General features: G+C 39.8%; 1 protein-coding gene across 4 annotated transcripts; it reads right to left on the reverse strand.

Annotated features, from left to right (window-relative positions):
- Positions 1-15,138: 15,138 nt before the first annotated feature.
- On the reverse strand, positions 15,139-50,527 carry LOC124276353. 4 transcript variants are annotated; one of them, XM_046711997.1, is made up of 20 exons: positions 50,142-50,527; positions 43,236-43,309; positions 35,238-35,515; positions 34,311-34,450; positions 33,724-33,828; positions 32,440-32,562; positions 31,619-31,710; positions 31,118-31,190; positions 27,909-28,487; positions 27,383-27,583; positions 26,944-27,147; positions 25,424-25,602; positions 24,792-24,850; positions 23,326-23,612; positions 22,492-22,613; positions 21,874-21,929; positions 21,009-21,181; positions 19,947-20,083; positions 18,670-18,773; positions 16,305-16,382 (listed from the first exon to the last, which is right to left on the reverse strand). In XM_046711997.1, coding segments are annotated over exons 1-20 (3,129 nt in total). In that variant the 5' UTR covers positions 50,284-50,527; the 3' UTR covers positions 16,305-16,381. The 4 variants fall into 4 exon arrangements, with proteins under 4 accessions (XP_046567951.1, XP_046567953.1, XP_046567952.1 ...); XM_046711996.1 differs by lacking the exon at positions 18,670-18,773 and adding an exon at positions 17,478-17,581 and having other exon boundaries at positions 50,142-50,524; XM_046711998.1 differs by lacking the exon at positions 16,305-16,382 and adding an exon at positions 17,478-17,581.
- Positions 50,528-72,089: the final 21,562 nt, after the last annotated feature.

The raw sequence follows: 72,089 nt of genomic DNA on the forward strand, positions 1-72,089 counted from the left end.
TACTTTTACACAGCCTTTCACCCAGATCATTAAGTGATGGTGCACTTAATCCTTGCAGCGTCATTAAGTGTGGAGATTAAGAATAGGTTGGGTGCTGTTTGTTGACATCATGCTTGACAGCCAGATAGGTTCGCAGTATGTCAGTCAACCCTTTAATCAAGCGATCTATATTTGGTAAATAGATAGGGGGATTGGGGGTCCAGATGTCCAATGTTCTGCAAGCTGAGTTGCATCCCTTTGGCACACCAGGAAATGATGACTGTGGTTTTAAATCCTGGTTTACAGCAATTATGTTACTAGGTTATTCCTCACCAAGACATTGCTTGTGGGTTTCCCCAGATGGGTATATGTCTGATGCCTGCATCACTGTGACTTCCTCACACAGTTAGCAGAGTTCCCATGATATAACTTGAGAGAAAACCCATTGTCAAATGTGTTTCAAACAACTGACTTCTCTCATACATTAATTTTAAGATATTGTTATAAGAGATTAAGAGCTTTTCAGTGATTCTGAAGCTGATTGGCCAGCTGAAGCAAAAACAGAACATACTGAAGAGCAATCATAAACTACCTTCTTGATTGTTCATGTCGGCACATAATGTGACATGCTCTCAAAATGTTCACATCTGAACACTGTCACATCATCTGAGCACTGTTATATCAATTAAATAATGCCACACAATCTAGACAATGCAACACCATCTGAACACTGTTATATCAACTGAATAATGTCACACCATCTGAACACTGTTACATCAATTAAATAATGCCACACCATCTAGACAATGTCACACCATCTGAACACTGTTACATCAACTACATAATGCCACACCATCTAGACAATGCAACACCATCTGAACACTGTTATATCAACTGAATAATGCCACACCATCTGAACACTGTTACATCAACTACATAATGCCACACCATCTGAACACTGTTACATCAACTGAATAATGCCACACCATCTAGACAATGCAACACCATCTGAACACTGTAACATCAACTGAATAATGCCACACCATCTGAACACTGTTAACACTGTTGCATCTAACTCACATAATGCCACACCATCTGAACACTGTTACATCAACTGAATAATGCACACCATCACCATCAACTGACACTCTGTTACTGTTACATCAACTGAATAATGCCACACCATCTGAACACTGTTACATCAACTAATGCCAATGCCACACCATCTGAACACACTGTTACATCAACTACATAATGCCACACCATCTGAACACTGTTACATAATGCCACACCATCTGAACACTGTTACATCAACTGAATAATGCCACACCATCTGAACACTGTTACATCAACTGCCACACCATCTGATGTTAATCAACTGAATAATGCCACCCATCTGAACACTGTTACATCAACTGAATAATGCCACACCATCTGAACACTGTTACATCAACTGAATAATGCCACACCATCTGAACACTGTTACATCAACTGAATAATGCCACACCATCTGAACACTGTTACATCAACTGAATAATGCCACACCATCTGAACACTGTTACATCAACTGAATAATGCCACACCATCTGAACACTGTTACATCAACTACATAATGCCACACCATCTGAACACTGTTACATCAACTACATAATGCCACACCATCTGAACACTGTTACATCAACTGAATAATGCCACACCATCTGAACACTGTTACATCAACTGAATAATGTCACATCTGAACAATGTCACACTATCTAGAAAATGTCACATCATTTAAACTCTGTAACATCTGAACAGTGTCACACCATCTGAACAATGACACAACATCCCAAGAATTTTGCATATAATATTACATTATCTGAACAATGCCGCATCATCTGAACATCAAAACACCATCTGACATGGACACCATCATAATAACAGTAATTCTTCCATGTGCCAAACATATCCAGTCTGGGAAACACTCCACATGCAGGTATTGTCTAATATACATTGTTTTACATTATGTCTATACTCTAGTCATGCTGGTTGGCAAATAATCAACTTTAGTTTTAATATATGGTTGAATATGAGCAATAATCCATACTGCCACCAAGTTCCAACCAAGACAAACCAAGCCAGATTTAAGAGAGCTATAAAATGTCTCCTGACTGATTACCCGAAAATATGTCTTGAAGATGCTTGTAGAGTAACAACATATTCTTGACAGTCCAATACCGCAATTTACATATTGCTGAAATATCTGGAGTTACTAAGGGCCAATTCCATGCAGTTTCACTTACAAGATATATCATTGTTATAATTAGTTTCTTTAAAAGAACCTGCCATGTCCATGTTATTATGTTAAATTTTAACCTAAGACATCAGAAATGGTTTTGAATGAGTTGATTTACTCCTACTTGACAACTGAAAGAAGTCTCGGTACCAATTTACGAATGGTCAGTGATCAACAAACTGCTGGGCACATTTAATCTTGGGCACCCAGTACAATACCTGTTCTGTGCGAGACAATGACTCTGTTTATACAGGACAAACTTTGCTTCTCTTTTGGGAAATACTAATTGCCACACAACTTATATTATGAACGAGTAGACACACACGCTGTTTTCCTATTTAAAAAAAAGAAGTCTGAAATCTCTCCATTCACATTCAACTTGTTGCTGTTGTCTAAAGCGAAGACGTGTGTGTTAATTATTGACGCATGAATCAAGAATATCGAAAGTTAACGCTTACCGTTCTGGTTCCCGTCATGGTGTGTTGAGGGGGCCCATGAAGAGTGCTAGCCTACAGCTACTTCCACTTCCGGTGGAGCTTTGCACGGATCAGTTATGTTTTAACATTGCGCATGCGTAAATCTTATTGGTCACTGCCTCCCAGTGCCAGAGACACATGAGGTATTGCTTTGTTCAAGAAGGATGAACAGAATGTGTTTTAAACCAACGTATCAGTCGATGAAATCAGATACTATATGCAGATATGCAATCGATCGGCGTCTGGAATCAGTTAGTCCTCTCGGAGATCAACACATTTGCGACAGGAAGTACTTAATCACACATCTCGTACATTAAAACTAGGAAATCGGCGTTCTGTAGACAGTGGATTAAGCCATGCAGCCATCATGTTACTGATCGTCGAATCCTGCTGTTGGACAAAGATATATAACGGACATTTACGAGGAAACATTGCAAACACAAACTAGAGGTCATCTGATCAAGCCCTCTTCATGTTTTTGTCAAACCAGAACACTACAAATGGATATACAATGTTAAAAAGCCCCAAACGTTAAGAATTGTATATATTCATATAGTCAACTTAATGTAATATACTTTCATGCCACTGAAAGTCTGGGGCGAAGAGAAAACATTACAAGAAGTTTGGTAACTGCATATTTGAATGATACAAATTAATGTGAAACCCTACTGAGCCCAGTGAAAATTATGAAGTTGACAGTCAAAACACTTGAGGCGCTTTTCATGTTACATTACTTCGCAAAATGCCTTACTTCGCAGTAGATACCCATGAAGATCCGGGTTGAAACTGATCTTCAGCAACCCATGCTTGTCGTTAGGGGCGACTTACGGGATAGGGTGGTCAGACTCGCCGACTTGGTCGACACATGGTATCGTATGCCATTTGCGTAGATGGATGTTCATGCCGTTGATCACTGGATTGTCTGATCCAGACTCGTTTATTTTCAGACCGCCGCCATAAAGATGATTTCTGCTGAGTGCGGCGTTAAACAACAAACAAACCTAACATTGTTTGTGGAAGGTAACTTTCGTCCAAGCCACGAGGGATTGTACGTTTCTTCACTCGCTTCATGAAAACAGATGTCTCCAGCTCCACTTAGTGTATTTCGTCACGCGTTCCTCTTAAATTTTCATTTATTTAATCTCACCTCAGTTACGGATCGTCCCGTGAAAAAAGGTCTGTATCGAGAGTCCTCACTGAAAGTCCCCAAACACTTTACCTTTAAGCACGTAAAATATTTCATGCGACAATCTATATTAAAGGTCATAACCTGTAAACACGAAGGTATCTAGGTTTTTCCCGTGCCATAGTGTAATAAAATCCGGCAAAGGCCGTAAACTACAGCCTATTGATGTGTATAAATCTATCCATGTCATACCACACTGGCATTAATCTCTGCGATATATATTTAACCTACCGACATATATTACTGCAGAGTCCCTTCCGGGATTCGCACCTACATCCTCAGAGTCAGGCACCTAATCGCCATCACACAAAGTCAGCCATCTAGCCCACTCAGCCACTGAGACTTAGTATATTTTCTGCTTATTTTGTCGTCATTTGAATGATGTCCTGGTGCTATTTAACCTTTCTGTTGTAAAGATTCCTCTAAAATTGAAGAACATCACTCTAACATATGACCACACTTCAAGCAGTGTCCCTCGGCTTGCGAGGTGATGCATTATTAACTCGATCGGTGAGCAAACTTTCGTTTGTTAAATATGAACACCTACGTACATGTTATATGAAAAACCAAACTCTATACTAGTATATCCAAAGACGTTCTGAAATTCGACGTTTTCAAAATTGTATGCATATGCGTGAGCATGCCTATTACATGTGTTAGGTTTCTAGAAAATAGAAGCGACAAAACCCTTTCCACATCTATAAGAAATCTGTCAGAAGCAGAGTCGATTGTACAATAGCATGAGCAGATATTTTTTTCAGCAGTATTACAGCTGTATGATGTTGTTTGTAAACAAATCGGGTCTGAACCAGACAATTCAGTGATTGTCACCATGCGATACGATGACAGAGCATGTGTTTATGAAACACTATGAAATAGTGATGATACTTGGTGTTCGCAAAAAGGTGAGCGTATCCTGCCCCACCGGTGGCACCGGTCATAAACACATGCTAAGTCTAGTTAATTGTTCACCTGAAATAATTCGGGAACGTATGGTATGTCAGAATAGGGGAATTACATCGGACATCATTTTTGTCACTGACGCATCAAATGTTTTAAATTTCCTCCACATATCTAATATAAAACTTTTTGAAAGCTTTACTGAGGTCTTGAATGTTGTAACCTTGATCAAACAACTTCTGAGCAAGAGTGGCATGACGCTCTTTGAAATCCTGATAAAAAGAGCACGCTCTATTGTACCCCAAAAGAACTGGAAACACCAAAAGCTGGAGCTGTTGGAATATTGCTCGATATGCAAGTTGACTATTGCAAAGTTGAAATCATCCCTTTTGTCACTCTGACTCTTTATGCATAGATCTAAATATGAAACAGTTGAGGCAGTCTCACTTGTCTCCTTAATTTCAAGTTCAGATGGGTAAATCGGTGGAAGGCAATTGGCTATTTGGTGGTTTAATATTGAACGATATTCATACATCGATATACCGGAAGCTTAACTTTAACTTCTTGGCCAATTTACCTGTTTTGATTTTGCCAATCCAAGCAGAAATTCTGATTCATATGCATACAGAAACAGATGCGCAAGGAGGGAGCACAATTGGTGCCCATGGGGATGCCTGTTACGACGTAAATTGTAATAAAAACGCAAATTGTAATACTTGCAGCAAATTGTAATAAACTTGACGTAAATTGTAATAAAAATTGACGTAAATTGTAATACGCAAATTGTAATAAAAATTGACGTAAATTGGACCAATTTTCGTTGCGGTAAAATGTAATAAATGTTTACGTAAATTGTAATAACAGTTTTAATCACTCGTAAATACGCGGGCGTTTGTTTTTCGTTGCATTTCATACATCAAATAAGCTTGTTAGGGCGATAACTCAAGAAAGAAATGATGGATTTTGTTCAAATTTGGTACCAAGGTATATTGGCGAGATTCACTCACACAAGTGAAATGGAGTGACCTTGAGATAATTTTCAAGGTCACAGCAAAAATCTGAGGGTTTTGCCAATATAAAGATTGTTAGCGCGATACCCAAGAAAGAATTGACAAATCTTAGCTAAATGACGAAAATGATATTCGTCCTGATATATAATCGATATAAAATCTCTTATCATGTCTTTTCGCAAATATCTTTTGAGGTTTAGATATGTATAAATATAAAGTGGGGTGGGGGTGGGTTTCTAAAGGGTAAATCAAATCAAATCAAATCAAATCAAATTAGACATTTGTATAGCGCTACATATCCAGAGTCCTGCTCATGTGCACTTAGTCGAATGCTCCTTTGAAGAGGGTGGTTTTGAGACAAGATCGGAAACTGTTGATATTTTCCGATTTTCTGACATTTTCAAGTAATCAATTCCAGAGTACAGCACCCGGTCTGCTAAATGATCTGTCTTCGTATGTTGTGGTTCGGACAAATGGAATAGCCTAGCTGACTAGCAATGACATGCATCACAAATTAAACTTCAGGAAACAAAATATGCAAGAAACATTTTTGTATGTTTGAGATTGGTAGAGGTCGGCTAGAATCAAACGTAGATATTAAACTGCACAAAAAGGCAATTTGAAACTACGATCGCTTGTTCAAATGACTCCCCCTTCGGTTTATTGAAAGAATTCGAGAAAGAAATGATGGATTTTGTTCAAATTTGGTACCAAGGTTAATTGACGAGATTTACCGACACCACTTGAATTTAGTGACAATGAGGTCATTTTAAAGGTCACAGCGAAGGTGTAACAGTTTTGAACATGCCAAGCTTGGTAGCCGCGAACTCAGGAAAGAATTAATAGATTTTGATCCAATTTTATATCAAGGTGTATTGGCGGGAATCCCCCTACACCAATTGAAACAAAATATGCAAAATACATGTTGTATGTTGGTAAAAGTCAAACTTAGATATTAAACTGCACATAAAAGCAACTTTAAACTATAATCGCTTGTTCAAGTGACTCCCCCTTCATGTTACTGAAAGGGCTTGTTTTGGAGACACTACTCACCCCCTTTCAGTTGACGTCATCATAAGAATATAACTCATCCTAAAGTTTTCACTTATTCATACATGGTGTCAAGGGTTCAAACTAAATACTGAATGGTCACACAAGTGTCAGCTCTCAATATGTTGTATATCTGGACACAATGTTTTTGAAAATTTAAAATGAGGGTGTCATAAAAATACAGTCCCCGTCTAAATGTAAATCAAGCAATCCAAATCTTTGAATGTTGATGATGACGGGAATTCATCCAATACTATGCTGAACATATTTTATATGATACTATCTGAGGGTATACCATTATCCAAGAGATAGCGCAATAGTGCAGTTGTAAGGCGTCTGCCTATCACGCTGAAAGCCCTGTTTCGAGGAGGCGCCGAGGTTCGGTTCCCGAGATGGGCACATTTGCGTAGTATCCTTGGACAAGATACTTAGATCTACACTGTCTCAGTTCACCCAGCTGTAAAATGGGTACCCGTGAGTATGTGCTGGCAATGTGAGTGTTAAGTTCATTGCGCCTAACAGGCAGCATGGCTGTACAGTCCCCAGGGGAGTTTAAAAAGTATCGGAAACTACGATAGTGTCCTATGATCGGGGATAGTAATGTACGTAGCGCCGTGAGCAGGCAATGTGCCTGGATGTGAGCGCCATATAAGCGGACTATTACTATTACTAGATACCAAATGGGAGATCGTTTTCCATTTTCTGCAAATTTGCAAGAAACATAATACCCCAATGTTGTGATGACTAATATCTCGCTAACCACATTACCCACATGCAATCATGGATATGACTTTGCTAATGATTCCTTCAAAATAAAATGGATGCTTTTTTTTCAAACATTGGACATCGAGAATATAGTTAGTTTGACTACTTTTTCAACGCCCCTCGTAACATACTAAAAAGAAATGAGAACGTCTAAGGAAAAAAGCATTTCGATCTCTGAATACTTCTGAGCTATTTAAATACAAAAAGCAAAGGAATAAAGTAAATAATCTGAAAAGAATAGCCAAGGGAAACTTTTAATCTATTTTTGATAACTCTTTATCACCTCAGTCTACTCAATCAGGTGGTTACTACTTCATCGGGACCCATTCCCCTTCTTGTCACTGATGATTCTGGGATACCTTCAGTTTTTACAGATTTGGATAAAGCTCAAACATTAAATGAATATTTTGTATCTGTTTCAAATGTTACTGATGGCGGCAAGACTTTGCCACCTGCTAGCCATCGCGGTGTTAACAGTATAACAAATGTCATTGTAACCGAAAAGGAGGTATCTGATAAGACCTTACCAGCAAACAAATCTAGTGGACCTGATGGCATTAACATGAGAGTGTTAAAACGAATTTGTACATCTATAGCTGAACCTCTTTGTTTGTTGTATAATATATCACTGAGTCTAAAACGGGTAATGTTACTCCTATTTTGAAAGAAGGAAATGCATCCCTCCCAACTAATTACAGACCTATTAGTTTAATACCTATCCTTTGGAAAATCCTTGAAAGAATAATGGTAAAGCATGTGCACGACCATTTCCATGAACATAACATTTTAAGTAAATTCCAGTCAGGTTTTACTGCTAGTCATTCTACTACATCTCAACATAGACATTTATCATAATATATGCTAAGTCCTAGATAATCACCACCTTTACTGTATGCTGTTTTGTGATATTTCAAAAGCTTTTTTACAGGGCATGGCATAAAGGTTTATTGCACAAATTAGAAAATGATGGTGTTCGTGGAAACGTACTTAGTTGGTTAACTAACTATCTATCTGGGCCCGGTTGTTCAATACTCGGTTATCTTAACCAACCTTTTATACTCATCATTGAGACTATCTGATCCCCAACTTTCACGTGCATTGCATGTGAATTGTGTATTCTGTGACACTACATGCCGAAATTGAAAATCATGCTGTTAAATACGGGTATTGTACGGATGGTGCGTTTTGTTGTGATGTTTCAAACCATAAACACCATAGGACTCATAAACAGAGCAAAACCTTTTGTAAAATGAATCACGTTTTAATTCATTGCTACATTAAATTGCTATTTTCTTGATGCGTTTCTTTTTTGGGAGAGTATATTTCATAAGTGTATTATAGAATGCTGTAGTAGATGAACATAATTTCCTCGATACCCATTAATCAGGTGAACCTCCATTTAATGCATAGATAGTTCTTTTCAATGTCTTCAAGGATGGAAAACATGTATTATATTTCATAAGTGTATTATAGAAAGCTGCAACGATTCGGCAGAGAAATACTATTGTGCTATTGTATTCCTTATATGAACCTATCAGTGTATAACATTAGCATTCAGATATTGTTATAAAATAAGTTAAAAATTCCAAATATTATCGTGTAATATGACAAGAGATAGTGTTGTGTTCGCTGTGACAAAAAGGTTTCGATATTCAAATATAACATTTAATCAAAGTGACTACGAAGTAGGCCTGCATATCACTCACAACAGAAATAGATACATAATAATGTTTTGTTTCTTTTCCTACACATCAGTTGCGAGAGCAATGTGTATGCTAACTAAGTTTTCGTCAATTTATATATCATTTTTAAAAGATGATTTGCTTCAATTAAAACGTTCGAAGAATGAAAAAGAAATTAGACCTATTGCTGAAATGATTAATAGGAAAAATATAATTAAAATCCAGCTATGGGAAGGGATGCCAGACGGACATATCAAAACAAAATCGGATAACTACTTGGAGTATAGACTTTCAAAAATAGCATATTAATTAACAATGATAGTAATAATTCTGAAACGTTGCCGATATACCTGGAATCGTGTTCAGATGTTTTCATAAATAAACTCACACGAACGCCCAAGTGCACTTTGCGCCCTATTGGATAGTGTTTACAAAATCACGTTTCGCGAAGGCCAGTATGAAAACGCCAATTACATCACTTATATTTCATATTCAACGGCGACAAATGAATCACTGAATTCTAAGGTTGGGACGGGTACTCGGGTACTCGAATCCGGGTCGGGTACAGCTGGAATCGAGTCCTATTTCTAGGAATAGAGTACCCGGAAAGGGAGAGAGCTCTGTAATGACAAGGGCAGACAATAGCTTGTCTTTTTCATTTTTGACGTAACACACATTTACATCATTGAGTGAGTGAGTGAGTTTAGTTTTACGCCGCACTCAGCAATATTCCTGCTATATGGCGGCGGTCTGTAAATAATCGAGTCTGGACCAGACAATCCAGTGATCAACAACATGAGCATCGATGTGCGCAATTGGAAACCGATGACATATGTCAACCAAGTCAGCGAGTCTGACCAACCGATCCTGTTAGTCGCCTCTTACGACAAGCATGGGTTACTGAAGATCCTTATTCTAACCCGGAAATTCACGGTTTTTTACATCATTGGTATTGTCCGATTAATGAAGCATAGTTTTAATGACTGTAATTTATCTGTGCATGTGCAGTGAGTAGTTAAGTTACAGTAGCAGCAGGAACAAAACGTTCGTTGTTATAACGAGGAACGTAAGTAATGGTGTTACTCTCTATATTGGTTAAACAGACGTAAATTAAATAGCTTGAGGTCATTTAAATGTCTTATTACCAACTGTTCAAGTTTTCCACAATAATCTCTGTCAAATCGCGATTGAATGTTCAGAAGGTTGACCCGAATGTATTTCTTACATTTCCGGGTACTCGACTCCGATTCGGGTACGTACATGCGGGTACTCGATTCCATTGTTTCCTACTGGTCCCAGCCCTACTGAATTCCTCATACATTTTAGAATCTAATTACAACTGGTCTTTTTGGCACCAATACCAAGTGTCTAGATAAAGTGAAACGAAAGATATTGGGGGTGCTCGAAAGACAACACCTGTTTGAAATGTAAACAAAGAAAATTTCAGACTTTACACTGTGTAGCATTTTCTAAAATTTTCAGACACCCATTTGCATGGAAAGAGCATAGTAGCAAGAAATGGGAAATTAAAAATAGATACAATACAGGAATGTGATGTGTTTACACGAAACTGTCAAGTTTCTGTGCTGCGTGACGCCATGACTGATGCAAGTGTTAAAAGATGAATCGTGGGCATCATGCATGTACTTGTGAAACATGTATTTTAGTTCCTATGATGTGCATAGATACAGTTTCGTATGTAACTCTTCGTCAGAATAATTTCCAAAATCGAAGTCCAGTCCACGATACACCCTATCCTTTCTTTGCTGAACTGGCATCATGAAAGCAGTGTTAGCCATGAACGCCATTTGCGAGTTAACCACACTATTAAAAAGTTAGCGGCGGTCCTTAGGTGTGTTAACTTAACGTCACGTTAACAGCCTGTTAAAAGTTAACAGAGTTTTGAACAACAAGATAACCCTCTGTTATTAGGTAACAGTCGGTTAAATGTACTTAACGGCTGGTTAAAAGATAACCGAGTTTTGAACAACCGGGCCCTGATAGACGACAGTGTGTCTCTGTTAATGGAACATTATGAAAACTAAATGTTACTGCAGGGGTTCCTCAAGGATCTGCCCTTGGTTAATTTGTGTTCCTTGTATATATCAATGATTTACCTGGAAATTTACAAAATATCACAATAATGTTGGCCGATGACACATCAATCGGTGTTGCGGGAAAATATGTAAAATTCATAGAAGCAACTCTCAAATATGATTTAGCCCAATTGAATAAATGGGCAGAAAAGTGGTGTGGTGTGTTCTAACGGTTATATCTAGCATACTTTAAGACATAGAGGGGGTGGTGGTGGTTCTAACGGTTATATCTCTAATACATGTAGAGGTGGAGGCCTAACGGGTATGAACAACAATAAAAACTTTCATGCATTTATAACCCACATTTTCGAACCCTTTTATCGGTCTCTAAAAGGGAGCTGGCAATAGATTTTAATGAGCTTCATCCTTCAAGCCTGAAAACCTTTTAATATGGTTGATTAATCCTTTGTCATTTATCAAAAAAAGTAGTGAGGTTGTGCTCTATTATTATAGATTTCTAAAATATATGGACACTATTGGGACGTTGGTAACTGTCATCAGACATTATTTGACGACATTTCTCATAGTTTGAATATAGCCGACTTTATAGAAGATAAATATCAGTTTACAACACAACTGCCTAAATCTTGGTATTTTCGGAACCAGAGAAGGGATATGCCGATATTTAGGTCGTTAACCTTGCATATTATGGTCACGAATATAATTTTCTATTTATTACCGAAGTCTTTAATTGCGGAAATTCCGCGATAATCTACTTTCCATCAAAGGCAGGCTCCCCGCCATCGTTGTATTTAGAAGGCGGCTTCTTAGAAGCAACGTGACGTCATAACATTGTTCATGATGTCATGTCACCATGATAAAGTGATATTTTACACGGTGCATATCGCATGAAAACAAATTATCCCCGATATGTTTGCCCTCGTAGGTTATAAGCATTGTTATGATCATTCGTTGAGGTTAATGCCACCCGTTGAATTCTTTGTTGTATTTTGAGCGGTGAAACTAAATAAATGATTTCTTTGGTCTACCCATAACAATTAAGGTGTCAACTTCCACTGTATACCTTACAGAAAGAAGTTTTGACTTTACTTTGATAACGAGCACATCTGATCGATTCCTTGAAGCAAATGATGCAATTCAATATCATTTCTACATTTTATTTTAAATGCATCAATCAAATACAACAAATGAGTAGACAGACTGACTGCTATGTGGCAAGGAATAACCAGGCGCCAGCGATTTATGATATTCTTAGCAAATGTAACTTAAAATTCCCTCTCATAAAAATACAATAACATATAGTAATATGATGAAGAAAATAATACGAACCAGGTTAAACTATGACAACGCAATATAAGAATGTATGATCGAAACATAAATCATAATAAATCCCATATGATTAAAACATTAAATTAACTTCAAATATGTCATTGCGTCAACATTGAAAATAATTCGAAAATGAATAAAAAGAAACGTACATTTCAAAGCGTAAACAAACAATATCCTGTTATTTTGGGATATGCTATGAAGAACTTGAAAATTATGTAAACGTTACCGAAACTGTCATCTGATGCCTTGATTCAAAATGCGAACAAATTCCATCCATTAGGTTTGGAGATATCGCAAGAATACTCGCTGTGACCTTGAAAATAATCCGAAGGTCACTGAATTCGACTGGCGTTAGACGATACTCCCAACGCATCTTGGTACTACCTTTAAGCAAAACATATTAATTCTGTCTTGTATTTTCGCACTAAAAAGTTAGACATGTGCAAAACACTTTTCACCTTGAACTTAAAATGAGCACAAGTTTCCCAATCAATTGGTGTTGGGGGAATCCCGCCAATACACCTTGATATAAAATTGGATCAAAATCTATTAATACTTTCCTGAGTTCGCGGCTACCAAGCTTGGCATGTGCAAAACTGTTACACCTTCGCTGTGACCTTTAAAATGACCTCAATGTCACTAAATTCAAGTGGTGTCGGTAAATCTCCAATCTCCAGTCAATAAACCTTGGTACCAAATTTGAACAAAATCCATCATTTCTTTCTCGAGTTCTTTCAGTAAACAGAATGGGGAGTCATTTGAACAAGCGATTGTAGTTTTGAAATTGCCTTTTTGTGCAGTTTAATATCTACGTTTGATTCTAGCCGACTTCTACCAATCTCAAACATAGCATATTTTGTTTCCTGAAGTTTGTGATGCATTTTATTGCAGATTTTACGTTTTTTGGGAGTACCAAGCCAAAGTCTCACAAAATGGGGATCGCGAGGCTGCAACATAGCAAAACCAATTTGCTTGAGGCTGACAGATAATATGTAGAAAAATAAAACATAAAAACAGCTGCATTTGTATCATATTCTAGGTGAGGCTGACTACTATTTGAACGTCCCTCGTAGTTATACCCGTTAGAACACCCACCCACCTCTCCGACTCTACATGCATGCAAGTGTGTTAGATATACCCGTTAGAAACCCACCCCTACCCCACCCCCACTTTATATGTATACATATCAAAACCTCAAAAGATATTTGCGAAAAGACATGATACAGAGGACAGATTATATCGATTATATATCAGGACGAAAATCATTTTCGTCATTTAGCTAAGATTTGTCAATTCTTTCTTGGGTTATCGCGCTAACAATCTTTATGTTGGCAAAACCCTCAGATTTTTTGCTGTGACCTTGAAAATTATCTCAAGGTCACTCCATTTCACTTGTGTCAGTGAATCTCGCCAATATACTTTGGTACCAAATTTGAACAAAATCCATCATTTCTTTCTTGAGTTATCGCCCTAACAAGCTTATTTGATGTATGAAATGCAACGAAAAACAAACACCCGCGTATTTACGAGTGAATAAACAAAACTGTTATTACAATTTACGTAAATATTTATTACATTTTACCGCAACGAAAATTATTACAATTTACGTCAATTTTTATTACAATTTGCGTATTACAATTTACGTCAATTTTTATTACAATTTACGTTTTTATTACAATTTACGTCGTAACAATGCCTACTCCTTGGCGAAATGTTTTACCCCCACAATTTACAAAGGTGCTGTCAATGAGAAAATCCATCATTTCAGGTATTGTTTTCTCGCTAAACTTTCAGTTTTTACAAATTGTCCTGAACCTCTGAAGATAGATATGTAGGTACATCTTTGTTCACCACATTTGTTTAAAAAAGCCCGATGAATCAAGGAATGAAGATTTTTCTCAAGTTTTTTATGTGGGATAGTGATATACATTGTTGAACAATCAAATGATTTTTACAGAACGGAACTCGATCCGTTTCTGAGATTCTAAAAATGTAACATTCATTTAACATAATGTACAATCCATTTTAAAGCAATTTTAACATTAAGCCCATCTTGACCAAGCTGCCTTCCCTGCATCATAACAATCAGAACTGACATCGAGTTGTTTGTTGGGATCGTCGGTGGCAGCAGAGTGGTTGAGGTGCCAGTAAAATATTGAGCCGTCACAGACAGCAGTTTGATTGAAGAGTTTTATTGGATCTTGCAAGAAGTATTCTGATGAACAATATCTGCCTCCACATATATAGAAGCAAGAACACGCTGATACCTTTTTCGACCCGTTGAATGTTCTTGTAAAGTGTGGATTTGATAAGCTAAGGTATGAGCACGGGACCTCTTTAAAAGACCAGTTTCTGTTGTTGAAATATGTGATGCCACAACAACATGGAATCTGTATAACTCTTCTTGTGAATACAAAACAATCCAGACCAATTTTTAAGATTTTATTAATTTTAAGGGACAAACAATTCAATGATCTCAAATTTGAAAAGAAGGTACATTATCTCCATAGTAGCTCGTATAACGGTTAGATAGATCTTAATGAAGTACATCACTTATATCAGTGAATATATAACACAACTTCACTCTTCACAGAAGGTAAAACAAAATCATAATTATTCGCATGCGGATTTTACGAACTATGTATAAAAGCTGATTTTAGATATTATCCCCGTTCACTGTACCTTAAATGTCTGAGAACCTGTGTAGTTTCCAGGATATGGCATAAACGAGTGAGTAGCTCACTATTCAACAACAAGGCAGCAGCGACCAGCGCTCATGGTCAAAATAACACGGTTACAATTACAAAAACGGAAATGGATTTCTTATTACCTGATGGTAAAATACCATTGCACAAAACAGACAAAACACATATAATCTTGACGTACATATCAATGGTAATGTTCTTATCCTATTGAAAAAAATTGGATGAGCAGAAAATATTGTTGGTTTACAGTTTATATGTGTATATTTAAATATGTGTTCACATGCGTAGTGTTAAGATAACTCTTATAGTTCATATGCCTTTTTGAAACAAGCGATACAACTGTACATATGATATACTTCATTCTTAAAAATGAAAATCAGAAGATAACTAACAAGTGTATTTTTCAGGAGTAAAAAATCTGCAAAACTGCATAAACATCCAAACAAAAGAAAGTACATACTTAAATATTATTACATAAGTCGCCGAAACACTGAAAAACTGATTAACTTCCATATCTATGATACCCGTATCAAAGACATTCAGATAATAAAACAAAAACAACACCATTTCTTGTTTCATTTTAAACACCATCGAACATGTTTGAATACCAAAAGACGGTTATGGAAGGCATAAACAGTGATATTAAAACTATATTATTGTTTCCGTCGATACGTGTTATACATTTTCTTGAAATGATATAGAATTTTGTTCAAAATAGGAATGCACATACGGTGTTACACTTATGAAATTTAAGGCACATAAACATCGTACATCTTGTTCCCATGCCCACTAGGGTACCCCGACTTCTCATGGGCTACAGTGTGGAGGAACTGGTCATACGTCATGCGCGATGAGTTCGTATTTGTACTTCCGGTTGGACTGTATCTATGTTTTTCATCCCCATGTCGTAATTGACTTCCGTTGCTGCCGTTGCCACCGTTACTGCCGTTGTGAAGCTTCTCTAGACTCTGTAAAAATATAAGATACGAGAAATGTAAACATATAAATAATAAATTGACACCCAAGTTCAGATGAAAGTGAATTATATTTTGACTATCCATGGATATACACGTGGATGTACATACGTAAAATGCATTAGCGCCGTAATATGAACTGATATTGGGCCATGTTCCTGAGTTATTAACATTGACACAGCCCATCTTGTGCTCTCCTTAAACATCCTTATAACGTCCACGTAGCTGGTCAAAAGTCGCACTGCAGCTGTAAGATAGCTGTTCTTGTGTGCGTTAGTGAGTCTGAATAGTTCAACGCTGCTATATATATTTCTGTAATATAACGGCGTATGAACTTGATTGTGATGCTGGATTTCTGTTGTGAAAGCCATGGTCATGAGTATGGTTCTTACAGATCTAGAAACATCAATAACTTTGGCAAATCAGGGATTCCAACCCACAATTATAGTTATACTGTAGTGTTCTGGCATGCCAAAGGGACTCAACTCTCTACAGTTTAACCTTTGTGTCACTTCTGTTTCTGCCAGCGCGGTACGTGAAGTTTACTGTTCAAGAGCACATTGTATTATAAATTTTGTCGTTTATGGGCCGTTTGAGCAAGTGTAATTTCGTCCAGCACAAGGGTACTGCTGATCATGATTAGGCTACTGTGTGATTAGGTAGTGAAAAATTTATGGCACGGGGATTGCTGCCACATGGAGAGGTATTTTGCTGTCAGTAACCCGTGTACATGGGTTAACTCACTAATTAGGCCATTGCGGATACACACCGTTAGCACCCAACACCCATTCACATACTGATCTCTGCCACACAAATCTGTTACGCCCTACACCATCCATTCAAATAAATCGCCACTATAGGACCAGATAGTTGAGTATCAGAGTTCAGAAGGTGAGTATATAGTCATTAAGTCTTGTGACCTTGAAAACGAGAAACACTCTAGCTGTTTGTTCAGAGGTTAATTAAGTGTTAATACAAATTTCACATCTCTCTTCGTGAGAAAAGCTTGCATAGTAGTAACGTCAGTAGAGCAAGTGTGTTGTGAAAGCGCGGCCTGATACAATGCCATGAAATTTGACAGGTGTTTACCGAATCATTTTTTCAGGGTCGGCATTTTTGTTGAAATCTTTCTCCATTCTGTTTTGGTAATATAATTGATGTGGGTGCGCCTTTTTAGTCATCTGTTGAGGCATCTGTTTTACAAAAAAACACAACGAAAGTGACAAGACATAGTATCAAGAGACCGCACCTCACTTGATTCCGATTACAGTTTCATCATGGGGTTCAAAAGGAAGGGAACTGAATGATCATAAAAAGGTACAGATGGATCGCACGCACCCACACACAAACATTAAAATGTGTTTAATAAGCTTGTAATACATAGTGAAAATTCAAGAGCAAGAACAGCGTGCAAGAACATAACAGCTGCCTTGTCATGATGTATACGAACAGAGCTATGCATGGACATGAAAGCAGGACCAACATGCAAATCTTAAGCATATGCAAATAGCAAAACATTAGTCAACAACAATTTAAAGTTCATATTGTCTTAAGGTTTTGGTGAGCTAAAAATGTCTGTAGCCCTCCCTGCAAACCCAAAACCAGTTAAGTGTTTTTGATCCAATTCGTGCTGTGCAAACTTAATAGAATACGGAATTTTTTATCCTATTAATATGGATGTCTTTAACATCATATATGTCGTTCTCTTTCACATCCAATTTCGGTCTTATGATAATCCTATCTCACCATCTAGCCCTCTTTTTCACACTCTTTGATTTTATTTCCGCCTTATTGTATCTCCTCTATAAAGCCCACCTTGACATCGTTTATTGTAAGATTCATCTTGGGGTACATGAGGCACTGGAGGTATGCCAGGAGAACTTATTCCGATACCATAATATTAATCATATGTAAATATGCCACCTGTAATTAATGGACTAAAACAAAATAAACAGTCAAATATACCACCAAAGTGAAACAAATGAAGCGAACAACAAATGATTAAACTGAAATTATATAAGAAACTCAGAAAACTGAATATTCTAAAGTTCGTTTTCCTTTCAGTGTTTGTCCAAGTCAAACCCCAGCCCTGTATAACCTTCACCTCCATAACCAGGATACCATTAAGTATAAACAAAACTTCTGGAAAAACCAACATGCAATAAAAAAGATAAAATGGGATATAATATTAAAAATTTATGAAGATAAAGCAGGATGCAAGAGTTGTAAGAAGACAACGCCAAACAATAAACAGAATGATGGAGTAAAATTCCGATTTTACCAAAACATTTTTACTTGGTGTTCACTAGGGTTGACTGCTTGGTCCTTCTTGCTTCTATAAAACTCGTATGATCCATTTTCGAATGCAAACTTGTCATTTGCCAGCTGTGATGGTAAATAGTGAGACATATAGTTATCGTTACCTTCGTATATTCATTAATTTGAATCTTCCATAAAACCATTTATTTAGGACAAGAGAATGAGGTTGTCGATTAATAATTCTATATACTACTCAAATTAAGGACTACTTTATCCTGACAATGAAGTGTACTTTTAAGTGAGCTAACATAAGGAAGCTGCTAAAATTTATCACTGCCGTGATCTGATGTATCTATGTTGAAATTTATTCTCATTACTCTGTCAAGATGGCGAATCCGCATCAATTGATCGGCCAAATATTACTTTGAACGTTTTGAATAGTTGAAATTATACTCTGGGAAGAAACACATCGACAAACATAGATAACCGTCTCTCATGCCGCTGACTCTGTCTTTATACTTTTACTGTAATAGTTAAGGGCAATGCTATACTCTATTGCACTACACATGGGTATTAAGAGCCCGCTATATGTTCTAAATATGGTTTTGAAGATCATTATCATGTTGAAACCACTCCACTGTATTGAGATGGTTAATCGCTGTCTTAATCCTTCGTTACGGTGCATTGTCATCTTAATTACAGTAGTAGATGGTTTCGTGAAAGTAACCCAGTCCGGTTGAAACTACTTTATGCCACACAGTGTATCAATTAACTGATTCTTGCTATACTTGTCTTCTTATTAAGAAGGATCTATTTCTGAATTAATATTGTGTTTCTTCAACGCAAGTTTTGAGGTTATATTTTTGTTCATAGGGACTCCTGACCTTATTTAAGGTCTTTTGTTGGAAATATTTGCAACATTTAAAATTAAAACGGAAGAATCGGAGAGTATGTTGCGCTCTCAACACACATAAAGCAACCTTAAGTGCAGTTCACATGCATAAAGTCAGTGATTCGGTGAATTGAACAGGTTGTTTTGACAAGGATCCCTTGAAGCGGTGCGCTTGTCACAGCAAGGGCGATAATCCAATGACCCAAACCGCATATGACAAAGTGCTGTGGTAATTTCACAACGACCCAAGAAGAAGCTTTTCATATGATTGCTATAGTTGCCATTCTTCAGATGAATGAATTCTGTGACTCAACACAGACCAGTCTCAGTATTGTGATTTCATAGCGAGATTACAAAGGATAGGCGTTCAGTCATGTTATCAACTGACATGTGACATTACTGCTTACCGAAGACGACTTCATAGTCCTCATCTCCTTGATCTTACAGATGCACACGACGATGCCGACGGCGATAAAAGCAACGCTGACTCCGATGACAATCTTCTCAAGGAGGGTGAGAACCATATCATCATCCATATCATCATCTGTATATGGAATAAAGGTACAGATTGTGTGAGTGTGGATATATATGTATATATATATATATATATATATATATATATATATATATATATATATATATATATATATATATATATATTGACTAAAAGAATCGGTGTTAAAACTCTTGTAGGTATTGGTCTATCTATTCCAAATGTTTTGATTTTTGTAAAATCTTCTTGTAAAATGCCATAAGTTTCAGTATCAGAACAACATCTATAGCAAATGGATGCAAATGTTACATCTGTCGCTATTGTTTCATGGTTGGGAGGATAAACACGTTCATTTTACAACAATTACCGTGTATGCATTATTCTCAATAAAGACCCGTGAAGGTCCGGGTTAGAATATTGATCTTCAGTAACCCATGCTTGTCGTAAGAGGCAACTGACGGGATCGGGTGGTCAGGCTCACTGACTTGGTTGACACATGTCATCGGTGCCCAATTGCGCAGATCGATGCTCATGCTGTTGATCACTGGATTGTCTGGTCCAGACTCGATTATTTACAGACCGCCGCCGTATAGCTGGAATATTGCTGAGTGTGGCGTAAAACTAAACTCACTCACTCACTCACTAAATAAAGCACTAGGTAAGAAAATGTATTCACTATAGTTTAATGTGATAAACATTTATAAACTTCAAATATATAAAAAGAAAACTTGCAAAGGTCCAAAACACAACTGCGATATCCGTATCCAACCCATCACCATGGAAGACATAATGGTTTCTTGCTGCTTCTGTTCAGCCGCCATCAAACAATGATGTATGTTAATGCCTTTCCTTTACCCCGAGTACAGTTATCTCCCTTCATACACACGATATGGAAGTGGAATGAACAACCTTGATGTAGGGTCTGATTTACGGTTAAATAAATGTTTCCAGTCAACACCGGAAATGTTCAACGAACCTGTATCAGCAGGATTGGTGATTTTTAGGTACCCTGGGTCCACAACCACGTTTCCCAAAGAGCCGTTTGATTGGATAGACTTGAAGAACGTTTTGGTATCGCTTTTCAGCGCCTGTTCGCTGACAATCCCGGAAGAGGGCGTTACTTGAAAGTCAGCAATGACACTCCCCTGCCTGAATGAAAATATATGTATATTTGAAGCATTCACTCGTGATCACCAATATCCCAATATCCCAGCTCTAACACTATTACCCTGGTCACCCGAGAGGGAGTGAGTGAAGTTTTACGCCGCACTACGCAAATCAAACAAATAATCGACTGATCGATAACCACTAACACTTAACTATACCCGATGACATAGTCACCCAAGTCAGCGAGTGAAAACGGAGGTAGGCCTATGGCAAGCATATGTGTATGAAGCTTTGTATCCCGGATCTTCATACCAGAGATCCGGGGTAGGGTCGATTCCTGTTTATACATGTATGTAGAGTGTGAACCCAATTCTGGTGCCCGCCTAGTGATATTGCTGTAAAACCGGTGTTACCCTTTAACTCATTCTCAGGTAAAACCATATCTTTGGATCTTTGATAAAATAATGTATTGCCATATATGTTCCCCACTGAACGTATGTTTTAACTATTTTCAGTGTGTTGAATATGCATCCGAAACAACATTACGAGCGAATATAACAACATAGGTATCAGCTAACATAGGCATTAACTATCTACATACTTATTGTTTATGTTTGGAAGAGGACAAAGCAGTCATAATACTACACATACCTGAGAGGTTTCTTTTAGAATTCCATTCACAACGAAAGCTGATATCAATTTATTGAAATGCTAATAAAATCATTATGACTTACCTGATATTGATGACTTCTATTTTCTGTATAGATGCTGGTTTAGTGAATTGACTTAGCTGAAAAGTAGTAATATACTCTTCCAATAAATACATGGGCATGGGTTGATACGAATTACTGTCAACATGGCGCAGATGGTAACTATAGAATACTACGATACAGCCATGGGGAATGTTTTGTTGGGAGGTATTATATAATGTTCTGCTGTATTGTTACTATAGAATTCCGTCATTCTGTTATTAACTGTACAGTTTATATTCTCAATCAAGATTCTGTTCTTTTTGCAGCGCCGGGGTTTAATACAGTGTCATTGTATATAGCTGGGTCGTATCTTATTGTTTTCATCAACATTGGTAACAGGCGACAGGCGATATTACCATATACCAGCGCCTTGAGCATGCACTAGCTGCCTGGATATGTGCGCTATATAAATATCCTATATCATCATCATCATCATCATCATCATCATATATTTACAACATTCGAATGATAAAAAGGTTGCACATGTCAATATACATGGCCATTTAACATAAACTGTTTTAAAAGATTACACAATAGCATACTGAATACCGAAGTGAAAATCCCCAAATGTCTTTAAGTCCAACATGATGATTTGCTTACCCCTTCTTGCAACTGATTCTTCAGATTCATATATTCAGTGGAGAGCTTGTTGGCGTATACCGGTGTATACTGCAGATTGGGAAAGCGAAGGGAAGCCACGAACTTGAGCCCTTGTTGAGAACCTGAAATCAAATTGGTTGCAGTATGAAATTCGTAACAGAAAAGACAGAGCAAATAATCAAAACCGTCATCGATGAAAATTGCAGTTGATGCTCAAAGCCTGGGAACATTGACAATATTAAATCGATGGACTAATATGACCACAAGACACATTAAAGAATGAATCCTTTCTTCATCCCAAAAGTCCTCCATTCCCGACATCGATACCCCGATGATGTGACGCCGACTCCATCTAATATGACTAATATGACCACAAGACACCTCAATGAATGAATCCCTTTATTCCCCCAAACCTCCCCTCTTAGCAACGTCGATACCCGATGTTACGCCGACTCCATCTAAACTGACGGGTAAAAGAAACTATCTTTGATGGTTGTAAGTCGATGGTGAAATGTTTCGTATGAGTATCACATGGTTGTGCTTTAGACTATACGTTTGCAGTGTCTATTTTAAGCCCAGTATTGATTTGATGATATTAGTCATCATCATTTGGTCAAATCCAATCCTCAAGTGTATACATTCCCCTTCCCGACAGTTTATCAAAACGTTTAGTGAAAACAAGAAAGATCCTCTTTTGTTTCTGATACGATATAAAAAATTCAATTTGTGAATTGCCCTATCGTAAAATTTACTGCTTTTCTTTTTTTCTTTAAAATGTTTTCTGTATTTTCGACTGTTCTAGGCACAGATATATATAAAAACCTGCGGTTATACCTCCATCACTTGCACAGGTGCTGCGGAAACAGATTCTCTGAGCGGACACCCGGGGCGTGGTTACGTGTTGAGAGATGCCCAGAGTTGTTGGGTTATATGCCCCACCGACTGGAAACAACAAGAAGGGACACCCGGTGTCGGTATCTGAGAAGGTGAAGTCCTCAGACTGACCGGTGTTTCTTTTACGTGAGAACTTTATTTCAGTAACTCCATTGGTGACCTTTCCTGATGTGCCAACTAAGTTCTCTACTGCGTCAACTTGTGGGGGACTATATCCGGTGAGGAACCTGGAAATATGTTTTAGAAAATAAAAGAATTGTGCATACTAGTATATAATGTACAACATATTACCTGCTTGTCTGACAGTAAAGACGCCAGTATCGACCATTTTGCTCTGGTCATATAAACAATAATTTAATTAAAGTTCAAAACTAAACCTGATAGACACCAAATATCCTTCGCAGTATGACGAAAGAATATATCATTTTCAAACCTTTCGAATACAGCCTGGTTGCCTGCGTATGCTGCGCTGGCGCTAAACTGACACATGTAATGAATGAACAATGGCTGGGTCGACATTCGGTATATTATACCAAGCCTATGCAAGTACAGTTTTAGAAACAAGAAGCGATTGCAATAATAAATATCAACATTTGACTGCATACCTTCGCGGGATATATCAGTCTAATTACACACCACCCTGAGATAGAAGTTGTTTTATTTTCCGGAGTAAGATATACTCGCATATTAAGCTAGCTTAGTAGCTACAAATATACCCCCTTTCCGGACAACTTATTACATACTTGTCTGAGATACATCACTCAAGCTACGTAGGTGTCTGAGATATCAAACTAGCTGTATACCTGACTAGAAATATGCAAACCAAAACATGAGTCTCATTAACCTATTCAGACGATGACCTACTTTTCAGCCGATCCGAATTTTCTCGTGTGAAAGTGAAAATAGACATCACAAACAACTATGGTTACACTGAATTCTAATTTCTTGTTTCATAAGAAAGTGGTATTTACAAATGAATTGTAATTTTAAACTTTAATAACATCGTATTTCTATATTTTATGGCGAGGTGTAGGCAGCATGACCTTAACTAAGACGTCACTGACTGCCCCTGTTGGATGAGGTCGTAAAATGATTCACAATCACAATGCATCTGGCTCACTGGTTACACCTGTAATGTGTTTTTTTGCGCTTATTCAGTGTAGTTCTGTAACGCACAATGTAATTGATATAATATCAAATCCGTACCAGACCGCCAAACCTCTGGACTGGTTATTGTACTAAGTTGCGCAATAGGACGGGGCCCAGTCAACAGGAAACGAGACTGTTGTGTAATGAATGTTTTGACTTGATCTAGTTACATTGCTCGAGATATATCGCTCTTGCTTTATACCTTCATATCACTAAATCTCTGGCTGAGATATAACATTGTGGTAAAATGTACATACCTGTCCGAGATGTGAGTTGTGGTACCATCAACCCATCCGATCACAACGTCAGATGATGTCTGAAGATGTTCAAGTTTTGTATGTTTTACATGTATTGACAGGGGTTACTGTGGCGGTGACTTCTCTAACAAGGTGTTAGAAAGTGAGTGAGTGAGTTTGGGTTTACGCCGCTTTTAGTAATATTCCAGCGATATCACGGCGAGGGACACCAGAAATGGGCTTCACACATCGTACCCATGCGAGGAATCGAACTCGGACCTTCGGCGTGACGAGCGAACGCTTTTACCACTAGGCTACCCCACCGCCCCAGGTGTTAGAAAGAAAGAGACGAGTGACTGGATAAAGCGGAAGCTGGATATTTTGTAGACGCATCTTGTAGTTTATAGAAATCGAGAGGCAAAATCGGGATACTATCTTAATAATGTATAGGACTGACTATGTCCTGTTAACAACCAACCGATAACTATAAATCACAATTACAGATACATTGAAACAAACTACTTATAACTTTATGCTACTAGAAGGCCATTATAGATCCGTCTTACTACTTACAAATAAACGTCCATGTCAGGGGCGATCACGTTGAAAAGAGGTAACTTTTACTTTCTATAATGTTAAGGAAAACCACCTACCATTTTCCCAGTGGGTGAGAAACCGAGCCCTATCCACTTCCTCTCTCCATTCAACCTGGCGGTGATGGTGAAGTTGACCATGTCGTTGGCCACGTCCACGACCCATTTCGCCTGGTAGGGGCAGTTGTTGCACGTGGCTGGCCACTGACCGGTACATCCAGTGGGAGACTCAGATCGTCCTGCAACGACACAAGAAGCTATTAAAGTCTTGGTATAAATACATATATCAAAGATCCACTCTGGCTCGTTTCCCCTTGTTATAATGAAATTATTCTCTTCACATCTTCAACCTTGATCACAATTTGTTATCAATCCAGAATCAAAATAGTATCCAGGTTGTATTTTTGATTAGTTAACGAGCATTGTAAAACATTCTAAACATATTCCTACTACTACCGCATTCGCTTGTGGAGAAACAATAATAATAATAAATGTGAACTTATAATGCGCCTTTTCCATGCACAAGGCCCATGCTCAAAGCGCTAAAAAAGTGAGTGGATAATATACATATATACAATGAGGGACTAGTAGCTAGTCATAATGCAGTGAAAACAGATGGGTCTTGAGAAGTCGTTTGAAGGAATTAAAGTCAACTGCTGATTTAATGGTGATAGGGAGAGAGTTCCAGAGTAGAGGGGCAGAGCAGGCAAAGGATTTCCTTCCAAAAGTTTGCAGTTTGAACCGAGGCGCAGAGAGTAGGTTCAGATTCTGAGAACGGAGCTGTCTTTCTGGTGTGTATGGGGTAAGAAGCTCACAAACAAACTTGCGAAAGCAGGACTGAATGCGATGTACTCACTTACACAAAGCGTTTATAGAACTAAGTCATTCGTAAGTCAATGTTACAGTATCGAGTTACGATAGCTCGTAAGGTTACTAACGCTTTGTGGGTTGGACTCGGCCCGTAGTTACTGAGCCCTTCCCCTGACACTGTATAATATCCTTTGAGCGCTGAATATCGTTCAGTTGTACATTCAAGCTTGCAATTGTATTCCTTTGGCCCGTCAAGTGTCGATACCTGAACCTTATAGTACTATCACACAAGATATTGTCGCTACATGTAAGTACTTGTGTTTACTTATGTAACTACTTATATACATTAACACTACAACATGGCCTTCTAGGCCAGGTGTATATAACGTTATTATATTACGTGACGTTCTTGGACCATCTGGTGCAAATGACGTTGATAAATGACATTCTGGCACCAACTAGTTCACCTAACGTTAAAACATGACGTTCTTGGACCAACTAGTCCTGATAGAGTTCATTCATGACGTCCTAGGACCAACATATTCACCTAACGTTAACACATGACTTTTATTGGACCAACTGGTTCACCTAACGTTAGAACATGACGTTCTTGTACAAACTGGTGTAAATAATGTTAATACATGACGTTCTAGGACCAACTGGTGCAAATAACGTTAAAACATGACGTTCTTGGACCAACAGTTACATCTAATGTTAATACACGAAATTCTCGATCATCCTAGTGTGGATATCGCTACTCTATGACGTACCTCTGAAGTTGATGGTTGCTGTGCCTCTGTTGGGTCTGTGGCCGTGATACTTCAGCTCATCGTCATGGTAATACATAGCATTGGCCGCCGTCCCTGCCTCGATGCCAGAGTTTGGTGTATGAATCAAGTTGGCGCTGTCTTGACCTTTGGCCCAAATCACAGTCATAGGGGCGGGATCGAAACTATAATCAGCACGCTCAGTGGCTGAAAAAGACAATGACCGTTTTAAGCTCACCAGCTCTTAACATCTGCAACTGAAGAAATGAATTGATCTTGTCCGTTTTCTCAAAACAAGCTACGAGTGACTACAAGAATGACTACCACGATGACTGCAACTGATGAACTGAACTGAAACAGCAAGGAGAAAAATCAACAATATAACACAAGATAAAGACAATTTTCATTCATTGCATCTTCACGACGTTCACAGTGAACCCACCTGTGATCTTCTTCCTGAACAGTATAACAGTATATCCGTTCTCCTCAAAGCCGAGAGCAGCTGTGAGACTGTTAGTTCCACCATAGAAGTCATCATGTTGAGGGGTGGATCTGTCCCTGGTGTAATAGTCTCCCACCCTGCTCCTCATCCCCCGAGCAGACCCGATCACCATATCCGTGCAGTCCATGGGGTGGGTGCGGGCTACATGACCAGAATGATTTGTTTTGTTAATACACATACCAAGCATAATCATAGATATGGCCCTGGCTCCCTAAAAGGATGTTTGGACATTGTAAGAATATATGCTCACTAGACCTTACATGAAAACACCCTTACTGTGTAATTAATTAGTTTAGCGTTCATTGTAATTTAAGTAACAACACTTGCATTATGTTTAGAATAAAAACAACATTGTTACATCCAAATCTGATTCATTGATAATGTCTTGATTGATAAATCTTATGACGTTACAGTATCATTCATGCAAACAGATTTTTCTCCCGGCTTCGGTGCTTTTAATGCTTACCTCCTTGCTTGTTACCAGAAGCACCCCCTGGGATGCCAACTCCGCCTCCACCAGGGCTAGGTTCGCCTTCAGCAGTTGGTTCGCCTTCAGCGCTTGGTTCTGCTGTGGTCTCTGGTTCTGCTGTGGTCTCTGGTTCTGCTTTGGTCTCCGGTTCCGCTGTGGTCTCCGGTTCTGCTCTGGTCTCAGGTTCAGCTGTGCCCTCGGGTTTTGCTGTATGTTCCGGTTCTGCTGAAACCTCAGGCTGAGGCAGTGGTCTGCCTGCTGGATTCCGTACACTGGCTGGACCAGACAGTAGATAACACTGAGATGATGCTGCACTGTTCGATGATCCTTCAGGTTCAGGCTCAGAACTGCTCTCTGGTTCCGCTGTGCTTTCTGGCTCTGCTGTGCTCTCTGGCTCAGCGCTGCTCTCCGGTTCCGCAGTGGTCTCAGGCTCAGCTGTGGTCTCTGGCTCAGCCCCTGTCTCCGGTTCCGCTGTGGTCTCCGGTTCCGCGGCAGTCTCAGGCTCACTAGTCGCTTCTGGTTTAGGAGCTGGTGAAGCAGGCAGATTTGGGAACATCTGGCACCCAGATCGGAAATCTGAAATAACGTTACTAGAATAATATATATGTCCATATTCAGATTAGAGGATGATATTTTTGATATTTGTTCAACATAAGCAATCTCCTAACTTCTAATCACCATTTATCACAACCCGTAGTTACCAATACGTTGGACCTTAGAATTATCTAGATTGAATGCACTCTTTAACGTCTTTGTAACAGGCGTCAGTGTCATACTTCCCAGACCGGTGGGATGTTACTACTATCAGTATCTGGATTGTCTGGCCCACATTAAAGGTTTTCTAGATTCTAACTGATTAAATAAACCCTTTAACGTGCTTGTAAGGGGCTTCAGTGTCATAGTTCCCAGCCCAGGCGGATGTTACATGTAAGGGGCTTCAGTGTCATAGTTCCCAGCCCAGGCGGGATGTTACATGTAAGGGGCTTCAGTGTCATAGTTCCCAGCCCAGGCGGATGTTACATGTAAGGGGCTTCAGTGTCATAGTTCCCAGCCCAGGCGGGATGTTACATGTAAGGGGCGGGATGTTTCAGTGTCATAGTTCCCAGCCCAGGCGGATGTTACATGTAAGGGGCTTCAGTGTCATAGTTCCCAGCCCAGGCGGATGTTACATGTAAGGGGCTTCAGTGTCATAGTTCCCAGCCGGAGGCGGGATGTTACATGGGGGGCTTCAGTGTCATAGTTCCCAGCACAGGCGGATGTTACAAGTAAGGGGCTTTCAGTGTCATAGTTCCCAGCCCAGGCGGATGTTACATGTAAGGGGCTTCAGTGTCATAGTTCCCAGCCAGCCGAGGCCCAGGGCGGATGTTACATGTAAGGGGCTTCAGTGTCATAGTTCCCAGCCCAGGCGGATGTTACATGTAAGGGGCTTCAGTGTCATAGTTCCCAGCCCAGGCGGATGTTACATGTAAGGGGCTTCAGTGTCATAGTTCCCAGCCCAGGCGGATGTTACATGTAAGGGGCTTCAGTGTCATAGTTCCCAGCCCAGGCGGATGTTACATGTAAGGGGCTTCTGTCATAGTTCAGCCCAGTCAGGCGGATGTTAGTGTCATAGTTAAGGCGGTTAATATCTGTCATAGTTCCCAGGCGGATGTTACATGGGGCTTCGGTAGCCAGTCGCTTCAGTGTCATAGTTCCCAGCCCAGGCGGATGTTACGCGCAAGGTGCTTCCATGTAAGGGGCTTCAGTGTCATAGTTCCCAGCCCAGGCGGATGTTACATGTAAGGGGGCTTCAGTGTCATAGTTCCCAGCCCAGGCGGATGTTACAAGTAAGGGGCTTCAGTGTCATAGTTCCCAGCCCAGGCGGATGTTACAAGTAGTTCCCAGGGCTTCAGTGTCATAGTTCCCAGCCCAGGCGGATGTTACAAAGGTAAGGGCTTCAGTGTCATAGTTCCCAGCCCAGGCGGATGTTACAAGTAAGGGGCTTCAGTGTCATAGTTCCCAGCCCAGGCGGAGTGTCATAGTTCCCCAGCCCAGGCGGATGTTACATGTAAGGGGCTTCAGTGTCATAGTTCCCAGCCAGGCGGATGTTACAGTGTAAGGGGATGTTCAGTGTCATAGTTCCCAGCACAGGCGGATGTTACATGTAAGGGGCTTCAGTGTCATAGTTCCCAGCCCAGGCGGATGTTACATGCCCAAGGTGCTTCAGTGTCATAGTTCCCAGCCCAGGCGGATGTTACATGTAAGGGCTTCAGTGTCATAGTTCCCAGCCCAGGCGGATGTTACATGTAAGGGGCTTCAGTGTCATAGTTCCCAGCCCAGGCGGATGTTACATGTAAGGGGCTTCAGTGTCATAGTTCCCAGCCCAGGCGGATGTTACATGTAAGGGGCTTCAGTGTCATAGTTCCCAGCCCAGGCGGATGTTACATGTAAGGGGCTTCAGTGTCATAGTTCCCAGCCCAGGCGGATGTTACAAGTAAGGGGCTTCAGTGTCATAGTTCCCAGCCCAGGCGGATGTTACATGTAAGGGGCTTCAGTGTCATAGTTCCCAGCCCAGGCGGATGTTACATGTAAGGGGCTTCAGTGTCATAGTTCCCAGCCCAGGCGGATGTTACATGTAAGGGGCTTCAGTGTCATAGTTCCCAGCCCAGGCGGATGTTACAAGTAAGGGGCTTCAGTGTCATAGTTCCCAGCCCAGGCGGATGTTACATGTAAGGGGCTTCAGTGTCATAGTTCCCAGCCCAGGCGGATGTTACATGTAAGGGGCTTCAGTGTCATAGTTCCCAGTCCAGGCGGGATGTTACATGTAAGGGGCTTCAGTGTCATAGTTCCCAGCCCAGGCGGATGTTACATGTAAGGGGCTTCAGTGTCATAGTTCCCAGCCCAGGCGGATGTTACATGTAAGGGGCTTCAGTGTCATAGTTCCCAGCACAGGCGGATGTTACATGTAAGGGGCTTCAGTGTCATAGTTCCCAGCCCAGGCGGGATGTTACATGTAAGGGGCTTCAGTGTCATAGTTCCCAGCCCAGGCGGATGTTACATGTAAGGGGCTTCAGTGTCATAGTTCCCAGCCCAGGCGGATGTTACAAGTTAAAGTCACAGCATTGTCTGGCCCAGATTCGAAAGTTTTGGAACCACTTTACATTGATGAGTGCGACCTAACACAACCTACACAGACACACATAACAATGCTTAGGAAGTGTTTGTACCTGTAGGTTTCCAACCCAGACCAACCCATGTTGTAGTCTTCACCCGCATCACAACCTCCATTTCTTGCTCCGCCTGTAAAAGTGTGTACATCGTGAAAATCAGTCGGAGGTTTAATATTGCTTCGAGAAGCACACATTCAGGCATACAAACTGCACGAGTGTCTAATTTCAAGCGGGCGAGGCTCGTATTTTTCTGCGATAACTGATGTATCTCAATAACGTATACCCGTACAGGTATGTGCCACGAGAATTATCTCCTATTCTCGTCTTGTAATAACAGCATTACAAATACCTTTGAATCCGAAAGCCATGCTGAGGCATTGTACTATTCTTTTGAATCGGAACTTTTTCTTTAACCAGTTTCACGATTAGGAAAGATAAATACGTTCCATGATCTGTAAATGAAGGTTAATTGATGGTGCCATTTCAAAAAATTATATTGGTAATATAGCTGTATTTTGTGTTGAGTTTCAGTGGTGTTTAAGGGTGTATTTAGATTACCTGTAATTCTCTGTAAAACAGATCAAAGTCAGTGTTAAGGTTCCTCCGCTCGTACAGGCTATAGTCGATCGTCTTACTTTTCACTGTGGACACTGTGAAGAGAGAGCACATTGAGGGATTTATATTGGGAGTATATTATAGCAGTTAATTACGATTGATAAGTGGTGTTTAACATCACTTTGAGCAGTATTACCATTATATCTGCTTTTTTGTGATATGAAATATCCAGATAAGCTATTCGAGGACATGTAAACATGAAATGTTCACACGAAGGTCATAATTTTGATGTTCTCTGCCTGGCTAGGCATTAATGGGTGAAACAAGGACTGGTCGGCTCGGAATCAGTATTTTGTGTCTCAGGGTGTATTCATGTTTAACTGCGGCATGGTATCTCAGTGAGCTAGCACTATAAAACCAGCTTAAGTCTGGGCTAGTACAAGCAGCCACACATACCCACGCATGCACGTCGTCATATAATCAAAATATTCGTCTTAGGTACGACGTTAAACCCCATTTCACCACCATTATTTTGATAATGGGGGATTCGAACACAACATTAGCGCATCTTAGCACCGTGGTATGCAATGATAGGCACCATGGCCATGAGACCCAGTACACCGCGATATGAATTGATCGGTGATATATACCAACATATGCCATTTTCAGTATTAAAGAGTAGATTCAGAATCGCGTATAAAATAATCTTTCCCACCAATCAAACAGTTTCGTAAGCTTTAGGTTCACTTTCGTAAATGCATAAGTGTCATAGTGTGGTCTGATTACATAATATCCCTAAGCTCTCAGATGGCGTTGTGACTTACCTTTCTGACAGTTCTTGCCGAACCATCCTATGTCACAGTAGCACTGGAACCGAGGGTAGGACGTCGCCTGGGTGTCCTCGCACATGCCATGTCCGCCACAGTCAGAACCAGACTCACAGTCATCTGGGGATGCACAGTTGTTAGATAGTCATACATCAGATCAGATCATGGAACTACGAAGGTAACGGTTCCAAGAGGGTGGTAAATACTGAAGACTTGATGAGGATGATCATTTTGGGGAGGTGGTGTTTGCGAGGGTGGTGTTCATAGGCGGATCCAGGAATTGTCAAAGGGGGTAGGGGTGTTCAATCCCCCCGAAACCCTCCCCCCTTGCCTGCGCCAATGCAAAACATTAACCTCAATGTGATCTTTATTCATTTTCAAAAGGAAATGGTGTGTGTGTGTGTGTGTGTGTGTGAGTGTGTGTGTGTGAGAGAGAGAGAGAGAGAGAGAGAGAGAGAGATCGAACCCTCTAAAGAGAGAGAGAGAGAGAGACCTGGGGGCGGTGGGGTTATATTAATCTTGTATTTTCATGGTTAAAGCGTTGGCTCGTCCTTGCCGAAGACCAGGGTTCTAATTCCCACATGGGTACAATGAGTGAAGCCCATTTCTGGTGTCCCCCGCCGTGATATTGCTGGAATATTGCTAAAAGCGGCGTAAAACCAAACTCAGTCAGTCAGTCTAAACCCCACCTTGGTTCCGCCAATGGGGTCGACGATGGTGGCTGGTCGGGGGTGGTGGGGTTGGGGTGAGGGCGGTTGAACGGTGGTTCTGATAAAGGTTTTCCTTAGAACAGTTGTACTTAGATTGGGTGTTTCTAAGTACAGCTATGCTCCACTATCCTTTCTGGCCTCGCTCCACAAAGTGAATATAGTGGCAGCCACTGTCTATATTAGAGTATGTGATCGTCTTACCACTAACATAGCTTTTGAAACGCCCCTTGATGTGAGGGTGTTCCTCGTTTATGCAGACGGCTTTCACAGTATGTCCAAACGACATGTAGGCAAGTACAACAATGAATATATACGGGGAGTTCACCTTTTGGTGTTTCACGGCTTATGTTAAGCGCATGAATAAAATGAATTGTGTTCATTGTAGAAAAGGCTTTGGAAGCGCCAGTTAAATATTTGCAGGTCGTAGCCATACGCCTGGTAAATTTGATTGTGAACAAGCTGACCTGACACTGTCGCCGTTTTGTTTGACTTTATAAATTTCGTTTTATAAAACAAATATCCTTTTGCATTAGTTCAACTACTAGGTAGGGTCATGGTCATATAGGTGTACCTTTATATTGACATCGGTCTCCTCTGTACAAATAGTTGCAGTAACAGCGGTCATCCTGCCATCTTCCTTGCCCAGAACAAAGACTCTTGGGGTCAGCGACATCGCCTACGTGGAGAGGTAAATATGACGTGATGGCAAATAAATGCAGTATTTATTAATCCCTAACACATTGCTTCCTCCACACCACGAACTTGTACCCTGAATAATTGTTGGAACATTAACACATCTGCGACATTATCTTTCAAATTCGCTTTAGAAAAGGAGTCTCTGCTTTGACAGAGTTAATGAGTTCTACGAGGCTTTTAAATTTATTTCATTTGCATCGTGGCGTATCATCTCAGGAATGCTCAGACAGTTGTAGAGGAATCCACTAAGTCTTTACCGAAACCAATCACCAGTGATTATTATTTCCTGGCACGAGGCTACTCTGTAAAAGCACTGGTGTGGAGTCATCTGCCCATTGGGCCACTACTACACCAAATCATATAATCAGGTATGTCTGTGTTTGGCCAAATTAGTGTAAGAACTCCTGCTGATAATGTTATTTATGCAATAGCAGATAACGCCTCCACGACATATCGATGTACCTTTAATGATTTTGATGTCCGCACAGCTCCAGAAGAGGTACTGGTTGGTACACACTCCCCACTCCTGGGCTTGTCTGATCAGTCGGAGGGTACACCCATTACACTCGACGTCGGGAAGGGTGATTGTGTAGTGCAGGGTTCTGAAAAGTACAACGAAACATTACATCGAGCAACTGATGGACTTCGCTTCAAACAGTATTTCAGTCATACCATGCAATACCAGCTGGATGTGACAGGAAAGCCTTGGTTTTAGGGTGGGTATTGTATTGAGAAAACAAAAATAAATGTGTGGTCTGTCTGGGATTCGAAGCAATAACCGGTTGAGTGTGGCTAATAAGATCTTCGACACTAGTGTTTATGACACTTCATAAACGTTATCATGGAAGGGGACCCAAGGATGGAACATTCTATACAAAGCGGTGGTATTCTAACTGTTTATGTGCAACGAGTCTTCCACTTGTTGCCTTCAATGAGTGTGTGAGTTTAGTTTTACGCCGCACTCAGCAATATTCCATCTATATGGCGGCGGCAATAAATAATCGAGTATGGACCAGACAATCCACTGATGAACAGCATGAGCATCGATCTACGCAATCGGGATACGATGATATGTGTCAACCAAGTCGGCCAGCCTGACCACCCGATCCCGCCAGTCGCATCTTACCACAAGCAAGGGTTACTGAAGATCAATTCTAACCCGTATCGTAACGGTTGACACGCATCGACATCATCAAATCCACACCACTAGACTCTTACAAATAGGAATGGGATGATAGACAAATCAACGTATGTGTCATGTCGACAAAGATTCTTTGTAAAATATGACCAGTGGGCCTATCAGTACTGAGATAACAGGATAGGAATCCTATAATACAAAACCAGTCATATTTATCTACAACATTGAAAGTTCTCCAGTTGAAGACGTACGTTGTATCGTTGTAGCCCAAAAGTACAATTGGGGTTCCACCATTGTTTCGGGATCCTGTTGTATTCCCTGGTTCTGCCGTACTCTCTGGCTCCGGTGTACTCTCTGGCTCCGGTGTACTCTCTGGTTTCGCCGTTGATTCCGGCTCTGCGGCTGTTTCCGGTTCCGCTGATGCACCCGTTTGCGATCCACCGGCTAGGACAGTGACATTGACGGAATTATCCTGGTAGCGTATTACTTCCCGGTCATTACTGTCCAGGATTTGAAGGTAAAACCCTCCCTGAAAAGTTAACATTGTAATTATTATTTAACACTAACTCGATCAAAACAACTTAAAACCCTTACCGGGGAAGCGTTTCCACAATATCGAAGAAGACCTCAGTAAATCATTAGGGCTCCTTTGCCTTTAGGCAGGGGAGACCTATTGTAATCGTTCGTGTTTTTATTATTATTATTATTATTATTATTTATTCTTCCGCCGTATTTTGTACCAGAGCTACAGAGAGCACCGTTGGACAGAATGCCTTGACAAAAATCACCCAGATGCCCACCGAGGTGTAGATATCGCGCTTTAAAATCTCTAGGCTGTAGGCCCAATAGCAAAGGGCAGATAATTCAAAATTAATTCAAAATTTCAATTTCAAATTCAAATATCTCCAAAACTAATGCTCCAATGTGTGCCAAAGTTCTTGAGCAGATGCGCAATCAAAATGCCTACAATTTCACCTGGACGGCTCAAGTCGCTAAAATGCACCGTTTGGACGCTATTTGGGATTGAAGTTTTGTTGATGTTTTTCAGCAAAATCCTGACTGCATACCTCCCAAAATGTGCTGCACTAAAACTACAAGGGCTACGGCTTTCAAACGTTGCATACTTTGTGTCTATGCAACTACCTACACAGTAGCATCGTCAAATGTGCCTATGTTTATATGATGGCCGCCATATTGGACGCTACTTTTGGGCAAAAGTTGTCTTCAAAAACTTTCACGGGCTACTTTGCTATTTTGTGCCAAACGAAACTTACCACATACAACACTTTAAACGCTTGTTCTGAAGTTGCCTTTGGTTGTTGAACATTTTCTGTTCTTGGTCCTATGTCAAAAGACCCTGCAAGCGCTACGGCTTTCAAACTTTGAAGAGCGCCATAAAATTTACTGATCAAAACATCTGTTCAACATTATCCATGTGGATAAAACGTATGGGAGCTAAAAGGGAAAAAAACTGTTTGAGACGTGCCCCAAATGAAAGAAAAAGAGTGCCAAACAAACTGACCCTCAACTCCAGGCAGAACACGCGAAACGTCACACCAACAGTCTTCCAACAACGTACCAGTCATCATAGATAATACTTACATTCAAAACCCAAAGTTTGGACAGATTTAACGAAATAGGGACTTCTTTTTATCACCGACGGCCCAGGGATACATTGCCGAATGTGTCATAAGTTTCATCGACATTTACGGCACGGCAGATTACCCGTGCAAAACATGCGACAGTCTGAAGGAAGGCGCAAGGACGATATCTCCTATAAAGAGACTACCACTGCAAAGCGTGGTCCACGTGCAGATATGGGAGACGATGTAAATTTCAATTGACAATGACGAGAGCTTGCGCTACACAAAATTAAAATACACTGCAGTACAGGTGCTATTCCTTCATTGTAATTCAATCTGTAAGGGTTATGTCTTTAGGCGGTATTTAAAGATTGTCAATGATTGAGCGCGTTCCGGTCAGGGTCAGGTGGTAAAAGTTGTGAGTAAGCGCTAGTGTTCAACAACGACCAGGCGCTAATGGAAGAGTAAACTCTGGTCTTTAAAACTTCATAGCTGTATCGAGTAATTTCCAGTATATATACGCTATTCATGTAAAACAATCGTTCAACAACGACCAGGCGCCTCACTTTCCGCAATGCCAAGGAAGTATTGTACTCTGAAGTGAGTATAATACGCTTTATAGCTGGAACAAATTCGGTGCTGTTTGCCTGAAAGCTTGTAATGATTTATAAATGGACTAATCACACATCATGAACTAGTGAGAGACTGAGGCTGCTATGAGTTGCTACTGAGTTGCCCTCTGAGTCATTCGGGCGTAGGGCTGGTATGAATTATGAATATCAAAACGATAATGATACATGTACATACCCAGACCCTGCTGTGTGAATACATTTTACTCTAAGTGTAGACTGTCAAAGATAATTATACACATAAAAAACTGAACTCATGGGAACTCCGAACAATACAATACAATACAATAAAAGTACAATACATGTCTTATGGCGATACTGACAGGGTGTAATGACACCTTTGGTTTGAATACCATGTGAGACTCCTCGGCACAGGCTTCAATTATATATCATGCTTAAGTGTACGGTGTCTTGGGAAGCTGCAAGAATGTCGTACCAAACTTTTCAGCAATATTCCAGCAATATCACGGCGGGGGACACCAGAAAGATGCTTCACACATTGTACCCATGTGGGGAATCGAACCCGGGTCCTCAGCGTGACGAGCGAACCACTAGGCACCATTAGCTGCTTCGTACTTGTGTGAAGAGCTGCTCCATCATTAAATCGTCAGGATTCGAAGATGTTACACTGTTACTTGCTGCTAATTCTGAGCTGGGAATTAACTGGCTTTTCTGAACGTGCATTTAATGCTATTGAAGCTGAGGCAACGTTCGGTTACTACAAATGAGACCAATACCGATTGTACCGTATTGACATTTAATGAACTATCCCGATTTTGACCTATTGTGCAATTTATCGTTCTCATTCGGAGACATACGGACTGTACGTATAATATTAGAGAAGTTCTTTATTAGTCTTCACATGGGTTAAGTCAGAGAAACAGACTCGAATGCTAATTTGTTCAGTACGGTTTAGATCATTAATGACTTGAACATTGTGGTGCGCAGTGTGTACTGAGTGGCGGGTGCTGTAGGAAGGACATATGGTTTCTCTAACACCGGGTGTCATCACTGACTCAGACGTTTACCTTTGCTGAAACCCATGAGTAAGGGCATGGTGCTGGCCAACCTAGCAACAGAATCGGGGCCAACCGAAATTAACCTTTTTTGTAGTGTCCAAGCGATTTACGGCGCCATTGCCAACGTCATTGATCAAACACACAGAGTAACAGCCTTAAAATGGGAATGTATTTGGCAATTTCTCTGAGGTGAAGGTCGGTAGAATGAGAGTATACACAATCACCATATCCCGCCGATTACACTTTCAGTATCATAATGTAATCGTTCGGATATTTTTTCATGAAACTAATTTAATTATCTTCATTTAGCCTTGTTCAATATCATATCATACGTGGGTATAGGGTGTACGTGTTTTATTCTTTGAAAGTGTTTGTTTGAATAATATTTACAGAAGAAATTCACACATTTAGTGTAGTAAAGCATATATAAACCTTTCCACAAGTGTTAAAAGATGAAACGTAGGCATAATGTACTTGTACATCATGTATTTTAATTCCTATGATGTGCATAGTTACAGTTTCGTATGTAACTCTTCGTCAGAATAATTTCCAATATCGAAGTCCAGTCCACGATACACCCTATCCTTTCTTTGCTGAACTGGCATCATGAAAGCAGTGTTAGCCATGAACGCCATTTGCGAGTTAACCACACTGTTGAAAAGTTAGCGGCGGTCCTTAGGTGTGTTAACTTAACGTCACGTTAACAGCCTGTTAAAAGTTAACAGAGTTTTGAACAACAAGATAACCCTCTCTTATTAGGTAACAGTCGGTTAAATGTACTTAACGGCTGGTTAAAAGATAACCGAGTTTTGAAAACCGGGCCGAGTTGGATCTCATACAAGTGAGCACTAAAATTAGGGACCTAAAGTTAGGCATATATAAGAAGTGTACCTAAGGTGAGTTATTTAAACTGTAATGTAGTTTCCATTACAACAAGTATAAACGATATTACCTACTGATCAGAATGCCTTATCAGTACCCCAACACCGGCCGACCGCCACCACCCTACCCTAAGCCTACCCCATCCCACACCCTCTCCCTCTCACACACATGCACACACACTCCCTAACTTACATAGACCCGATATTTGAACCCTTCAAACATACATCATGTGTATGTCAAGAGAGACACGCACGTTAATAGTGGTGCTCAGTCATGGGTATCACTTCACTGTTTCTAATTATCTCAGTACATTATGGCGTGGTCGGACGCGATAACGAACCCTGTGGGACAGTTATATTACAGAACCATTGAAATACTTGTTAAAGTAGGGTCAATCTTGTAACACTCAATTTACCCATTACCAACCATTTACGCATGTACTAAATATATGACAAACCTAACCCTGGTCATACGAGATTTCAAAGGTATTGAAATGCATGTCCTACAATCACAGCATTTACATATGTTACACATGCTAGAAAACACATGAAAACAATGGCCAGATTTACACACCTGTGAAATGCATGTAAAGGCAGAGTTGAGTGTTCGTTTATTTTAACACCCATTTAACGTGTGTAAGTCTGACAGCCAGATTATACGTAGATTTCAAACGTTGTTCATATGGCCGCCGGATGACACGTTTATTTACTAACGTTAGAAAAATTGGGTAATACAATGATTTCATGTGGTGTTAAGGGATTTGTAATTCAGATTACGATGTCTTAATGATATTAAGATAGTATGATCCCCAGAGAGTTGAGATTGACAATACGATGTGCCGTTGAGATTGACATCCAGTGAACGAGGGAAACACAAAGCGCCTTTGAGCAGCTGAGCTGAGCTGGGTATCGGCGCTATACAAATGTATGTATGTATGTATGTATGTATGTATGTATGTATGTATGTATGTATGTATGTATGTATGTATGTATGTATGTATGTATGTATGTATGTATGTATGTATGTATGTATGTATGTATGTATGTATGTATGTATGTATGTATGTATGTATGTATATATGTATGTATGTATGTATGTATGTATGTATGTATGTATGTATGTATGTATGTATGTATGTATGTATGTATGTATGTATGTATGTATGTATGTATGTATGTATGTATGTATGTATGTATGTATGTATGTATGTATGTATGTATGTATGTATGTATGTATGTATGTATGTATGTATGTATGTATGTATGTATGTATGTATGTATGTATGTATGTATGTATGTATGTATGTATGTATGTATGTATGTATGTATGTATGTATGTATGTATGTATGTATGTATGTATGTATGTATGTATGTATGTATGTATGTATGTATGTATGTATGGTTATTGTAGAGATCCGACTGTAAATCCGTAATAGCCCAGAGACACTGACATGAAAGCATTTCAATACAGTTAAACAATTCACTGCATTCGTAACAACTTGTGTCATTCCGGCAATCCTTCTTGTAGGTCATGGATAGAGACGAATAGTTACGAATGAATTCACTGGAGCGAGAACAGCGTGGTTACTTGGGGTCTAAACAGAAACGTGACGCGATATAAATAGATACAAGTCGGGAGCACTTTACGGGTACATCGATACGAGACGGGACGAGGGTTTGACATACAATTTAACAGATCGTGGTGACATGCTACTAATGAGCGTGGAATTACCCGGGCTGCTAGTGATAGCCATAACTGAACGATGTTGTGTTATATATATGAGAGGCGGACATTAAAATAACATTTCATGATGATGTCACGTTAGAACAATACGTCAAAACGACACATAGTAAAGTCGGTTAGACACATTGCATCGTGGATATGCTTTGTGATACTATTACTTTTGATATCACCATCTCTCATAACTAATAATAGTGCTTAATATTAGTTCCTGCATATTATATTTTACGTGTGTTTAGATAAAAACGATTTGTCTGGATAGATTTATTTGATCTGTGCAGGTGTATGTCTTACGTCGTCTTATTCAGGACCGCCTCCGCGGTGTAGTGGTTAGAGCGTCCGCCCGGAGAGCGGAAGGTCGTGGGTTCGATCCCCGACCGCGTCATACCAAAAGACGTTAAAGTATGGTACTTGTTGGTCCCTGCCTGGCGTTAATGGATACAACAAGGTCTGGTCGGCTCGGAGTCAGTATAATGTGTCTGAGTGGGGTATTCATGCTTCACTGCGGCATGGTATCTCAGTGGGCTAGCACTATAAAACCAGCTTAAATCTGGGCTAGTACAAGCAGCCGCACATATACACACACACGCATGCACGTCGTCATATGAGCGAAATATTCTCAAGCACGACGTTAAACCCAATTTCACCCCACCTCACCTCTTATTCAGATTTATGATTTTATATTACATGGTATGTAATGCAGTAAGCCGGATGGCCGGATTTATATTTGATTGTCCTATGCACGTGTTGTACCATGAATTTGTATAACATGTGACAATGCACTAAACATTATTTTCTTTTCCCCTTATCACAACCCCATTATGACACAGTGCAGTATACAACCATGTCAACACGTAACATCTACATGTATCGTGACGGAAGGGAACAATCCTTTCATTGTCACTGAACAGGTTTCGTTCTTTATATAGAATGTGTCTAGTCATAACGACAAATCAATGTTTTGTACAAAGTAGTCGACACGGTTTGGTTGTGGTATATGTCACTATCGTGTCACCCGAGTGAATCCGTACAGTCCTTATCAAACATTAAAAGGAGATTCCTTATGATTCACTATTTGCTCAAGGTTATTGTGAAGCAAATATGCTTCTAAAGCCCCGTTGAAATACCTCTGATAATCGAAACATATTCTTGGACATAAATCCTTACACAAAATAACTGTTATTTTGATACAACGTGCTATAGGCTGACTCTCGGTCAAAGTAATCGTGATGGTAAACACAGAAGAATGGACATCAATCTGATATGGCAAAAGGATACAAGTCACCATGTTATATACATTACATCTTGACATGAGACGACAATGTGTCTGAAAAGGTCATATAATACCATAATCTATATTTTATTGTTGATATCTTCATATTATTCTAAATGCCCTTCCACCCTGTCATCTATAATTTATGTTCGTTCATGTTTCGATCGGTAGGGTAGTGGTTCATTTTGCTCGTTACACTGAAATCCTGGTTCGATTTCCGACAATACAATGAGGGTGGACATTTCTGGTGTCCCACGCCGTGACAATCCTGGAATATTGGCAAAGCGGGTTTCTCGTTCATGTTTACAGGGTGCACTGGATCTCAAACTATGTATTTTCCCCGAATAACTGTACTAAATATCAGTTCAAACTGTAGAGGTCTTCTCGATTACCCATTATAAGTATAAAGACCAGAAATAAGTAATTCAGAATTTCATATGCTCATAAGTCCAGAAAGATGTGCTGAAGGCAACAGAGAACAGCATCTGCCTAGATTGTGGTTTAACACCGCGCTCAGCAGTATTCCAGCTATATATCTGCCTAGTAGATGTTACACTGACGTATGTATCATTACCAAGTGATTAGCACAGTATAGGTACATAACGTCAATGACACAGAATAACCAGTCTCGATTGAAAGGGTCTCTCTCTCTCTCTCTCTCTCTCTCTCTCTCTCTCTCTCTCTCTCTCTCTCTCTCTCTCTCTCTCTCTCTCTCTCTCTCTCTCTCTCTCTCTCTCTCTCTCTCTCTCTCTCTCTCTCTCTCTCTCTCTGTGTGTGTGTTACGGTGTGAGGCCAGAAACACAAATGTTTTCGTTGCGCCTGACTGATTGTCAGTGATCCATTTTTTGCCTTTCACGACCAATCGAGACTGATTACTGATTATTCCCTGGTCTTGACTTACATTTCCAACATGCATTTTTCAATTTGATAGGTTAGAATCAATACTAGCTGATGTTTACTTCAACTAATTCAACAACATTATCATTCTCACAGAAAACATGTCAGTGAAGGCAGTGTTCAAGCTGCACTAAAAACTGTATGTAAGATTGTTGTATGCATGTTTGTGGACGCAGCGTGCAAGCTGCACCAGGACCTGCATGTCAGATTGTTGTATCCACTCACCTGATGAGGGTAAGCTATATGCCAGGTGACATTTATCACAGACCCAGCTTTAAACTCAGTTTCAGGACCAAGACCTGAGGAAATAAAAAACACAAAAAAACATATAAGACACAGTATCTTCCTCTAAATACTAAATCAGTGTAAACATATATTGTTGGAATGTTAGCAAATGTTTGTACATATACATATACACATTGAGACACAGATTGCTGGGTATTCTCCCTATATTTGGAATTACACATGGTACGTAAATACAATATTTTCCTGAAAAGGTCTTTTTGGGCTAAAAAACTGATGAGAAATAATTTGTCTTGAAATATTAAAATCTACTCTCTTTTCAATCTTATCAGAAGACCAGGCATATAACTGTCCACAGCCTTGTCAGTCCATATTCATCTGACATATAACTGTCCACAGCCTTGTCAGTCTATATTCGTCTGACATATAACTGTCCACAGCCTTGTCAGTCCATATTCATCTGACATATAACTGTCCACAGCCTTGTCAGTCCATATTCATCTGACATACATATTAATAAGCGAGTGGGTCAGCTTTCAAATAAAGGCCCACGTTTCATAATCTGTTAAAGCTCAGTGATTACATGACTTAGTTCACGCTGTTCACATCCAACAGTCCGTCATCATTGGTCGTCGTCGTCGTCGTCATCATCATCATCATCATCATCATCATCATCATCATCATCATCATCATCATCATTACCTTAAACTAATACGGAAACACACAAACATCTCGAATCCACGAATCCATAAAGGCTTTTCAGATCAGTAAGACCTCTTTATTGCTATTATCTATGCAGCTGATCTATTGACCCCCATCATTCATTACCTTTAGCCACTCGTGCAGGACACAGGTCAAGGCGGTTTATGATATTCATATGCTTTAATAGAACAGTTTATAGATTGTCTGCCATTAAGTGACATATTGACTGTTGACGTCCGGTCATAACCTCGTTCTGCCAGTGTGTATGGGAATTAAGTTCAGTATTTATGGTATATGCCTTGTTAATGTGGCCAATACTTCAGTGAGATGACAACTATGCTGGGGAGATCACACTGGGATACCATGTACAGCCATCTGCACTTGAACATGTCAGAAACCTATGAATGTCGGTTCGAGTCCCGGTTTTGCAAGCTTATAGTGGGGTTCATTAACGTGGTAAATGTCTGACACCTCACTCACTTGATTGATTTATGACTTGACAATGTACTTGTATGTCTAAAAGTTACAAATGTATTTCTATGTTAAGATTCGGAATGATTTTGTATGTTTACACAAACCACATACTACGGTTCGTACAAAGTTATCCAGGTCATATCACACATGTAAGTTTAATGTCAAAATGTTGATAATGAGATGCCAGTATATGAAATGAAAAGAATAATCATATTTACATAGAAGACTCACTTAATAACAAAAGTTTGACATACATCCTTATACGGCAATGCTTGCTTGACATCGACAAACGGATCTATATATAAACACCGCTCTTCAGTATAATACAGACTTTTATCCATAAGTTATACCTACTTTGTCATCCGTCAACATCTAAGAAATGCCTATCATATAATTCATTCAATTAACAGCCTGTAAAACTGGTGACCTGTCAGTTTCATAGCTTGTTAGATTGCATCCAGAGGCATCTTGTTCACTATAACACTGAATTGAGATGTTATGTGATCAAATCTGTGATGAGGCGATACTCGCATACTTGCCATGTTATTGATAACTGATTACCTATCGCCTCGAGGAAGGAGATTCCAAGTTTGATTGAGACTGAGATGTCAATCAGCGACATGGTACATGGGAGAATCATATCGACATGATGAATGTAGATCACAGAGTAACAGCATCACCCTTTTAATCAAATACACATTGTCGTTTCACACGTAAGAAGGATTAAATGAAACTAACTGTATCTACACAACCAGAAGGGAGTAATAGAGGACACCGTCCACAGAGTTGCTTAATCCGAGGGTTGTGTTAAAAACTGAATGTACTAACTTGTATTATACAGCTGGAGGTGATTTATCTGTCGTAGATTTGTTAATAAAGAGACACTGATATAAACATACATTTCACTGTGTTAATTTTGTCGGTGTGTGGTTTAGTTTTGGATTGAGTTTCTAAAGTTTTGTTTACCATTTTTCACCAATCCCGAGCGATGTCGGTTTAGAGGGAGTGCATTGTATATGTTTCGTTTAAGTGTTTCGTGTCTAGTTTACAGTTAACATATCGATGAAGATGAAAAAGACCCGACAAACATCATTATGTTTCTATCTATAATCACAATGTCATGAAATGAAATCTGTTAAAGGGATAATCCATTGCAGGATTCGGACTACAGCATAAACATGCGTTTATAAACTACTCATAAAAGTGTACTTACAACAGGTGTGTGCGAAAAGGTGAGTGAATCCTGACCCAATCACAAACACATGAATAGGTACCTTAGTTGTTCAGCTGTTAAAGCCAGGGTATTTCAACCCTCGTCTGTTGTTTTTTAATCCATGACGTCGTGTTTCTCACTTTGTACATATTGTTGGATGTCGGTGTAATCTGGATACTGGTTACAGTTTCTTTTTCTCTCACTCGAACTGGTCAGATGAATACCTTGTCATTTTCCTGATTGTAAAATGTGCTTTCTTGAACCATAGTCGACCGAAATGTTTACAAACGTGATGTTCCTGAAATATGTTTCAAAGCTGTCACTCACAAATATCTACATGTAATACGGCATAACTCTTTGTGAGACAATATTGCGTTATTACGGTTGACATTCACACTTATTAGTATACGAATCACTTTGAAGATGCACATAAAACATTCTTTCTTCTTTGAACTTACACATGTTTGTGTGATCGATGGTGTCTGTTAACTGTCGGTATCCTAGAAGACCAGTACCTACACTCAGCTGTTCCTCTTATACAACCGATAAACAGGCGAAGACAATACATTGAACTTGTGTACCGAGAGATAGCCTTTCATTATAATACTATTAACTCCGTGAGTAAAATTACATGAGGCGATGTATTACGTAAGTAGTAGCATCAGATTCAGCTGAATGGGCGCCTCCCGTGCCCTAGCACCCATGAAACCAATGACAATTGAATCGTAATGTCCCACTTGGTTACCGGAGTGGGTAAATGAAGTGTTATTAACAGTGCTGTATAATGAGCTCCACAGTGATGGTACAAGGGCCCAAAGGACTTATGGTGACCACCGATCGGTCACATACCGATTTGACCTCGGGCGTTTTGCACTTGACCATACGACCCCACCTCCAACTTACATTCTGTATTATTGAAAAAGAAGTATGTTTGTAACGGTAGACAATAGAGTCTTTCTGGTCGAAACACGACGTCATTCATTTCATTTATTAAAATATTTGTGTTTAGTTTGAATGCTCTTTAGAATTGATAATATTTTCAATGGTATGGCTTGCCCGATTTTGTAGAGCCTGGTTTTGGATCAGTACTCGTTGCCGTTGACTATTTGTGGTTGACCCATTAGCGAGGTCGATGGTCAGCATATTTTATGTACTGTTGGCTTTTAATGACCAGACTGCGAAATATTTAAGGTATAGGACATCGCACCCTGGCTTCTGCCAGTTTACAACATGTCAATAGCCTCTAGACGCCACATCGCCAGTATATACACAAACAATGAAGGAAGTAAAGTACCGGTCGCATATAAGCAGAATCAATATGATTGACAGAAAAGGAAGAACTTGACCTTCCTAGAAGGTTTCAAAAACAAGAATGGCACAGGCAGAAAGGGTCTTTCTTAATATGCATGGGATCAACACTTATATTTTATTCTACTACCTGCTAATACCATATATTTGTTATTATATGATTCCCTACTTTTTGTACCAGTGAGGTGAACGAGTGAGAGTTGCTTAACAACGTTATAGCAATATTACAATCTGATGACGGCAGGGATACCAACGGTTGGCTTTACCCAATGCACCACACAGAGACAAAACGGGTGTTCGATGTGAATAGACTCGAACCATAAAACTACCCACTGTCTATCCGAAACACAAAGGCATATCAAATTGATTAATACTGTTGACGGGCAATGAGCGGACATTTTAGTTGATAAATCTGCATAACAACAGTATATTAACTATTGTTGGAAATCCTGTGTTGTGCATCCGGCTATGATCGTAATGTCTGCATTGCGGGTACAATTGTTGGCAAAAACAGCCATTATAATGCAGTTTCCAGAACAATATTCCCTGAAAGACGATATCCACTATCAAAACAAACTCTTAAATATATCACAAAAGATCCATTCAAACTCTGTTCTAAAGGCCCTCCGTATCGTGCAAATGAATATGTGTTTCTTTCGCAGTGTTTCTGTTGCATCCGGGTTGACATGCTCGGCGATTGGTTGATCATGAACTGAATACACTTGCAATTAGATGCACGAAACATTATACACTCTGTTTTTTCAGGGTATTCATGCATGTATCTGCCCACTCCACGTACACTCATGACGGATAATACAACCCGACAACGTCAACTTAAAGAACAGAATCCTGTTTTAGTGAATGCCATGCACTTAGTACCTCAGTATTAATATCAATTTAAGCAGCACTATACGTAAATGTTGAACCCAATAGTAAGATAAATATAGGCAATTAATTTTGATGGAGACAGGATATCAATGAAGATAGACGCGTTTGGTCAGAAATATGTTATTACTTTACGTTTTAGAAACCTATGGTGTATGGGTGATGAACTTATGGACCTGTGAAAATGGTTTATGATCATTGGGGTTGAAGACTTATGAAAATAGTTGATAATCATTGGGTCTATAGACTTATGAAAATGGTTTATGATCATTGGATTATAGACTTATGAAAATGGTTTATGATTGATGGATTTATAGACTTATTAAAATGGTTTCTGGTTGAATAAGACATAGTGCAACCCTGTTACCATCTGAGTGTTAATTAAGGCTACAGGACGCGGAGAATCCACACGGAATTATTTGCTACGTCTTCCCTGGTTTCAATAATTAAACAGTAATAATATTCCCTCTCCTTGACCGAACAGCGTCCAGAAACTGTGCCACTCACCGGGGATCAGCATATTCAAATATTGACAATTATTGACCGAGTGCCGTGCGCTATTTGTCCTAGAAAATGTACACAGAATGTAGATTCTTATGTTCTATTTCATCTGCAAAGGGTAAGTATGATTATATCTGTAAAGGCACATTACACAAAACATATTTTTTTATGTTGGATGCTGTCTGAAAATGGGCATTCACGGACTTGAACATCACCGAAACCCGGCATATCTACATTCACACCCTTCGCACACATGGAGACTGTGAGGAATTGCAACATAAATATCAGAGCTAGCCATTAACACATCTACCTGTCTCCAGCCAGAAATGTTCAAACCTTGTAGAGATGGGAAGCTGTAGAAAAACCCCAAATGGATAATCCTTGGAGTAAATAATAACAGTTTAACACTGTTTTGTCCAACTTTCACGGGTCGAACTAAAGGCTGTATCGAAGTCAATTGTAGTCCCTATTCTTTATATAGTCATCGGTTTTATATGTGTCGAGCATCGGGTAACTCGAAGTATTGGCGAAGGTCACTTCAACATCGACACTCTTTAATTAGTCATCATTTTGTGGATGTGTCGAACATCGGATCACTGGAAGTATTGGTGAAGGTCCCTTTAACAACGACGTAACGTTGTTTGATTGTATTCCACTTTCTTCCACTAAATTACCCCAGGGACGATTTAGAGCAGGGGTTATGGTTTCTGGAAAATCGTCCTGGGACGTATATCTGTCTGTCTGTCTGTCTGTCCGTCTCACACATATTCGTGATAAATCGACACAGCATTATGTAGATATGTCTTATGAATATGATAAGATTTTCTCGCTTTTCAATTTTATTGAATAATCAGCTCTATTGTGTACATTAAACAATAACTCGTACTGTAACCTTAAAATCTAATGATAGATTGAACAGTTATAATCGTATAGCAATAACCTGTTATTTTAACAATTCCCCTTGCAATATGAAGATCACGTTATAGTCCAGCCATGTTGTGCTCGAAGTCAACTTGTGTATGAATGTGATAAATAGCAGTATCTATTATTGTGTACGTCTATACGTTGTAGTCAATGGTAGTGAATGTGGGGAGCAATGGCGACTAATCACAGGGGAATGTGAGCACTGTAAATACTTGGCGAGATGTGTCAACCAGCGGAAGGTATCACGACTACGTGTATTTACAGTTGAATGATGGTAAACCCAAGGCAAACGTTAATCAGCGGTCGATATGCTCCGTGTGTACGTATGTAGACTTGCAACACAAGTATGTTGTAAAAAAGCTGTTTCGTAAGCTGATACTGAAACGGTGCTGTTTTATAGCTATCTATTCTATAAGAAAATTTACCTGATTGTATAAGCTACGTGAATATATTTGAATGTTTGAGGATCCACAATACACAACGGGTTTCTGTTTCACATTTTAAATGAGTATATATTTATGGATCGTTCATTCTACACTGAACTGAAATACGTAAGGTATTAAACGTTTTCAAATTTAATTGATTTCACAATTCATCTGTCATGAATTATAAACTTCAGTTTTCCGAATGAGTGAGTGAGTGTGCTTATTTGCGGTATTAGCAGTAACATAATGACGGAAAACTGCAGAATTGGACCAATAATCCAAGATGTGGAATAAGATTGACATCAAACGCCAATATGTTTAAGTTAAAAACAAGACGAAAACAAAAAGTCACCTTTGAAGCTTAAATACATATTACGGCTCCTAACTTTGAATAAAGAAGGAGCTTTATATAAATGCCGTACAATAACACTAAAGCATATGGAGGTGAAAGCTTACCTCGCGGAACTCCACAAGGAGCTATGGTTCTGGCGTTGTCAAGAAAATCCAAGGCATATTTTCTCGCTGGCGGAAACGTTAAAACAATATGAGCACTACACGCCTGAAGTGCTACAAGTACTATCACAGATGTGATCAACATTCTTCTGTTTGGCTATCGAAAGAAAAATAATTTCGACAACCCGATCGCTGTCGTGGACCTGTCAGTGTCCTTCCCGGAGAGCTCGCGAAGATTACCGACTACTGTATACTTATGAACATTTAACTCAGCGCTCTTCCCGTAGTGTTATGACTGAAGGAAACCAGTTCTACCAGGCAAGACCGCGCCCCGATGTCTCAATGGTTGAATTTCGTTTCGGTCGAACGGATTCCTCTCTTCAGTGGCAACCCACATAGAAAGTCGTGCGTAGTTGTTGACAAGCAGCTGACGTATGTGGCAGACTATGGTGTTTTGTTGCATTGGAAGGTGTCTCCCGATGTATTCATGTAACGAATCGCCTATGGTCGATAATATTCATTATTCATGAATCCCAACGGGTGTTTAAACATGACAGCATACTGTTATTATTAGTTGCAGGATGGTTTTGCTTAGTACAGTGTTCCTCCGATGGTCTATTCCATCAGTATTTCGGAGTAGAAAGACTGCTTAGACCAACACGAGTGCACAAACCCAGATAGCATTCAGACGCTGGCCCAACATTGGCAATGGTTTTGCAAACATTGCCAACGTTGGGCCAACGTCTGAATGTTATCTGGGAACTACTTACTCTGAGATAAAAGATAAAAAATAAGTTTCACTGTATTGTGGTTTCATTTAAACTGTTATTCTTACGTACATGGTTACAAAGGTAATTGACGAGTATATATAGAGAGTGAGAGAGAGAGAGAGAGAGAGAGAGAGAGAGAGAGAGAGAGAGAGAGAGAGCTAGTAGTCGTATAATGTAATAGTCTGTGATTGGTATTTCGTATAGCATTGGGCTGTGATCAGTATTTTTTACAATGTTGGTTTGGGAATGGTATTTCGTGTAGCATTAATCTGTGTTTTGTGTTTTGTACAATGTTTTTCTGTGTTTGAGATCAAATATATTTTGTAATTTGCCATGAATTTAACGTGAATATAAACGTGAATAACAACAATGCAAAATTCTGCAAGTCATGGAAGTGTTTCGTGAAGACCATTCACGTCATTGTTATGTAGCGGAAGACTGAGTGTTTAGCTTCTTAACACCAGGTGCTCCCAGCCGTGACAGACACTGAAATGATGTTCACATGAAGCCACTAGAGCAGATATAAGTGTGATGTAGACGAATATCGCATAGTTAATATCACGAAATAACCTGACTCTACATATTACAATGAGAATGGAGCATGGACAAGTTTATAATAAAGCTGGGTAGTTTCAACAATTATGGTATACGGGAACAGTCAGGTTCCTGGATCACGATGACTTCGCAACTGATTCATGTCAGTCACTAGATACAAGCGTGATCCATTTCAGGAAAAGTGGGTGTGCTGGGGTCAACGGTATACCACGTTGTGGCACCTGGCCGTGGGAGGGAATCCGGAACTGATGCCGGCCTCAGACGTTTATTTAAGAGTAGCTATATTCTGGATACTTGATAAGAGTTTAATATTTTGGAAGAACGTTAAATACCTTTAAAGTCCGTGTCAAATGAGTATTTGTGCAGATATTTTGTACTGATATTTTAAAGATGTATTTCAAAATCCAGCTTTGGGCGAAGATGATTTTTCAAGTACATTGAATAAATGTTTCTGATGTTGCTAATCAAGTAGCACCTCTTCATGGGCTCTGGTCCGCAAATAAAGAACATGAGATCAGAAGTGTTAAAAAATCAATGAAAAACGCTAAATCGTCAGGTTTTGATTTATGTTATTACCGGAATTGTTCAAATGATCATTTATTCCTTAATAATACTTTATTTAATAGGATTTATTCAACTGGCCAGTTGTGGTTTACATCTGTTGTTACAGCGGTGTGATAAGCCCAGTGGTTAAGGTGTTTGCCTGTCATGCTGAACCCCAGGGTTCATTCCCCAAATGTATAATGAGTGATTTATTTAAACAGAAGCTCTGTTGTTAGAATGTTGCCACAAGCGGCATAAAACAGATCTCACTCATCGAACATCTTCACGGTCTTTACAGAAAGAAGACACTGTTTATTGACGTCATTCGGTGCAGTGGGGTAGCCTAGTGGTTAAAGCTATGATCATCACGCCGAAGACCCGGTTTCCATTCCCCACATGGGTACAACGTGTAAAGACCATGTCTGGTGTTCCCCGCCGTGGTATTGCTGGAATATTGCTAAAAGCGGCGTAACTCACTCACTCACTGCTGGCGTTAGTCTTTACTACAAGGCTGATTATTGCTCATTTCTTGTTTAAACTTCAATGTCATTGTGCTTAGATTTACCCTCGTTGCCACGTGCACTCGAATTACATCCCCAGCTCCTTGGTGAGTATAAAAGTCTTAATATAATCTCCGCCTACCTGGTACCCATTCACTGCTGGGTGAATGGACATTCTAAATAAATGATCATTTCCTACATTCTGATTTGACCAGTTCTAATTACTCTGCTGCTGTGTATATATAGATGCAGTGATATGTGAGTGTAAGCTCTTGACTTCGTATCAGGGTTATTGATAGGTTATGGCGAAAGTACGTAAGCCCCAAGACATTCAAAGTAAATTTAAACTAACCACTGTTTTAATCGTAGAATACGCGTATGTTTTTATGTTTGGCTAGGGTCCAAGCAGGAAGCCAATGTACTTTAAGTCCCCATGGTCCCTAGTATGGTGACCTCCCTTTGGTTGTTGGCAGTATTTTGCCTTTCTAATATGTTGTCTTGTAATTTATAGTTAAATGTTTTAGAGTTAATTACTAGTTTTAACTGGTTATATCTGGGATAAACTAGTTGTTTTACTGTTCACCGTTGACAGCTATTTTATAATTTACCTTTCTTCGTTATTAATCTATAATTAATCTATAACTCGATATAATCACGATATAGCTGAAATACTGCCGATATAACTTAAAATTTTAACTCGCTCACTCACCGATGGTGAAAGAAAAGCAAATGTGAATACCTAAAATACATCAACGTAGTTAAACCGCTTGTTGATTGGTAACCATATATGTTATGCTATACTTGTACATGTGTAGATGGATGGATTGGAATGGATTGCCCCTCATGTAATGTCATGCATTACGCTATGGTCCGCAAAAATTTACATGTTGAATGGAGTTAATACACGGCTTGATAAAACTCCCAAATGTCCTGTTTATCTGCACAAGTAAATCATTTCTCTGCGTGTCTGTCTGTATGTGTATATTTGTGATGCAAATATATACGTTTGTTCATTCATATCAAGAAACAATTCAAATGCATTTGACACACCTTATATGTTACACTTTACAATCTGAAGTCCCGAGAGGCCATAATCTGTTTCATAAACACTGCATTTCATATTTCGCCCATGCTTTAAATACAACCACTTTAAACAACACCTGGTGGCAATATAGTATCTTCTATAATATATTTGCAAAAGACCCCGCACCCAGCTCGCACCCAAATAGAGGATATAAACATTGAATGGGTTTCTTGTAGTACACCGAAACGTGAACCCCTATAACAGGATGTGAATGTTCCAAATTTAACTGAGGTGAGAAAAGTCATACAAATACAGATTTTTCTACTGTCTAATCACAATTGAAATCGTGCACATTATGTCAACATGACTCAGGAGTTTTTTTCGTGACACATCTGTGTTGATATTGGAATGGTATCTAAATTTGTTCTCAGCGAACACGCGCTGGAGCTGAAAGAAGAAGGCCTGTTGAAATCAGAATCCACGCTTGAAACTGCTGTGTCATGTTAAATGTGCAAGTCATGCTGGTAAATAGCGTGGTTCAGCATGACGGATCACGACGTCCATACTGTTGGCCACCTCTCCAACCTCGTAGGTAAATGAGGTCGGATAGTGTTATCCATTACTCGTGATTTTCTGCTGAATGGATGGTAGTGTATAGCATTTGACCTGAATGTTTCACGACCTGGTGTATTCAACCATGACGAAGATTCTTTATGTCGGATTTCATCGGGGTTTGTGACTCAATCTTCTTTGATAGTCAACATTTTTAACAAATATCATTGACCTGATATTTTGTTGTTTCTTTCAAAATGATTTCAAGTTCTCATTTAGCTAATGAAATCAAACAGACGATTTGTGTTTATCCACTGGTGAAAATTTACAAGTTGCTTCAATACTAAAATAGTTTAGATCAGGAAAGTCAACCAGGTTCTATGCTCGTATTGTACATTCTTCTGTTCCATTCTCAGTCCGATATGTCGTGCATTTGTGTACCATTTGTCTGTCTCTTCACATGTTGAATAGACATATTGAATGACGAACTTGTATCTGGGTTACACTCATAACCCGCGACTCTGCTCTCTACTGGAATGTTTGAGTCCATTGTCATAGTAGAATAAACCATATTTATCATCCAAAACTGTGTTCCACAGGAGATATCGCTTGTGTGAGATCATATGATATCTCCTAGGAGATATCATTTTAAAAGTAGATTTTGTGCAATGCCCTGACAATGCTATGACGTCATCACCTTGATGACGTCACAATGCTATGACATCACTGCACTGCAAGTCTAATGGTAGTACAGTGTTGAGAGATGTACATTTTCATTGAAAATTAATGAAGAATGATTTTTGATGATAAATAGAATCTCACCCTCGTGTCTACTGATATCAGTTATATCAACACTCGTTGATAAAGGTAAAAATATCCTCGGCAAGCCTCGGATATTTGTAACTTTATCAACTCGTGTTGATATAATAGATATCAGTAGACACTTGGGTGAGATTCTCTATGTATCGTATATGACCAGTTATGCAAATGTAGGTAGAGTATGCGATACATTTGTATTTCATGTTTTACACGGCGTGTCTTCTTAATGTGGGATTAAAGCCCGAAGTTGTATAGGTCTTAGTTGTTTAACAGTTTGGTTACACCAACGAGCACAGATAGACTTTAGTATGCTAGGTACGGATAGGGACAAAACAGTAGCATGCCAGGCAACACCAGCAGAAAAAGGTTGCGTGACATATGGAGGCATTAAGGTAATATGACAGAGAATCTTTTAGAACAGGTAGATAATATGACAGGTAGGCTTTAGAACAGTTAGATAATATGACAGTTAGGCATTAGGACAGGTAGGTTTTAGAACAGGTTGGTAATTTGACAAATAGGCATAAGGGCGAGTAGGCATGATGACAGGTATGCAAACCAACTGAGGTAATAGGACTGGAAGAGGCAATAACACATGTACAGGTAATATGAGAGGGAACTTTTGACAGGTAGGTTCATTATTACAGGTATGCGATAATATAGGGTGATAATATGACATTAAAGTAATTTCTAATGTAACAGATGGTGTTAATCAGACAATCGATAAACGATTTGATAAATCTTAGGATCTACATTTAGTAAGCTCTGTAATAGATGTAGCTTGTGAAACACTACTGCATATTGTTCCCTTAATTATGAAATAGTGCCTTCCCGATGCGTGAGTGCAGTGTAAACAAACAAGGCAAATCATGTGGCACTACATTAATCTACAATGCTTATATTCCTTGTAAAACTGCATTACGCTTGCCAAAAGCTCGTCTAATGCAATTTCAGTCCCTAATATATGATACGATATATTCACGATACAAAAACACACGGTACTAACAATCTATCTCTTTTCATAAACCCAGTCTACGTAAACGGACAGTCAGCAGTGTCCCGCTTGTGTTTTAGTGTGCACGACAATACCTATTTATCGATTGTGGGAGAAGGTTCCATGGCTCCATCTGTAATCCTGATTATTGACCTCTATCAAATGATCACAGGATATCCACTCCAGTGTTTACAACAGACCTGGAGGTCCCACTGGGAGACAGACTTCCTACATGGCGAAGACAGACACAGGGATATTAATGATTCATTCCTGCCTAATTTATTTTTCCCAATTGAATGTGTCGGGTTACATCAGCACAGAATTGAACCACGATGTGCAGAGTAGCGCTTTTGCTATGACGTCATCAACTTGATGACGTCACAGTACCGTGCTCATGAGTGCCACCATCACTGCCCGCGTTGCTAAGTCTAATTTGGCACAGTACCGTGTTGAGAGATGTACATTTTTCATTGTTAAATGACGAACCAGGATCCCGCATTTAGCTAACTCGATTTTTGATATAAATAGTAATCTCATGAGTGCCACCATACAAATGAAAAACCAGGTCGGGCTAATGTCTGACGTTGAAGTTTAAGTTTAGTGCCACATGCATCAGCACAATCCCGAACCACGATGTGCAGAGTAGCGCTTTTGTGCCAGACCAGGCACCTGTGATTCTGATGCGTTCGAACACAGTCCGTGCTCATGAGTGCCACCATAGGCCCGATTTAGCTAACTCGATGCGTTTGTTAACACAGTACCGTGCTCATGAGTGCCACCATAGTGTTAAATGACGAACCAGCATCCCGCATTTAGCTAACTCGATGCGATATAACTGTAAAATAATCAAAGCGGCGTTAATTCATTCACTCCAATTCAATCAAAACAGGTTCACACTGAGGACGAACAAATGAGCTGTAATCAGTTACTTCGAAGAAGAAATTTTATGAGTTGACTGACCGTTACATCCCGCATATCGCCATTATCAAAAGGCAAAACCATTTTTAATCTTAACGAATGAATAATAAATTACGCAAACATACGCGCAACAAACCTTATGAAACGGGCATAAAATATCTCTTACTCGCTTTAATGTACTAACTTCAAAATGAGACTGTTAAAAGCATTGTGATTTATTAGCGCCTGTATGGCTTAATGGTTCACTCAATATATTGCAGATAAGAGTGAATGAGTCTTTATGACACCTTTAGCAATATTCCAGCAATATCACAGGGGGACACCAGAAATTGGTTCCCACATTGTGTTCATGCGGGGAATCAAACCCCGGACTCTGGCGTTGCGAGAGAACGCTTGAACCACTCGTCTAACCGACAGATAAACAATGTGAATCTATATATACCTGATTTTTTCTACCCTTATTATAGTCACACGAGTACTAGCAGACAGGCATTGTGCTATTAATATCCTACATAATTAGTTAATCATTATTCATTAATTCTTTACGATCTTCCCGGCCCTAGTGATCATGTAGTTTTCTGCTACGTACTAGTTTCATGTATGTACGGCAAATTATGATGATTACGTGAAATGTTTCCTCGGCCAAAACGTCACTATGTACGTCAATCGACAGACATTTATTAATCGGCAGTGCACTGTACTAAAACATGGTGGACCACGGCTACTCAAAGCGTCATGAAAATATCTAATGCTTTGTAGACAAAGGGAAACAACTCTTTCGAACCTAACAGTTCGACAACTTTCCGTTGAGGTCGGGAGTGCTTCTTAGTATTCGGTTCAACTCTGGTTCTCCTGTTTCCTTAATAAAACCGCCATCTGAGCAATTGTTTGTGTGCTGTTGAACGCCACACTCAGCTATATTCCAGCTATATTCCAGCTATATGGCAGCTATATTCCGGCTATATGGCAGCTATTTTCCAGTTATATTCCAGCTATATGGCAGCTATATGGCAGCTATATGGCAGTTATATGGCAGCTATATGGCAGCTATATGGCAGCTATATTCTAGCTATATTCCAGCTATATGGCAGCTATATGGCAGCTATATTCCAGCTATATGGCAGCTATATGGCAGCTATATTCTAGCTATATGGCAGCTATATTGCAGCTATATTCCAGCTATATTGCAGCTATATTCCATCTATATGGGCGGTATAAGGCTTTCATATGGCAGCTATATTCAGCTATGTATGGCGGCTAATTTCCAGCTATATGGCAGCTATATTCCAGCTATATGGCAGCTATTTTCCAGTTATATTCCAGCTATATGGCAGCTATATGGCAGCTATATGGCAGTTATATGGCATGGCAGCTATATTCTATATGGCAGCTATATGGCAGCTATAGCTATATTCCAGCTATGTGTATATGGCAGCTATCTGGCTATAAATATTCCAGCTATATGGCAGCTATGGCAGCTATATGGCAGCTATATTCCAGCTATATGGCAGCTATATGGCAGCTATATGGCAGCTATATGGCAGCTATATTCCAGCTATATTCCAGCTATATTCCATCTATATGGCAGCTATATGGCAGCTATATTCCATCTATATGGCAGCTATATGGCAGCTATATTCCAGCTATATGCAGCTATATTCCAGCTATATGGCAGCTATATTCCAGCTATATGGTAGCTATATTCCAGCTATATGGCAGCTATATGGCAGCTATATGGCAGCTATACTCCAGCTATATTCTAGCTATATTCCAGCTATATGGCAGCTATATTGCAGCTTTATTCCAGATATATTCCAGCTATATTCCAGCTATATGGCAGCTATATGGCAGCTATATTCCAGCTATATTCTAGCTATATTCCAGCTATATTCCAGCTATATGGCAGCTATATGGCAGCTATATTTCAGTTAGCTATATGGCAGCTATATGCGGCTATATTCTAGCTATATGGCAGCTATATGGCAGCTATATTCTAGCTATATTCAGCTATATGGCAGCTATATTGCTATATGGCTATATTCAGCTATATTCCAGCTATATTTCAGCTATATTGCAGCTGTATGGCAGCTATATTCCAGCTATATTCCAGCTATATTCCAGCTATATTCATATTCCGTCTATATTCCAGCTATATGGCAGCTATATTCCAGCTATATTCCAGCTATATGCCAGCTATATTCCAGCTATATTCCAGCTATATTCCAGCTATATGCCAGCTATATGGCAGCTCTTAGCAACTGAGATGTTATAATGCATGCTTTCAGTTTGTCAAACGACATTACTTGTGATTTTGACAAACTATACTACTCATCAAAAGTTTAGACTCACTTAACGCTCTCTATATCTGTTATGTATGTTTATAAGGTTACATCGAAGATGAAGTTCTCCACTAACTTGGGGCAACCAACTGCAAACCTTATGCAGAGGAATTGCACAAGGATCATGCATCAAAATGCTGACAAGCATGTGCAAATATTATGCATGGGAACAGCTGCGTTTTGGTGTAAAGTTTTGTTACGAATTCGCCAATTTTCGCTGAGTTTCATCATTTATTGAACTCATTACACTATTCTTTTCAACGTCACGAATATGTTTTACAATACATCAGTTCATGTGTAAACAATATGGAATATTTTTGCAAAATCTAGTTTAGAACAATTAACTGAAGTAAGTGGCTACAGTTACACTAGTGAGTCTAAACTTTTGATGGGTAGTATAGTTTATGGTTCAAACAAATTGTGTGAATAAATAGATGTTTAAAAAGTCTAGACTACTTATTTGCGTGTGTTTGTAAAGGGTACCGCTATGAAGAATGGTACCCTCACATTTTGGCGAACACCTGCTATCTTCTCTACGTGATAGTGATTAATAAACATATCCTCCTGATATTGTCGGAATGGTACAATGTAGATTTCTTTATAATGGAAGTTTTTTGTGGCTTTTTTTGTAGAGGTCTCACGACTACAGACAGGTATTGTGAACAAGAAAAACTAGTGATCCCCATTCCAATAGGTATTCCTCCTAATGATGGTCGTGATGCCAGGAATGACTGAGTAGAATAACACAACGCCATCCTACAAACTACAACTGTAAGGATTGTGTGGTGTTGATTAATATTTGGCTTGCTTTGTTATTCTACCATGATGTTTGACACCCAAACGTGAAATATACATGAATGCGATAGCTCATATTTTTGTAAAGGCATCACGTGGATTCCTTACCTAAGCGTTCATTTAACCAATGTTTTGTTACACGAAGCACCCAACTATAGATTACATATTACAAACTAGGATAAGTAATTTTTTGAAACGACACTTTCTAACTTAACAATAGTTCTTTCACTTTTTATATGCATAAATTAATTTTGGTTCTTCAGTAAATAATAGTGTCATAATTCTGAACACAGTTCTAAACGCTGTTATTCCTTCATTGTTGAAAAAGTACGTTTGAACACTGTACATGATGCAATTAAGTAATATTTCAATCATGTATATGTAATTATGACAGGATTACTGAGTAATCGGGAGCGGCCTGGGTTCGGGGTAGACCATGTTGCATAATGATGCCTCCGCTGTCGATAAAGATGTCTGCATTAATTTTCACACATTATGCAGATCACAGACCGTGATATGAACACCATCTTATAATTAATGCATGTAATTATCGCCTATCCAGACTAATTAAGCAGGGTTGATGATTGTTAGCCTGTATCATTGATTGAATCGTCCATTGACCCCACCTCCCTTCACCCTGAAACATACAACATTGATGTGGTGTACATAACACTCTAGACTATGGCACGAGGTCGTGTATAATGCACAACACTCTTATCTGTGTAAGGTGAACCAGGAATGAGTCGCTGACCAAATAACATCACCCTGTTTAGAAATGTTCTTATCATATTTATTTATTTTAAATAGTTAAATAGAGGTTGCTCTTTGTTTTTTGGAGTGTATAACAGTGAATGTGTTCAACTTCCTAAGGTAAGGAAGTTTCTGACAATAAGTCGTGTTTCCAGACTGTCACAAATTTCTCTCAGTCAGTGAACTCTACTCTAAGTACTCTGGAAGAAGTGTTGTTTTCCTTGACTTTCAGAAAGCATTGTCCCAGAACCAATATGGCAGCTGAGTCCTTTTAGTCTCACTGGCATGTTGTTTAACGGCGCACTCAGCAATATTACAGCTATATAGCGACTGTCTGGAAAAACATCGAGTCTGGACCAGACAATCCTGAGATCAACAGCATGAGCATCGATCATCGATTGCTGTCTGCGACACAGAGAGTGTTTATATTGCCGTTTTCATATATCCTATTCAAATCAGTTTTGACTGCAATGTAGGTATTTTCTGTTAATATACCAATTTTCCATGTACAGATATACAACAGTGAAACAGACAAGAATGAGTGAGTGAGTTTAGTTTTACGCCGCACTCAGCAATATTCCACCTATATGGCGGCGGTTTGTAAATAATCGAGTCTGGAGCAGACAATCCAGTGATCAACAACATGAGCATCTATCTACACAATTGTGATACAATGCCATGTGTCAACCAAGTCAGCGAGCCCGACCACCCGATCCCGTTAGTCGATTCTTACGACAAGCATGGGTTACTGAAGATCAATATTCTAACCCGGACCTTCACGGGTCTGCTCTAATTGAGAATACAACGATAAGGGTTCAAGGTTTAGAGTCTTGAACCTTGGCGTGGAACTTCGAAGTTTTGAAGTGAAATAGAATCATCAACCGCTACCATAAACGCCGTCACATTACAATTGACGAATCTGACGTCTCAAAAGCTATGTCATACCCATGTTGATAATAAATCATCCCGATAGTGCTCAGCTGATTTTCTTGAACCGGTAAATGACTCGGACTGAGCCTCAGGGAATATTGTTTCAAAAAGGCTTCAATTCGGTTGCAGCAGTGGGATTTCTTTGCCAACATGCCATGTTCGGTGGCATGCGTGTCGCATGACTTGACGTGGCTTTCCTGAAATACTCAGTTAATACACCAGGCATGAACGTTCTGAGTGAAGGTAGAAAATCTATTGCAATATCTCATAGGTCATCCACACGCACAAGTGACACCATCTTTTGACTGTTTTATTCTGCCGATGTCCGTGTTCAAGTATTGTAGGTTAGAAGGTGGATACAAGTTGATTGTACAATTCGGATTATACCATGAGTATTATTACGACTGTAAGACGCGGTCTCTAAAATTAAACATCAATATTTGTGTTTTTTCCAAACCATAGTTCATGGGTAGATATGCGGATACACCGGTATGTTTCATCTAAGAATGATTGTGTTTTTGTGTCATTACGTGAAACCCTGGTAGTAATCGTGAAGAACTGTGAATGCATGAATGTTTGCACAGTCGCAACTGCTCAGTCAGTGACCTAGATGTATTTTGTTTATTGTTTGCCCCAGTATGCAGTTGTACAGTCTGTAAATAATCCTGATTGGTTGAAATACACAGATGACATATTTCTACATAATTAGTGTACCCAGTCAGTGAGTCTGACGACCCGATCCCCTAGTCTCCTATCCCGGTGGGTTGCATATAGGTATATAGACCCTACCCTAGTACTATATAAAAGGATAGTACTAGGGTAGGGTCTATGTACCTATATGTCTTTCTAACGCTGTTTCTAAGCGTGACACGCCCCTGTGGGTTTCTCAAGGTCAGTTCTAACCCCAATCTTCGCCACAAGGACTCGACATACATTTTATTCCTTTTTAATTCTCAGTGAAATATACAGGCTGGGGAATATAAGCAAATCTTATTACACGGTTGTGAAATGTATGGTCGGTGGATTAGTAGTCAATAAGCTGAAGAGCAAATCCCAAAACACAAGCATGTGTGCATGTTGAGGTCATCGTTAGGTCTCGATCAAATGGTATGGTATACAAAAGAGACAGGGTCGGTGGGGTAGCCTACTGGTTAAAGCGTTCGCTCGTCACGCCGAAGGCCCGGCTTCCATTCCCACATGGGTACAATGTGTGAAGCCTATTTGTGGTGTCCCCCGCCGTAATATTGCTGAAATATTGCTAAAAGCAGCGTAAAACCATACTCTCTCACTCCAAGAGAGACGGCAACAGAATTACACGAGGTTTCATTGGTGAGGTTATGTTTAAACATTTTGTAATTGGTCCCCTCACCTGATTGGCGATATACGACGTTGAGGTTGGTCGTTAATACTTGTTTTAAGACGCACATCCTACATTCCAAGAAAGGATCAGGCCATTGAATAAGCAAGCACTACATGCGTACGATTCGATAGTAAATAACATACATGTCTAGTAAATAAATCCTACTTTGCCACTTCAAATCATATGTATAGATCTGTGCCCATGGTGAAATCGACTACGCCGAAATCCCTGTCAAAATAGACACCCCATGGGAAACAGCGCCACACTTGAACATCCCCCCACAGCGGTTGTCAAGCAGATACGTGTATTTAGGTCAGTGCAAGACAACCATCGATAACAAACTTGGAGGAATGATGTCTGTCAGGGCAATTCAATGGGAATACAAATGATTCCATACTACGTGAATCAAACTCGGTGTTTTGGCTTAATGAACCGACGCTTTAACTCATGGCAACACGTGATTATAATAAAAAAAATATTTACTATTATGAAATTGTTTTTAGCATCCATTATGTTTTATTTTGAGAAGATGAACTGTTTAATGGCTCGGTCACCTAGGTCACGGTTGGGGTTTGTTTCAGTTTGGGCTATAATTGAATTGGGATAATATAAGGAGGGCTAAATATAGGTTCTTCCTGAGAACATGGTTTCGATGTCAATATGCGTGTGACAACGTTAAGACATGCTGACACACGCCTTGATTGTATTGTCTATTCTAGGATTACAAACCAGGGGAGCTGGGAATAGACCAGTCTCAAAGAAGACATACACATTGTGTAGATATAGATAAGATAAACTAGGAAGGTAGGGTATTCATGTAACAACATACTACGTTTGAAACTGAAGCCACAAATATGATTGTGGACACCAAGTATGTGTGGGTGCAGTAGGGAGTATGTCTCCTGGATTTCATGGCACTGTCACATTTATCAGATTGGAACGAAGTTTTTCGGAATGTGATTAACATTGGTCTCCTGCGCCTTGCGTCTGGTCTTTTAAGGCAACTGGAATTTAAGTACGCATGCACCTTGGCTGAGATTCTGTTATGAGTGAGTGAATCTTACACCACCTTTAGCAATATTCCAGCAATATCACGGCGGGGGACACCAGGAATAGGCTTCACACGTTGTACTCGTGTGGGGAATCGAACCCGGGTCTTCGGCTTGACGTGCAACGTTTGAACCACTAGGCTACCCTACCTGTTGATATTTCCCCAGCCCCACCCCAACCACCCCGTCATTTTAAGCGTGAACCTGATTGTTTCTGGGTTCATCAGTACCATTACACTTCCAATAGGAAGCTGGTCGCTTTAAAGGGAGCGACAAACTCGGCTCACTCTCAGACAGTAAAGCAGTGGCGATGCCGATAGCTGACTGCAGAGATAAGCTACATTCACAACTTCAATGCGTTTCATGTCACAGATATGCACATGCCACATTGCCCTTCCGGGTCGGTGTATGCCAATATCGTCTTCTTTGGTATTGTTTTTCTAAGTTTGTAAAGCTTGTTGATAAACAGATACAGCTATTGATACTTTTATATGTGTGATCACGTGACCCATAATACGCAATAATAATAATAATAAGTGCATTTATATTGCGCTATTTTCCATCCGTTGCAGTTGCTCAAAGCACAGGTATCAAGGATAGTACTTGGAGAAGAGATGGGTTTTAAGTTTGGACTTGAAGACAGCTAAAGATGTGGAGGTTTTGATATCAAAAGGAAGACAGTTCCAGAGAGAAGGAGCACAGAATGAGAATGATTTCTGGCCGAAGGATTTGAGATTGGTCCTGGGGATGGTAAATAAAAGTTGATCATTGGATCTCAGGTTTTTGCATGAAGAATATTTCTGGAGTTCTAAGTTCTTTCAGATATCCTGGTGCAACATCATGGCAACAGCTGTAGGTCAGGGATAACACTTTGAACTCGATTCTAGCTTGTACTGGGAGCCAGTGGAGATTCATCAATATTGGTGTTACATTGGATGTTTTCTTGCAGCGATGAATTAGCCGAGCTGAGGCATTTTGTACTCTCTGAAGCTTCATGAGTAGATCTTGCCTTATGTTAATAAGCAAACTGTTGCCATAGTCAATCCTGGACAGAATGTGGCTTCCTGAGTCAACAAATGTCTAATCTGGCCAATACTTCTTAGGTGGTAGAAGCAGATTCTACAGGTGTGCTCTATATTGGTGTCCATTGTCATATTAGAGCCTAGATGCCAGTTTACATCATATTGCCGTTATTGACAAAAGTACAAGTGAGTGAGTGATTTAAAATTTATATTCACATCGGCACATATTTCTGCCATATCGTGACTAAAACAGGTCATACGTTAATAATATATAATATTAGAGCATACAATCTGTCAACAAAGGACAGTAAAACACCTAGAATATCACAATTTGAGGGATTAAAACTAGTATTTAACTTACAGATTATATGACTATTTGGGACAATACAATCATAAACCGGGCTATAGATCGCCAACAACTGAAGGTAGATCACCATACAAAGGTACAAGAATACCCCAGAAGCTGTGCGGATTCACGGAGTATCTGTCTGAGGTACCCTCAAACATACACAACAATAGAACATATGTCGTGAATGTATCCATTTTAATTATGCAGTGATATAAACTGCTAAGCAAATCTAAATGTACTTCAATAAGGAATGTGACCAATATTTTTTCAAAAGGTTACAAGGCTGACTTGTGAGATTCCCATTGATGTATAATATGTAGCATAACCCACGATACCCTTAATAACAACACTGAATACATCGATATTAGGGCCACCTCCATATGTCTGCCTTCGTTTGCCCGACAGTAGTGGTATCTCACTGGACCCAGGAACCTGCGTACGTCAGTATTCTGTGAATAATGTTTTGAGATCCGGTTCGTTCCTGCTATCTACACGCACCAGGTAGCCCTACCACTGGCTGCCATGTTCCAGCACTTAGATACCTTTAATTTCACTTGGTTAATTGTTCAAGTGTCAGCCACGTTCAGCCGTGATAAAGTCTCAAGCAATTATCGACACTCCCTCACTCCAATCAATACTTTCAAAGCTCCTTGGTGAACTGCCACACGTGGGTTTCTGTAGTGGCTGATATCTCGGTGTGCGGTGTCGCGGCGAAAGCTGGGCTCAGGGAGTTGGTGTTTTATCAATCTTGGAGTCTGACAAGCGAAATACGGTCACTAATCTCACCCAGATAGGGCTGACTGCTGACGTTAAGAAACCCATATTTTTTTCAATCAGCGTTCGTTGCAGAAATTCTGTGTGTCCTCTGGTTGGTTGGTTAGTTTGTTGTTAAAAACGTATATTCCATCTACATTGTATATGGCAGCGGAATGCAAATAATCGAGTCTGGACCAGACAATCCAGTGATCAACAGCATGAGCAATTGCTATACCAAGTGTCAACCAAGTCACCGAGCCTGACCTCCCGATCCCGCCTCTTACGACAAGCATGGGTTACTGAAGACCAGTTCTAACCCAAATCTTCACTGGTCGTGTGTCTTCTGAGGCCCCAAGTAAATACCAGCATCTCATATGCCGCAAATATGTCTATACCGGTGATAGAATGCTCTGGCTGATTGTGCATATCTTGTTGCCCAAAATAATGTTATAAAGGGTGCTGTGATAAACTAGTATATTGCCAGGTGCGGTGTATAGCGGAGTTCTCCAGTTCACCCACTCTCCAAGTTTGTTGATGTACTCAGCCAGACATCACCATCGGTACTGTCTTAGTCTTGGTTTCTAGCTGGTTTTGGCAGTGTTCCAGCAAAGGTAACCAGAAATGGGTTTCACATTGTATGAGCGAACGCTTTAACCACTATGCTACCCCATTGCCTCTGATCGCTACAGCGAAGAGTGAGTGAGCGAGTTTAGTTTTACCCCGCTTCTAGCAATATTCCAGCAATATCACTGCGGGGACACTAGAAATGGGCTTCACACATTGTACCCATATGGGGAATCGAACACGGGTCTTTCGCGTGACGGGTGAACGCTTTAACCAGTAGGCTACCCACATCACATGTACGAATAATCGAATTAGCTGGCTAATCTGACGTGCCATCGTACCAGATGGTGTCCATCGTTCGGAAATCGATTGGAAATAATTCTTTTCTTGGTATATCCATTCCTAATTTCTTTTACATATGCTCTATTATATATCATTCGTATAACCTGTAAAAGACACCTGTGATTTTGCCCTTAGTAGCGTATGCTTGACACACTGGGTTATGTATATGGTGAGGTGAGGTGAGGTGAAATTGGGTTTAACGTCGCGCTGGAGAATATTTCGCTCATATGACGACGTGCATGCGTGTGTATGTGTATGTGGGGCTGCTTGTACTAGCACAGACTTAAGCTGGTTTTATGGTGCTAGCCCACTGAGATGCCATGCCGCAGTGAAGCATGAATACTCCACTCAGACACATTAGACTGACTCCAAGCCGACCAGTCCTTGTTGTACCCATTAATGCCGAGCGCCAGGCAGGGACCAACGGGTACCATATTTTAACGTCTTTTGGTATGACGCAGTCGGAGATCGAACCCGCGACCTTCCGCTCTCCGTGCAGACGCTCTAACCACTACACCACGGAGGCGGTCTCTATGTATATGGACCAGTGTGCCATTGTACAAAGCGATCTGAGCATTAGGGCGACCGTGCGTCCCATATCATAACACAGATTCACGATAGTATTAGGGCTAGTGTTGTTTTGTACAACGGCAACCTGGTTGTCAGAATGCATGTGCCTGATGGTCAGGGAGGTTACCTATCAGCATTTGGTGTGTGTGTTCCAAACTGAATTATGTACGCGTCACAGCAATACAAGTGGAATATTGTTGTCTCCATCACTAAGAACTAATCATTAGTACCTTGTACAAAACATTTTGTAACAAGGAAACAGTTGTAGATAAAAGCGCCAAACCATTTTCTAGACCCATAAGACATTTATGCTGAAACAAGATTCGTTTGTTGTGCTGAGCAGAACGGAGGATAGTGCAGGGCCAAACAGGGCCAAACAGGGCAAGGCAGGGCAAGGCAGGGCCAAACAGGGCAAGGCAGGGCAAGGCAGGGCAAGGCAGGGCAAGGCAGGGCAAGAAATGGCAACAAAGAGTCACCCTAGTTCTTATACTAAGGAAGTACAAAAAGTTACAATGTCATACGTCATTTAATGCCATTATTTTCATTTTTATAATACATTACAATAATTCTCTGATGCATGCATACATTATGAATCACATATGGAATACACACATCTGCACTGAATGATACTGAGGACATGGACTGGTATTGTAAACGTTTAACACGTTGAGTCCGCTCCTACTACCTGTTCACCGATAGTATTGTACACAGGTGACAGAACAATGTTCAACCGTCATCAAAAACACCACAGAGACAAATGGTAATGGCACTATCTATTGCTTGACCAAGGCGATATACGAGCACTTATGGTCAACTTCAGGATTGTCTTTACATATCAATATTGCACTTGGTGATTCAGTTTTGCATCAGTCCCATCGTAACGGTAATCTTGACCAGTCCCGGATCCTGCTCACTTCATCTCTACGACATGCTTATCACTGAACAGTTCAACATGTACATCTCTTAACACATTAGTCCGATCACCAGTTGACACAAACAGGAACAGTTGATCAGTTTAGTGTATCTCTTATCGAGTACATTTTGTTCGTGTTTCTACCACAGAGCTCTCAGTTGCCGTGTGTCTAAAACGTTCCTTTTCGCTACGCACAGCAACAGTTCATGGGTGCTTCAGATGGATCTTTGGATCCTTCCCTCTTCTCAGTTCCAACCGTATTAAGACGTATTAACCTTGTCTTTGCGTTACGATCCACACCTTGTGTTGAGATGACATTCGTTCGGCCCAGCTTCAGATGAAACTTCAAAGACATTCGTTCTATTCGGCTTCAGAATAGACTTTAGAGGCTTTCGTTCATCTTGACTTCAGAATAGACTTCGGGGACGTTCGTTCATTTCGGTTTCAGAGACGTTCGTTTATTTTGGCATCAGAAGAAACTTCATGGACGTTCGTTCAATTCGGCTTCAGAATAGATTTTAGAGGGGCCATCTGTATTGGTTTCTTGGTGTACTTTTTCCTTGGATTGCGTCTCGCGAGTTCCTTGTTGCACTCATCCGCCCACTTGATCCTGTTGGGTAAGGAATCCTTTCTTGTCCGTTTACCATTTGAGTCTTCCTTCTCCCCCTCGGACTCATATCTGGTATATTCCTCACTGTCCCGTGGTCCGAACGACTCCCGTCTGTAGAAACTGTACGCCTCGTCATCACCACATGACTCACAGTGTGCGTGATCGTCGTCAAAGATGTCATACTCCGGAGATCTACCCTGTTCATGAAGAGACTGCACAGCTTCTTTGTACACCCTTGATTCCATCTCGGTACTGACGGATGTACCCTGTAAAGACCCAACCTTACACAATGGCTTCTTGGAAACTTGTTCCACCAGTATGAAAATGTTTTCAAACACAATTTTGGAAAAACTGTCCACACGAAAACGGAAATACTTTCTTTCCGTTCACATATTCTGTCTCATATAAACACTGACGTCCTTGGCTTCATATAAAAATATGATGTATCTTCAAACACCTTGAGCAGCAATGATCGCCCGTGCCACAACTGTACAGACTGTCAATACTCCCTCACGCTTGTAGCAACTATGGGGTATTGCAACGCGTAAGCTACTTTTATACCACGTTTGTGTTTACATACCCATGCTAGGCAAGACTGGTTATCCATGGCTGGCGACGTGCCAAGGACTTGTTTAAGTCGGTCAGGATCGCTGGGATCGCAATTTATCAAGGACAAAGTCAGTCGCGTGATTAACGGTGATACAATCTGCAGGTGTTGTGGCTACATTCTTAGATTCTATGTATTCAATATTTCGGATATTTGATCGGGGTTTTCTTGTTGAGTTTTGTATAAATGTATCAACTTATTAGTTCATTATGATACACTACTGCGGTTAAGGTCCGAGATAAGCCGCTTTCGCGATGGTAGCGTTACACTGAATGGCACCAAAATAATAATATTATGGGTTGTAGATCAGGGGAAATCGGGTGGTTTAACAAAATCAGTTAGTGGGATATCAAGTAAATAGGTTAACAGACTTTGGTACTGAGGTTTTGCTGGGTTAGTTAAATACAAATCCTAAGCATATTGTGAAACGAAAGATATTGTGTCTGATGCAAGTCTTACGGACTTCACAAAAATCGCTGAGACCTGCTTGAGTATGGATATATATTTTGCAGTCGAAGAGATACTAACACGCTTTATTGCCTGATCTGTTTGCGTGAGCATATATGGCCATCAAGACATACACATATCTATTTCTTTGACTCTTTGACTTTACGCCAAGCACGTTGTTAGCATTCAAGACGAAACATGTGCCCTGGAGACACTCCCTGATAACGTCCTCCAATGACATATACTGACGACATGATGTGACGTCATAGCCTGATGACATACTTAGATGATATACTGTAATGACATACTCTGCTGACATTATATCATGACATCCTATGATGACATCCTATGATGACATACTATGATGACATCCTATGATGGCATCCTATGATGACATACTATGGTGACATACTATGGTGACATACTATGGTGACATACTATGATGACATACTATGATGACATTCTATGATGACATACTATGATGACATACTATCATGATACAACCCTTCAGCGCGCCAGACACCTGTAATACCATACCCGTGAAGGTCCGGGTTAGAATATTGATCTTCAGTAACCCATGTTTGTCGTAAGAGGCAACTTACGGGATCGGGTGGTCTGGCTCGCTGACTTGGTTGACACATGTCATCGGTTCCCAACTGCGTAGATCGATGTTCATGCTGTTGATCACTGGATTGTCTGGTCCAGACTCGATTATTTTCTGACCGCCGCCATATAGCTGTAATATTGCTGAGTGCGGCGTAAAACTAAACTCACTCAACTCACATTCTCGGTCGCCCTTTCGTTCGATTGAAAGGTATGCGTATTTTAAAACCACGACAGCGTCATGATAGTGGTCGTATTTTCTAGTTTAATGTCCGTTTCGATAGAAATATTTCCCACGGGTGAATGTACAGGTACAATTAAATATCCCCACATGTCAATAGTGTAATTTACAATGTGCGTACAGAACAGCACGGGTTTTAAAAAACCATTGTGATACCTTGCCACGAACAGGCTATCATCCATGTACATCTTGGCATGAAGTACTAAGACATATCGTGTACGTCTGTGATCTTAATGTGACTCATCAAACGAAAAAAGTAATTAAGTTATTCACATCCAACCCTCTGTGTTAGGCATGGGCGTGACCTACAATGTGCTTATGTTTACATATGATAATCATTTATATACAACAGTATTGGTATAGTATAGTATTTCAAACTCCATGAGAAGGTAGAATCTCCACGATGTTTTCACGTAGAGTGCATGTACACAATAACATGCCTGTTAACGTCATCGCCATTGAAACCATGCTCCTTAATTACGTCCACGTCTACCCTCTGATCTGACCTTCCTCGTGACGAAATACGTCAGTTGTGTTTGTGTAGTAGATTAATTGAAATGTCTTCATTGAGAAATGCACTGCGTGTAGCCTTAATATTGTAATCTGCTGGCCGGGATCCAACCCGCGTCACACAAGTCGAACAAATCAGTGATATACGAGGGTCGTTTTGGCGCAGTAAACAACACTGAGGGTTTATATCGTGTGCTCGGTGTCAGTAGGAATAGGTAATAAAAACACTTTGAAGTGTGCGATTAAATATTATGGGCATGTGATAGTGTTGCGGCGGATTTGTTACTGTTGTGGTGTGTAAGAACTACCATAACAATGCTGTATTTTAAAATACATGTGCAACGTAATACAGCTGCTTGTGATTTCTGACAATATATTCAAATTTGAATATCTACTGAAACGGTATATAAATTATTAATCATTACATTGGAAATGTAGGTAGATCAGTCTCATCATATATGGGAAAGTACCTTTAATGTTCTGTGCAGATGAATATGAGATATTACATGCAAAGCACTG

The sequence above is a fragment of the Haliotis rubra genome, unplaced genomic scaffold (genome assembly GCF_003918875.1).
Source record: "Haliotis rubra isolate DU_JTF1 unplaced genomic scaffold, ASM391887v1 Scf208, whole genome shotgun sequence".
Classification (NCBI taxonomy): domain Eukaryota; kingdom Metazoa; phylum Mollusca; class Gastropoda; order Lepetellida; family Haliotidae; genus Haliotis; species Haliotis rubra.

Excerpts from the sequence above, each read along its gene's own strand:
- LOC124276353 (XM_046711995.1), bottom strand. The coding sequence starts at position 50,283 with ATGTTGATCACATCTGTGATAGTACTTGTAGCACTTCAGGCGTGTAGT. Across the intron at positions 35,516-43,235 it reads ATATAGCTTACCCTCATCAG|GGAGGGTTTTACCTTCAAAT; the intron begins GTGAGTGGATAC and ends TTAACTTTTCAG. Across the intron at positions 21,930-22,491 it reads AGAATCAGTTGCAAGAAGGG|CTAAGTCAATTCACTAAACC; the intron begins GTAAGCAAATCA and ends ACTACTTTTCAG.